The 72,089-nt window shown below is 35.5% G+C and overlaps 1 pseudogene; it reads right to left on the reverse strand.

Annotated features, from left to right (window-relative positions):
• Positions 1-6,305: 6,305 nt before the first annotated feature.
• LOC122749438 lies at positions 6,306-34,939 on the reverse strand (annotated as a pseudogene).
• Positions 34,940-72,089: the final 37,150 nt, after the last annotated feature.

Raw genomic sequence — 72,089 nt, forward strand, 5'->3', positions numbered from 1 at the left:
AACATAACTTTTCTCATTTCCTCTTCTAAATCTATAACACTTCATATTTTCCTTATTTCCTCTCCTGTATGACTCTTTCACTTCTTAAAAGTTAAAAATCAAGCATAACTTCTCTGTGAATCATCAATTGGCTACCACATCATACAATGATTTCTCCTTCATCTGAATTCATTATTGACTATCCTTATGCAATAACTTATTTTGTTGTCTTCTACTTTAATCAATTTTTATTCTAGATATGCCATGCTTTCTAAATTAGTTATAAGCTTCTTGAAGTAAAAGTTGCCTATTATGAACATTTAAAAGCATTGAATAAATACATTTGTTTAACTGTTTTTAAGTTATTAGATAGAGTGAAATATGAGCTTAGTTGTTCTTTGGCCTTCATTTTTGAAGAGGACCATGACAGATGTCATGACTTACAATGAACTGGATTTAAATGAGTAAGGGCTGTGCAAAGTCATGAGCCTTGCTTTCTCCTCCAGAGCCAGCTGGATGCAATAGTAAGATATATTCTCAACATGACTGGATATGGCCCTGGATGGTTAAGGCAATTGGGGTTAAGTGACTTGCCCAGGGTGATACAGCTAATAAGTGGTCAAATCTGAATTCAGGTTCTCTGAACTTCACGGTCAGTGCTCTTTTCTCAGGACCCCCAAGCTCACCCTTGTGAGCTTAGTATTGTTGTAAAACAACTACATTACTGAATGAAATTTTCAAATATTTATCATTGAATGTCCAGAGTGACATTGAAAAGGATACATGAATTGGGATACTTTAAATAAATAATTTCAGTTATACTTCCTAATAACCTTAGTATGTAAAATTTCAAATGGGCTCATGAAATTATTGTTTTTGTTGTTTTTTATCAGTGTTATCAACACATTGAAGATATTTTCCAGTGTTCAAAGGATGTTCCCCTCACACCCTGGTTTTAAAATTATAGTACACACATGGTAACAAAATAAAGAAATTTCTAAAGATGCCAATGATAATGTGTTTTAATGAAAATAATTAGGCCTTATTTCTACTGAACAAGGGAAAAAGTGAACTAGTATTGTGCTTAACAAAATATCTCTGAGATAAAATTCAATTAATAAGAGCATGATAGCTTATAATAAAGTATACATGATTATATTAGAATACATGAAAGAATCACAAAACTAATTTATTATTTCTTTTAAATTATGTCATTCAACAATTTGCATGACTTCAACATACAGACATGTAGAAGATATCATTGTTTTTGTAATATTTTGACAAATGTTAAGGAATCACGCAATTCAAACTTCAGTGAAGTGTCTCTGTTAGATGAAGAACAAAATATAATTAGCTAAATCAATGAGAACTGGTTTAAACTATCCACATGTGCTTAAGAAGCTTGAAATTGTACTATCCAAAGTTTTCTTAATTTGTATTTTTAATTTATATAATGTCTCTGTGTAATTAGAGAATCCATTAAAATGCATATATGGTTATTTAAATTCAATGAAAATGTGATTATACATTACAATTTAATTGTGTTTTTAATTAGCAAATTTAATTGATATAATTTCCACTTAACTTTAAAGTTTAATATTGGTGTCTCTTATTTTGTGTAGCAATTGATATGTGATATATTCAGTTTTAGAACTTTAAAACCTTGAGAATGAGTATTCCAAGAGAAATATGTAGAGACTTCTTATATGTAGCTCTACTTTTTATTCGTGTTAACCAGATTTTTAGAAACTGATCAATTACACTAATTCCCAATTGAATTATGCAAATGTCTTACACAGAGTTAGAATGCTATAATATGGAATCATTTCTTGTAAATCTGATATCAGAAGTGACAAATGACATTTCAAACTCCATTGTTTTGAACTGTGAACTAAGACATTGAGATATATACTCCCAGATCAACTATGCCAACTGTTTTGTCATCTATTTTTAATGATGATCTTTTAAAAGTTTTAATTGATATTGATATTTCATTAGAGAATTAAATATTTAGCCCTAAGGGTTTATCATGAAAATGGTTGAATAGCAGAAAAGCTTCATGTGTTTATGAATGCCATTTTTTGGAAACTGGATGTATTTGGATATTTTTTCTCTACAATTTAATTATTTATTGGATTTATCCCTCATAAAAAAAAAATTAGGTCCATTCAGTAACTGAAAATGTATATTCACTAGTGGCAAGATATTCACAACAGCAATATATCAGTATAATTATAATAGAAATACCTGAAAAAAATTTAGGCTTTTTTTTTTTCCACCAGGCATAACAAATAAGAGAATTATTTAGAAACAAGCATGCAGATTTTTTCCAAAGAAGCTAGAATTTGGCTGGTAGATTGCATAGAAATCAAGCCTGTTTTCCTTATTCCTAATGAATAAGAATTCCATAATCCATTATGACAACGTCTGAACTAATGCAATTCTTTTGAAATCCTTTGAACATTTAATGTTATGTTTTGAAGATCAGATGATCATATGTTTCAAGTTAAAAGGGACTTTGGGGGACACCTTATCCAATGCTCTCACTTTAGAGATGATGATATGGAGAACCAGAGAGGATAAATAAATTTCCTAAATCAGACAGTTATTAAATGCCAAATAATAATATAAAAAAAGTCTTGATAACCCAAGTTCTCTGTTTTTTGTTTCTTCACTCTTTCCTCTGTGTGCATGAATGATTAACTGAAGGATTTAGTTATAACTACATTTAATGACCATTGTATTAAGTTTTGTTGAGTACAGATAGAAAGTGAAGACAATCTCTTATTTAAAGAAACTAACACTCTAATGCTGGAGATAAGACATATATGGAAATTTCAGGTATACATTATTATTTTTTTTTTTGGTTGGGCAATGAGGGTTAAGTGACTTGCCTAGTATCACACAGCTAGTAAGTGTCAAGTGTCTGAGACAGGGTTTGAACTTATGTCTTCCTGACTCCAGGCCCAGTGCTCTATCCACTGTGCCACCTAGCTGCCACCTAGCCGCCCTCTGTAGGTTACTTTTAAAGTTTCCATTTTCGAGGTAGCTAGGTGACACAGTGGATAGAGCACTGGCCCTGGAGTCAGGAGGACCTGAGTTCAAAATCTGCCTCAGACACTTGAAACTTACTAGCTGTGTGACCGTGGGCAAGTCACTTACCCCTCATTGCCCTGCAAAAATAATCATAAGAAGAATAATGTTCCCATTGTCCTCAGGGTGAAATGACAAAGTAGATGTCATTGTCATTGATTTTTTTAAAGTATATCTAAAGTTGAAATACTTGATAGTGCCATGGACTTTGGCATTCAGTTCTCATTTTTTGGGGTGTTGGTGGTGGTATGTTTTTTTAGTAGTTCTAGCAAAAAATGACTAGACCATGGTCTTTTAAATTTAATGATAACATAATTTAAAAAATCGTATCCTTGGCATATGTTGCAGAAGATATTTTTAAAATGAAAAAGCATTGTATTTGTAATAGGTTTTGCTCACCCTCCCTTCCAAGGAGTCCTACAACTGGAAAAAATATGTATACCAATGAAACCCATGGGTAGGCACAAGAATTACAGAGACATACAGAACACAAAATACTTAAGTTTGTTTTTTTTTTCTCTTTTGTCATCAAAGAGTGTTTTATTTGATCTTTGAATTAGAAGTGAAAAAAAGAGGACAGCTCCTGGGTCATGCTAGTGAGTGGTCAGCTACTATTCTCTCTTTGATTACAGTTTGTGCAGAAGAATTAATCTAAGACTTAACTTTCAATAATCAGTAAACAATAAGGACATATCAAAACAATATAAGACTGGTCTCACCAAACAAAACATACTTAATTGGACTTGAGCTGGCAGCTTGTGGAAATCTTATGGAAGTGCAATAGGAAGATTAGGACTCTTTTCTCTTTTTCCAAGCTTTCCCTTGAGGCAAAAAGAGGCCATGACTTAGTTTCCTTTCCTTTAGTCATTTTATACTCTTCAGGTGCTGGGAAAATTAGAAACACACAACCTCAAGAGCCAGCTGAGAAAGGGGTTAGAAGAATAAGTATGAAGGAATTGTTTCAAAGCCTCCCAGGGAATGTTAACCTGGAAATTAAGGAAACAATCAATATAGGAGAAATCAGGTCTTTAATCTGGCAGAGGAACTATACCTCATGGTATCCCAAAGCTCAGAAGCTAGGAATACCCAAAGATCTGAACAGAGGACAGGGTTTTTATGGAGTAATAGAACCAAAAGGGAACCAAAAGATGGCTGTAGAGTGAGGTAATGTAAATGAACCTTTAACAAAAGAAACAATAGAACTGCTCCTAAATTAAGTATAGGAGCTACTAACTCTAAATAGAAACTACTTAATGTAGGTGGACCCTTTTTACATAATAATATACAGTCTAAGGAGTAAGGTAGGAAAACATTGGGAGGGGATAAGTTGCTTGGTGAAAGGTCCATAAATCCATCAAGAGTCTGGAAATGACAAAGATTGGTTAGCCCCAGGCAATTCATTTTTCTGGGAAAGAGGGGACTGGGTGGGGAATCAGTTCTCAGTAAATTTTGTAGTTCTTAGGAGTTAGGTATTTCAGAGGCCCATGCCTCTGTGCCATGCCTTCTGAAGAAGTCCAAGGACCTCTCTCTTGGTTTTCTTTCCCTAATGCCTAAATAAAATAGTATTTTATTCTAATTGGGGAAAAAAAGCCTCCTAGGCTAACTCTTAGTAAGTTCCTTTAATTTATTTTATAAAATTGTGAATGGTTGAAATATAGATTGTGTTATATAATTATAGAAGGTCAGTCAGATTGAAAAAGATTTCTCAAACATGTGGTAGTGAGTGACAAGTAAAACTATTTTTAATTAAAAAAAAATGATCTGGAGTGGTAGTTCTTCCTTACTGTTATACTGATATTAAATTAAGTCCAGAGTCTATCCTGTCAATAAAAGTCAATTGAGAATGGGCTCATGGAAAGGGAATGTATCCTAAAGATTTCTTGGTAATCTTATAGGGCAGTCTTTGAAAGAACTTGCTTAGGCACTTTGAATATACTCTGCTAAAGCCAGATGGTTGGAAGCTTAAATATAGCACAATTACCTCAACAAATAATTCAAACAGGGATTTATTTATTTTGAGGCTTCCCATCTTGTTTGTCTACTTTTGTTAGTACTTATTTTTCTTGAAATTATACAAAAAATATAAGTTGGGAATGTGGAGAAAGATAAAGATCCTATAGCAAGGAGTCCTTAATTTTAAGCTTTGGATATTAACTATAGAATATAATTTATTTTCTCAGCCTATATTTAAACCTATATACATATGGCAATTCACTAACTATCCTCAATATTGCATGTTCAATATGACATTCTGAACAAACATCCTAGGACCCTTAATCTTTGTCTACAGATTCCTTCAAAATTTCCTAGAATCTCTGTCAATATGGAATAGTTTCCAAAATTTCAAGAATTTGGGAGTCAAATGAGTCTATCTCCTTGTATAAAGTGCTGCTATATAAATACAGTACATGGTAAAACAACTCATACCAGTGGTTTAATTGCATACGTAAATTTTCTAAGACAACTAGATGTTGTAGTCCACTTAGAGTAAAAAACAACAAAAACAAAGAAACAAAAAACTAATTCAAATTAAAATATAGACCCATACATTTGACAGTGGTGTGATTTGAGAGAAGTCATTTGACCTCTGCCTCAGTTTCCTCATCTTTAAAATGAGGATATTGTGATCTCCCTCCCATGATGATTGTGAGGATTAATTGGAATACTTGTAAAGCGTGGAAACTTTAAAGTACTATGTAAGTGCTATTATTTATTGTTATTAATTATTACAATGATTAATCTTCAAACCTGTTGATACATAATCAAGTTTACATATAATAAAAAGTGCATGGATATACAGAATATATGTATATATACACACACGTATAAGTATATATAATATATATGTGTGTATATGTATATTTGTGTGCATGCATATGTATACATATATATTTATTTGTTTATTCATTCATTCATTTATTCAATCATTCAATCATTTATTTGTTCATTCCTTCATTTATCTGCTTATTTATTTATATTTCTTTATTTGGTTACTCATTTATTTGCTTATTTATTTATTTGTTCACTCATTCATTCATTTAATTATAATTTTTTTTGGTTTGACTTTTTTTTTCAGGCTAATGAGAGAGGGTTAAATGACCTTCCCAGGGTCACATTGCCAGTGTCAAATGTCTGAGGCTGGATTTGAACTCAAGTCCTCCAGAATCTAGGGCCGGTGCTTTATCCATTGTGCAACCTAGCTGTCCCTCAGCCATAAAATCTAGTATACACTATTAAAAAAAGCCAATGATTCTGACTCCAGCTTCAAGAACCTGCTATTGAGCATTAGAACTCTTAAAAGCAGGGAGCAATGCTAGGAGAATGTTGAGTATTTTACCATTTTATTTTTGGTCAAAAATTATCATGAATCCTACAACATAGACTAAGTCAATAGTGAATTCTTTCAGGACACTGTCAATTTCAGTTTCAAACTGTTAACAACTTTTATGTAATTTATGATTAATTACCTTAGCAGGAATACCACCATCTTCTGCTTCCTCTAGATCTGCCACTTCAGCTCTGTAACGATTAGAATGAAACCACCTGCTGGAGACTTACTGTAGAAGAGTTCTGCCCATGAAGCCAAGGTCTTTGAGGGCAAGACCAGGAGTCTTTTCTTTGGTGTCAGGAAGTGACACGGGCTAGTGGGAGGAGGAAGGAAGAGACTGGCACTCGCTCTTGGTCTCACTCTCTTTCCTTTGGACTCTGGTGGAGAGCGGAGCTAGAAATGTGCTCTCCCTTTAATAGATAGGAAACTTGACAATATAGAGGAGTTAAAGAAGAAAAACTTAAGCTGAATTACAATCATCAACATAGTTCAAGACTCCTCTTCTTTTGCCATGGAAGGGTATATATTTTACAGAAATGTAGAAGTAAGCAGCAAGGTGTTGATATGAGTATTGGGGATTTTAGATACTGGAATCAAGAGTGTTCTGAATTCACTCAGAGTAATAGTGTCAGTTCAGAGGTTACATAGGATTTCTATGCTATTACATATACATTTTGGAATTAATGGTATGGGTTTATTTTCATAGAGATTTTCATGCTTTTGAGATTGTGTTTTATACTTAGTTTTAAAAAAGAGGGGAACATTTGTAAAAGTTTTCTTTTTTCAAAAAAAAAAGTTTTCTTTGAGATTCTGTTGTGCTTTAACTTATATTTAAATATGTTCTGATTTTTCACAAAAGTAATTGTATACTAAGTAAAAAAAAAGGGGTATTTGAAATTGTTGCATAATTATACATTGTGTTCTGAGTCAAGATGCATTCACATTTTTTGCAATCATTTATTATCCTCAATTTTTAAATCCATATGAGACTTGGATTATGGAAACTTATCATTTAAGACATTAATTGCCTTTATTCTGAGTTATCAGATGCCAGTTGGCCAAGATGCCATCCAATCACAAGAGGAATACATGCAAGAGCAGACACTGAACTGTCACATGAGGGGAGACATGCATGAAGTCAAGGTATGGCTGAGGGAACGGCTTTTGACTAATGTTGAGGTTGGATTCTCTTGGTTTAATATTTTATTTTATTTTTCCCTACAATATTGTACAGATGGCTGGAAGTACTGATCCCACCCATCTCACTTCTACATCTGGCTTCTATGCTCCCTCTTACATGCCTGATGCCATGGACATCTCAATCCCGTGCATCTGATTAAGTCTGACTCAGTTTCCTCCAATATGTTCGGTGGCATGGACATATATTCCATCCACCTATTTTAAGCCTGGCATACTGCATGGGCAGTATATATTGCTCAAGTGTGGGAATGCTCATATCCATCATTTCTCTTTTCTTTTATGGTAACCCCCATAATTATCTCAGGTGTCTTGATAAATAACAGTGTTGAATTTGGCCTTGACATCTGTTACCAATTATATTAGATTTTTTAAAATTTCTCATAATGGCATAAGGATAATTAGGCAGATGATGCAAAAAGTGATGAAACAAAAATAAAAATTATTTTTAATAATTAATATTGCAGCAATTGTCTTCTCAATTGCCCTCCATAAGGGGGAACTATATTAATATTAATTTTAGAGAATGTTTCAATTTTTGTTTTATTATATATTTCATGTGTAACAACCAAGATTCTGAATTCCCTTAGACATGTTTTTGAGAACTTTCATTGTTTGATTTGATTATTGACAAAGCTATTTTAAAGTTGTATTAAGCTCAATTTTGTGGGAAATTTTCCTGGCTGATTACCAGCATCTACACATCAACCCCTGAAAAGACTTCCATTCCACGACTACACCTAGAGGACATCTGAAAAAAGACTTTCAGAGACTTTAAATGAACAGTTATGTTTTGTTTTTGTTGTTGTTGTTTTTTTTCTCTTTTCTCTTTCTGTTATAATATACACCATCTGTAACATGTATTCTCTGCAGAGGCCCTCCCTTTGCAAGAACAATGTCAAAGCATCGGTTCATGAGAAAAAAAAAAAAAAACGGACCTCTGGACAGAACTTTCCTCTCTCCCTTTTCTATATTGTTATTAACATATTGTTAGTTAGTATAGGTTATTATATTGTTATTTTTGACTGTTTCATCAAGGAAACGTACTGTTTCTTGAGGAAACAAAGCGGGGAACTGTAATGATTGGAATGACGCCACCTGCTGGAGACTTACTGTAGAAGAGTTCCACCCGTGAAGCAAAGGTCTTTGAGGGCAAGACCAGAAGTCTTTTCTTTGGCGTCAGGAAGTGACGCGGGCTAGTGGGAGGAGGAAGGAAGAGACTGGCACTCGCTCTTGGTCTCACTCTCTTTCCTTTGGACTCTGGTTGAGAGCGGAGCTAGAAATGTGCTCTCCCTTTGATAGATAGTGTAATGATTGGAATGACGCCACCTACTGGAGACTTGCTGTGGAGAGCTCCACCATGAGGAAAATGCCTCAGAGGCATTGTGGCTTTTCCTTGGCGTCAGGAAATGACGCTTGCTCATGGGTGCTGTCTATCAAGTCTACCAGCCAATCAACTGGAGGAGCCTCCTATGGTCTGGGAGGAGACAGGAAGGAGGAAAGGGAGCCTGCGCAGAGAGCGCGGGCCCTTTTGGCTTCCGGACTTGATGGTGGTGGTGGCAGAGGACTTCACAGGAGATTTGAGGAAAGATAGGAATGCCAGACTGTTAGAATTCTGTTCTCAATCTTTTTCTTTCTATTTTCCAATAAACCCTTAAAAACCTAAACTCGTTTTATCAGTGATTTTTAGTCAGTTTCCCCCAAACTGGGGGAACACATTAGAATCCACATTTAGAATCTTAAATTACACAATAGGAATGTAGGCCTTTCTCTCTCTTTACCAAATTCTTATTCTCCTTAATAAATGCTTAAAAGTCTAACTCTTGCTAAAGCTTATAATTTATTGGCAACCACTCATTAGATATTTTAGACAGTTTAGCTAGAATTTTAGCCCTTAACAGCTCTTTTAGAGATGACGTCAACCACTTGTATATAATTGGTTGGTTCCTAAGTACAATATATTAGGGCTTAGATATTTGTGCCTGTTCCAGATATTACAATCCACTCGTACCCTCTATGGTTGGACACCACGGGCAACCCTTTAAAGATTTACTCATTAATAAGACTGAGCCATCATTTTGCATTGTTTGAATCAGATGATTGAGTTCACATCTGTGATACAAGTAACTATGTGCTCTGCCATCTAGGTTTCCTCTTCTTCCTGGTGTATATCCTTCAGAACCTGCACAGTCAGATCTTTCTGTACTACCATGACAATCCCAATTATAGAACTGAATATCTTAGCCATTTCCTCTTCTCAAAAACGTTCCTCATTCTGAAGCCATGAGAATATTATATGGATGTTCCAGCATCACGTGTCCAGATCTACCCTGAATTCCGCTGGAAGAAATCTAGAGATGTTTTCAAGTAGTTTTCCTCCAGTGATATGGGCAAAGACTTAATGTGTCCTAAACAAAGAACATGTAACAATGTTTGGCTATAAATTTTGGTTGGATTTAACAATTCCCCTTGAGTTTTATTACCATATCTATCAGGTGATACCAGGAGAACTGGAGGAAAGCATTTTCTTAAATCCCCCTTAAAAGGTTAAATCCAATACTGTGAACTGAAGAGAAATCTATTCCAATGGAAACATCCACAACAGTGTTTATGTACAGTTGAGAGACCTTTTGATTCTGCTCCCTGATACCAAAATTAAAAGCTTTAAGGTCATATTCTCCAGTAGAAAACATGCCAAGCATTCCAGCTGTCTCACTTCTCAAAAGGAGTACATTCTCCTTTTTCACATGCTTTTGCTATACCAGCAATGACAGTTTCAGTTGTGCTGACATCAGGTTTTCCACAAGACATATAATCAAGGAAGAATAGGGGCTCTGCTCCTTGAGATAAAATATCATTGACATACACTGCACCAAATCTTGACCAATGGTATCAAGTTTATTTCATTGTTGGGCAATCTTTAATTTCAAAGTTCCAAGTCCATCTGTTCCAGATGTCAAAAAGGGATCTTTAAAACCAGCTCATTTCAAGTGAAAGAGAACAGAAAATCCTCTAAATCTATACTACCTCATGATCTGGAGTTGGCTTTAGCTAAAGGCTTAATTTTCTTAACCAGTTCCTTGCCAGCCCCAATATCCACCCTACTTTTCTTTTAAGCCAGGCTTCTGGACTGTTTTAGGAAAGAGAAAGTTTCACAGCCAATGCCTTTTTTATAAATTGCTCCTTCTTTTTTTTTTTTAACAGTTATTCCTTAATTGGCTTCTGCAACAGCTGACATAAGATATCTTTGGAAATCTGTTATCATTAGAACTCTTATCACCATTAATTACTACTTCATCCTTTTTCAAGGCTGTGCCTGCTTGGAACACTTCCAGGCTTAAAGTTTTAGCCTTGGGAATTCCTGTTATCTTCATTCATTTGGTATAATTTGCTGGATAAGCTTTTCTTGCCATAACCACAGTTATAACAGTGTGATCTTCAAAGCAGACTGGCAGAGAATTAGAAAACTGACCATCTAAAACTGGTTGAATTAATTCATGAGAATCATGTTTAAGAAGTGGAAGAATTATCTGGTATTCTGGATCACAAAATCACAAATTAAACTCCAGAACTTTTGGGCCATCCTTTTTAAGCATTATACCAGGTTATAATATTCCTATATAGAGAACATATTCTTGCTACATGCCATCAACTGCTCTCTGAATAATGGTATTTTAAAATTTCAGTTGCAGATGTTTAGTAATCTGAGGTGTTGGACAATAAGTTCCCATTCCTCTTGTATTGGGGTGATGGTCTCCCTCCAGTAATCACTTATGGTCCTGTGCTGGTGGCATTGGGGTTGGAGTCTTACTCTCAGTGAAACATAAACAAGACACCTCTTCTCCTTCAAAAACTTGTTCAATTACTTGGTCACTATCACCAACTGTTTCAAAAGATTTGGTATGTATTATGTTTTAAAATGCTTTGCAGTTCTCTTCTTTGTGCTAGCTATAATTGCCCTTTTTCAAGCAGCCAGACCACTGGCCTTTATAAACAGATCAGGAAAGTCTGCACTTATAATGAAGTTGCAGACTTTTTAAGGGTCTATTAAAGCTTTCCATCATACATTCTGGATTCCATGCCTATCTATAAACTCTTTGGCAATTTTTTGGATGGATTCTAACATAGCCACTTTTAATGTGGAACCAAAACATGCCACTCTGGTAAGTCAGGTTCCCAACAATTATAGGAAGAAGAGGAGCCCCTGGTCTAGTAATTTCAAGTTCAATTTTTAGTATGATTACTGAATGACACAGATGAATTTGAAATCTTCCATTGTTTGCTGTTCTTGAATTTCCTGGGGCAAAAATCACCTCTCTGACATGCTGAGACTGAAAAAGTTTTCAAGCCAGTGTTTGGTCCCTTTACAAGCACACAGATAGCCAAAAATGTATCTACTTGTGGCCCAGATGTCAGAGAGAAGCCAGGAAGTTGCCTGAGCTCTCCCAAATTTTGCTCAGGAAAAAAAAATTAAAAAGCCTCTAAATAGCTTCTAGATCTATAAAATATACAAAAAGTTGTCATGAAACAACCTTTTAGCTTAAGATAACTTAGAAGAACATAAGGAAAGGTCTGTCTCACTTGAGTAAAAGAGAAGCACAGAATAGTGCAAATGGTGTCTGGGCAAAGTAGTAGAAGGCTCTTAGTGACAGCACAGGTCAGCAGTCAAGGACTCTCAATTCTAACTCATCAGGCTAGTCTCACAGCTTATTAATTGTGAGGTCCAAAGACAGAACAGAGAAAACAAATTACCCAGTAAGGTATCCCCTATAAAACAAGTGAAACTCGGTGAGGCCACCCCAGCACAATGAACAAGCCCCTGTGGCCTGAGAGCAAAAAGCTAGTGATCAAGCCTATAGGCCCCAGCAATAGAATCTTGAGATAGGGCCCCTGGGCCCAGCAGCAGAGGCCAAATTTAAAAGTTAGAAAGTAGGCTAAAATATAAGTAATGTTAAGGGCTAAAATTCTAGCTAGTCTGTCTAAATATCTAATGAGTGGTCACCAATAAATTACAAGCTTTAGCAAGAGTTAGACTTTTAAGCATTTATTAAGGAGAATAAGAATTTGGTAAAGAGAGAAAGAAAGGCCTAGATTCCTATCTATTAATGGGAGAGTGCATTTCTAGCTCCCTTCTCCACCAGATTCCTCAGGAAAAGAAAAAGAGGCAGAGCGCCCAGCTCCCACTTCCTCCTCCCACCAGCAAACGTCACTTCCTGACACCAAAGAAAAGATGCATGGTCCTGCCCTCAAAGATCTTCCTTCATGCTGGAGCTTTCTTATAGTAAGTCTCCAGTAGGTGGCATCATTCCAATCATTACAGTACCCCCTTTGTTGCCTCAATAAATGGGGCGTTTCTTTGATGAAACAATCAAAAATAACAGAATATAATAACTTATGCTAACTAACAATATGTTAATAACAATATAGAAAAAGAAGAGAGGAAAGTTTTGTCCAGAGGGGCGGTTTTTTGCCTTCATGAACCGGAGCTTTGACATTGGTCTTGCAAAGGGAGGGCCTCTGCAGAGAGTACATGTTACAGATGGTGTATATTATAACAGAAAGAGAAAAAGAAAAAACAACAACAACAACAACAACAACAAACCAAAACTGTTCATTTAAAGTCTTTGAAAGTCTTTTCTCAGATGTCCTCTAGTTGTTGTTGTGGAATGAAAGTCTTTTCTGGGAAGATGTGTGGATGCTGGTAATCAGCCAGGAAAATTTCCTACAAAATTGAGCTTAATACAACTTTAAAATAGCTTTGTCAATAATCAAATCAAACAATGACAGTTCTCAAAAACATGTCTAAGGGAATTCAGAATCTTAGTTGTTACACATGAAACATATAATAAAACAAAAATTGAAACATTCTTTAAAATTAATATTACTATAGTCCCCCCTTATAGAGGGTAATTGAGAAGACAATTGCTGCAATATTATTTTTTTTAAATAATTTTTATCTTTGTTTCATCACTTTTTGCATCATCTGCCTAATTATTCTCATGCCATTATGAGAAATTTAAAAATCTAATATAATTGGTAACAGATGTCAAGGTCAAATTCACCACTGTTATTTATCATGACACCTGAGATAATTATGGGGGTTACCATAAAAGAACAGAGAAATGATGGGATATGAGCATTCCCACACTTGAGCAATATGTACTGTCCATGCAGTCTGCCAGGCTTAAAATGGATGGAATATATGTCCATGCCACCGAACATATTGGAGGAAACTGAGTCAGACTTAATCAGATGCATGGGATTGAGATGTCCATGGCATCAGGCATATAGGAGGGAGCACAGAATCCAGGTGTAGAATGAGATGGGTGGGATGAATACTTCTAGCCATCTGTACAATATTGTAGGGAAAAAGAGAATAAAATGTTAAACCAAGAGAATCCAACCTCAACATTTGTCAAAAGCCATTCTCTCAGCCATACCTTGACGTCATGCATATCTCCCCTCATGTGACAGTTCAGTGTCTGCTCTTGCATGTATTCCTCTTGTGATTGGATGGCACCTTGGCCAACTGGCATCTGATAACTCAGAATAAAGGCAATAAATGTCTTAAATGATAAATTCCCATAATCCAAGTCTCATATGGATTTAAAAATTGAGGATAATAAATGATCGCACAAAATGTGAATACATCTTGGCTCAGAATATTATATATAATTATGCAACAATTTCAAATAATACCTTTTTTTTTTTACTAAGTATACAATTACTTTTGTGAAAAATCAGAATGCATTTGAATACAAGTTAAAGCACAACACAATCTCAAAGAAAACTTTTTTTTTGAAATAAAGAAAACTTTTACAAATGTTACCCTCTTTTTTTTTTTTTTTGGAATATGCTTATCAAAAGTAATACTTCTAGAATCAATTTACATTGCCATGGCAACCAATTTGCCAGGGAAATGCTTTAAAGAATTTGATCAAATAATCATTTGAGAAAAAAAATAACATAAACAAACAACTCAGAATATGGGAACACAATACTCCTAGAATTAACATTGTATTATAAAATCAAAACCATCCTGCATTGTTTCAAAATTAGATAGACAATGAAATTCAAACTAGGGAAATCTAAATGAATATGAACTTAATATTAATAAGAGTATTATAAAACATAAACTTGATCACATTACTATAAAAGCTTTTACAAATATTCTCCTTGTATTAAAAACTAAGTATAAAACACAATCTCAAAAGCATGAAAATCTCTATGAAAATAAACCCATACCATTAATTTCAAAATGTATATGTAATAGCACAGAAATCCTAGTAACCTCTGAACTGACATTAATAATCTGAGTGAATTTAGAACACTTTTGATTCCGATATCTAAAATCCCCAATACTCATATCAATACCTTGCTGCTTACTTCTACATTTCTGTAAAGTGTGTACCCTTCCATGGCAAAAGCAGCAGAGTCTTGAACTATTCAGCTTAAGTTTTTCTTCTTTAACCCCTCTATATTGTCTGTCGGTCCTTTAACAATACAAATGCTTTATAAGGTTACTAATTAAAGACAAAGCAGATTAAAAAATTATGAACAAAATGAGCATATCTGGAATTTAAAGGGCTTTGTAAGGTTGAGTCAGAAGCACAGCCAGGCCAGGGAAGGGCTTAGCCTGAAGCTGCAAATGCAGGTAGAGAAAGCTACACATGCGCATTAGATCTCTGGACTTCCAGGGGCAGGGGAAGCAATGGCTTGGCCATGGGAAGGGTAGAAGGTGGGGTCTAGAGAGGAGGGGAGGTACCAGTGCAATCTGAATCAGACTTGATTTTGAACTCAGGCCCTACCCCCACTGCTAGGGGATTAAAAGCTTCTAGAGGTTGGGTTGTTGCCCCCAGGTATGCAAAATTAGAGAATCTCTCAGCATTAGAATTTGAAAAAAATACAGGAGTGAAAGGCTTCTCTGAAAAAGCACTGCTGGGAGAGGGGGGGATGGCTCCTCCAACAAAAATAAAAAGAAAAATAGAAAATCCACAAAAACAAATCATTAATATGATCTTATCTCCCATTTGTTTGGTTAAACAGACTAAAATCAAAAATAGGGTAATTAGGGAGTTGAAAAAACCCATTTGAAAATTTAAAGGGAAAAAACAGCCAGTATGCCAGCACTTAGCAGTTTAAAGGGACAAGGTAGGGGAAATGTTCTTACCTAACTTGAAGATCAGAAGAGTGAGGTTGTGCTTTCCTCTTTGTGGTCAGCCATCTGTTAAGGGCTAAAATTCTAGCTAGTCTGTCTAAATATCTAATGAGTGGTCACCAATAAATTATAAGCTTTAGCAAGAGTTAGACTTTTAAGCATTTATTAAGGAGAATAAGAATTTGGTAAAGAGAGAGAGAAAGGCCTAGATTCCTATCTATTAAAGGGAGAGCACATTTCTAGCTCCCTTCTCCACCAGCATCCTCAGGAAAAGAGAAAGAGGCAGAGCGCCCAGCTCCCCCTTCCTCCTCCTACCAACAAACATCACTTCCTGACACTAAAGAAAAGACGCATGGTCCTGTCCTTAAAGACCTTCCTCCATGGTGGAGATTTCCTATGGTAAGTCTCCAGTAGGTGGCATCATTCCAATCATTACAGTAAGAAACAGAAAAGAGCCCTCACCATAGAAAGCTTCTGTGGCAAGGGAGAAGACAAAATCACAAACTCAGAAGAGGATAACATTGTCAAAATGCCTGCATGTGAAGGCTGAAATGGGAAGATGAATTCATCTCAAGAATAAAAAGCTTTCTTAGAATAATTCAAAAAGTATTTTAAAAATCAGAGACCTACGTGAATTATAGCAGAGAAAATGAGAGTTATGAAGAGTCAATAGTTTTAAAAAAGGACAAAAATTGATGGAAGAAAATAATTCCTTAAAAAAATTCAATTGGCCAAAGGGAAAAGGAGGTGGGAAAGCTGACTGAAGAAAATAATTCCTTAAAAATCAGAATGAGAGGGCAGCTAGATGGTGCAATGGATAAAGCACCAGCCCTGGATTCCGGAGGACCTAAGTTCAAATCGAACCTGGACATCACTTAACCCTCATTGCCCAGCAGGGACGAAAAAAAAAAATTAGATTGAGGCAGATGGAAGATAATGACTCTATAAGACATCAGGAATCAGGGTGAAAAAAAGAATCAAAAGAATATAGAAATAGGAGAAAGTATAAAATACCTCATTGGAAAACTATTGACCTGGTAAATTAAAAGATTAAACTGTTTACATTCCTACATGGGAAGGTAATATTTCAAAATCATAAGCACTTTCTAAGTATTAGGGCAACTGAAAGGAATACACCTAAATAGAGGACACAGGTTTTAACTGAATATGAAGGGATGATATCTGTAAATCATTTTTTTTATCCTTGTTTTTTGTGGGGCAGGCAAACGTAGGGTGGCTTATGTTTGGGGACAGATTTGGACTCGAAGTTTCCTGGCACAAGGGATAGTGCTTTGTCCACTGTGCCACCTAACTAATCCATGATGAGATCTTTAAAATAAAGTTAAGGAGTAAGAGTAATGCACTGGAAGAAAGGGAAAGTAAGAGGTAGACTAGAGAAAAGTAACTTACAGAAAAGAATCAAGAAAAAACTTATGGAGGGGAGCAGAAGAGGGGGAAGGAGTGAGTGAACCTTGCTATCATCATAATTGGCTGAACGAGGAAATAACATACAATCTCAAGTTGGTATAGTAATATATTTTGCCCTGAAGTAAAATGGGAGGGGAGGACATAAGGGGGGAGGGGAAGGAAGGAAGGGCAGATTGGGGGAGGAAGCAGTAAAAAGCAAACTCTTTCAAGGATGGTGAAGATGTTCTGCACAACTGCACATGTGTGACATATTGAATTCCTTGATTTCACAGGAAGGGTTGAGGAGGGAGGGAGGAAGAAACTTTAGATTACAGAATAAACTCACAGACCTTAATCTCATCAGAGTGGACTCAAGGAGGGAATAACACACACCCAATTGAGAGGAGTAATCTATTTAACCCTACAGGAAAGTATGAGAGGAAGAGGACAAGGAAGGAGGGGTGAAAAAAAAGGGAGTGCAGAGTAGGGGAGGGGACAATCAGAAGCAAAACACTTTTGAGGAGAAATAAGTTAAACGAAGATAGAAAATAGAGTAAATATCATTGGAAGGGAATAGGATGGAGGTAAATAATTATGATGATTGATTATAATGGGAAAATATATGGTACCTACTTTGCTGGGCTATTGTGAAGAAAATTCTTAGTCAAATTTTAGGTACTATATAAAGGTTATGAGCAACAGGATGCTATCAGAAAAACCTGGGAGGACCTACATGAACTGAAGCAGAGTGAAATGTATTCTATAAAAAAACAAAACAAAACAAAAAAATAGCAATAGTGTAAAATGATCTGCTGGGAAACACATGGTCATTTTCAGCAATGCAATGATCCAATACAACTCTGAAGAATTTATGAAAATTGCAATCCATCTATAGAGAAAGACCTGATGGTATCTGAAAACAGATTGAAACATATTTCTTTTTGGCAGTTCCTTAATCTGAAGGTTATTTTTTGCCTGTTTTCTCTCACAAACTGGCTAATGTTGAGATGTTTTCCATGAATATTCATGTATAACTAATATTGAATTGCTTGAGTTCTTGAGGGTAGGGGTGGGAAGGGAGGGAGGAAGAGAAGTTGGAACACAAAGTTTCTTTGTGTGTTTTTTGGTTTTCTTGGTGAGGCAATTGGGGAACACAAAGTTTTAAAAAATTGGTATTGGGGGCAGCTAGGTGGTGCAGTGGTTAGATCACCAGCCCTGGAATCAAGAGGACCTGCATTCAAATCCGGCCTCAGACACTTAACACTTACTAGCTGTGTGAGGCTGGGCAAGTCACTTAACCACAATTGCCTCAGTTAAAAAAAAAAAAAAAGTGATATCAAAATTTGTTTTTACATGTAATTTGAAAAATAAAATTCTAAACGGTAAAAAAATTAAATTAAATTAAAAACAGAAACAAAGCAAAAAGTTGAATGAAGAGGGAATTAAAGCAATAATCAGAACTATTTTGCCCAAGTGTATGCCAGTAAATTTGACCATCTAAATAAAATGAATGAATATTTAGAATAAAAAATAATAAATTTCACAGATTAACAGAAGAGAAAATAAAATATTTAAATCATACCATTTTAGCAAAAAGACATTAAACAAGACATGAGTGAAGTTCCTAAGTAAAAATTACCGGGGCCAAATGGATTTGTAAGTGAATTATACCAACCTTATTTATTTATTTATTTATTTTGCAGGGCAATGGGGCTTAAGTGATTTGCCAAGATCACACAGCTAGTGAGTTTCAAATGTCTGAGGCCAGATTTTAACTCAGTTCCTTCTGAATCCAGTGCTGATGCTTTATCCATTGTGCCACCCAGCTGCCCCCTTACCAAACATTTAAAGAAAAAATAATTTCAATACTCTGTATACTATATGGAAAAAAAAAATAGGTGAAGGTGGAGTCCTGCCAGATTCCAGTTTTGAAACAAACATGGTGCTAATACCTAAAGCAGACAAAGCCAAGGTACACAAAGAAAATTATAGACCAATTATCTCAATGAATAGTGATGTGAAAATTCTAAATACAATATTAGCAGTGAGATTACAGCAAGTTATCACTAGGATAACATAGTATGATCAGTTGATATTTATACCAGGAATGCATCAATGTTTCAATTTTGGGAAAACTATGAACATAATCAACCATTTCAGTAACAAGACCAGCCAAAATCACATGATTAACAGAGAAAACTTTTGACAAAATAAAGTACCTATTCCTGTCAAAGACACTGGAGAGTAAAGGAATAAATGGAAGCTTTCCTTAAAATTTCCTTAAAATGATGATCCATATGTATCTAAAATGTCAACAAGCATTCTATGTAATGGGGATAAGTTGCAACTATTCCAATGAGACCAGGTGTGAAACAAATATATCAGTTTTCACCACTATTATTTGATATTATACTAGAAATGTTAACTTTAGCATTAATAAAAGAAAAATTAATTGAAGGAACTAGAATAGAAAAGGAGGAACCAAAATTATCACTCTTACCAGATGATATGATGGCTTACTTTAAGAATCTTAAAGAATCAACTAAAAAGCTACTTGACAGTTTTAGCAATGTTGCAGGATAAAAATTAACCCCACATAAATTACCATCATTTCTATATATGGCTAATAAAGTCCAACAGCAAGAGATAGAAATTTGAAATTCCATTTAAAATAACTGTATACAATATAAAATATTTGTGAGTTTACCTGCTAAGACAAAGCAAGGAACTCTATGAACACAATTACAAAACACTCCACATAAATGTAATCATATCTAAACCATTGGAAAAAATACCCATTGCTTATGGAGATACTAAGCTAATATAATAAAAATGACGAGCCTACCTAAATTAATTTGATTATTCACTGTCCTAACAAACTACCAACATCATTTTATAGAGCAAGAAAAAATGTATAACAAAATTCATCTGGAAGAACTAAAGGTCAGGGATATCAGTGGAATCAATGAAAAAAAATATTTAAGGGAAGGTTGCCTAGCTATACCAGATCTAAAAGTGGCACTAATTAAAACTATTTGGTACTAAGAAATAGAGTGTTAGATTAGTGGAATAGGTTAGACACAAAAAAGAAAGTAGCAAATTATGGTAACAATCTATTTTTTTTTTTAATAAACCTAAGGACACCAGCTCCTGGAATAAGAACTCAATATTTAACAAAACTGTTTGGAAAACAGGAAAATAGTAGGGCATAAAGTAGGCATAGACTAACATCTTATACTATATACCATAATAAAGTCAAAATGGGTACATGGTTTAAACCTATTGGTTAATAACATAGACAAATTAGGAAAAGAAGGAAGAGTTTACCGGTTAGATCTATGGACAAGTGAAGTATTTATAAGCAATGAAGAGAACTTTATGAAATGTGAAATGGATAATTTATAATTCATTAAATTAAAATGTTTTTACAAAAACAAAACAAATGCAAGTAAGATTAAGAGGAAAGCAGAAACCTGGAAAATAATTTTGGTAGCCAGTGTTTCAGAAAAAGGCTACATTTCTAAGACATATTAAGAACTGTATCAAATTCATAAGAATTCAAGTCATTTCCCAATTAAGAAATGATCAAAGGATATAAATAAGCAATTTTCAGATGAGGAAAGTAAAGCTATATAATAATCATATAAACATTCTAAATCACTATTCATTAGAGAAATGCCAATTAAAACTACTCTGAGGTAGCACCTCAAAACTATCAGATTGGCTAATATGACAAAAAAGGGAAAAAAAAATCAACAGGTACTTAGAACTACTTTGAAATTTAAAGGGACAGGCACATAGGAGAAACCTAACATTTCTTACCCAGTTTGTTTTGCAGTGAAGATCAGGAGATTGAGGGATTCAGAACCCCCTTTGTGGTCAGCCAAAACTGTGACAAGTAAAACTAAATCACATTACCTGCACCCCACTGTGTGTGTGTGGGGGGGGAAGGACTAGCTAGGATTTACTTATAATTAGAAGCTTCAGCAACACTTTAGGCATTAAGCTTTTATTAAAGTATATTAGAAGTTAGTAAAGAGTGAACACATGTTTCTGAAAGAATGGAAAAACCTAGTTCAGATCAACGAGAGGGAGAGTGAATGAGAGAGAAAGAGAGAAAGCTTTCTCTATCTAGCAGACCATGCTACCAAAGTGAGAGAGCCTCACTCAGTTCAACAAGAAGCTCACTGTGGGACTGAAAGAGGGCCAGTCCCCACACACAGCTCCAAGCTAATGGGCTGGTAGCATTCCAGTCTATTGATTAGCAATATGTGAAGGCAGTACATGAATTGTAAGGCAATTTCTGGATGCTGAAACCCATGGTCTCTCAGCAAGTGGGATAGCAGGTGGGGGCCTTGGTTCTAACATCACATCTATCAGATTGGTTAATATGACAAAAAAACATAATTCTAGATGTTGGAGAAGATGTAGGAAAATTAGAAAGCAAATGTATTGTTTTGGGAGTTGTGTATTGATCCAACTATTTTGGAATGCAATTTGGAACTATGCCCAAAGTGGGATAAAACGATAAAACTCTGTATAGCCTTTGAACCAGAAATAGCAGGCCAATACTAGGCAATAGCTATACCTTAAAGAGATCACAAGAAAAGGGAAAAGATCCCATGTCTACAAAAATATTTATAGCAAGTCTTTTTGTGGTGGCAAAAAATTGGAAATTCAGAGCAGGACCATTAATTGGGGAATGGCAGAACAAGTCATGATATAAGAATCTAATGGAATAGTATTGTGCTATAAGAAATGATAAGCAGGCAAATTTCAAAAAACCTGAAAAGACTTACATGAACTGACACTGACTGAAGTATATAGAACCAGGAAAACATTGTACATAGTAACAGCAACATTGTGTGATGATCATCTTTGATAGAATTAGCTCTTCACAGCAAAATAATTATCTGAGTTAATTTCAAAAGTCTTATGATGGAAAATATTCTCCACATCCTGAAAAAGAACTATGGGGTCTGAATGCACAGGCACAAACTTTGTGTTCCAACTTCTCTTCCTCCCTCCCTTCCCACCCCCCACCCTTCATTTGAGGCATACTATTTTCACTTTTTTGTTGTTTCTTCTTTCTTGTGGGTTTCCCTTTTGTTCTGATTCTTCTCTCCCAACATGGATAATGTGGAAATGTTTAACATGATTGGACTGTATAACCTAAATCAGATTGCTTGCTCTCTTGGGGAGACGGAAGGAAAGAATGGATGAGAAAAATTTGGAATTCAAAATATTACAAAAATGAATGTTGAAACTATATATGAATGGAAAAATAAAATACTATTACAATTATATATATATATATATACACATGTATATATTGTACATATATCTCTACTGATCTATTTCTCTATCATGCATCCATCCATCTCTCTCTCTCTCTCTCTCTCTCTCTCTCTCTCTCTCTCTCTCTCTCTCTCTCTCTCTCTCTCTCTCTCTCTCTCCCCTTGCTAAGAACAAGTGTTAGGACCTGCTAAAAGGAACAAACCCAAACAATCCTTTGCTCTGAGGATGTCTCATACACCAGATAGGGACTATAAATAGTTTATCCCTTGATAAAGTGCACCAAGTGAGGGGACATTCTGGGAAGATGTCAGAGTAAGTTAGAAGTTTCCAGATCCTACCACCCCACCCCCAAATAGGAAGAAAATCACCACCTAATGAGTGTAACATCAAAAATAAAGAAGTCAAGGGGGCAGCTAGGTGGTACAGTGGATAAAGCACCTGGATTCAGGAGGTCCTGAGTTCAAATCTGGCCTCAGACACTTGGTACTTACTAGATGTGTGACCCTGTGCAAGTCACTTAACCCTCATTGCCTCACAAAAAAAAAAAAAAAGGTCAAACTGTTACCCCCTAATATATTTTGAATGGAACTTAAAGAAGACTCCAAGGTCTTAGGTTTGATATAAATGAAGTGTAAACACCTCTAGGAAGACTTCACTGAATCTACAAACACTAGGCCTTGAGGGAAACAGAATAGGCCTTAAGAAATTTTACCTCAATTTTCATATCATTCATGGTTTTCAGAAATTTCATCTCAGGAACTTTTACCTTACAAACTTGAATCTAAGAAATAGCAAATAACTGAATGAGGGAAGATTGAAGAACCAAGCAGTGCTAACCAGAGGTGAGCCCCAGCTATTACCATGGGCAAGGAGGGGAGAACACTAGCCTGGTGAGTGCTATACTGAAGAAAGAAAGAAATATTTTCAGTATAATATAGGAGTCTCTCAAATTGAGCTTTCAGTCAGAATTAAGAAAACAAGAAACTGAGGCCTAGGAAAACATTACCCATAACACAGGAATAAAACTTGATAATAATTTTATTAAGTGGCTAAAATAAAATATAACAAATCAAAAATAAAAATGAATAAGCAAAGAAAATAGAACCCAAAGACTGATAGTTACTTTGGTTTAAAATTAAATCTGGGTTCATATTCAGAGGAATATAGTGAGGGGAAAAAGTCACTCCTACTGTAAAGATTAAGGTCAAGTGGTCAGAAGCCCAAAAGAAATCTTGGAAGGATTGTTTATTTTTTTTAATTCAAAAATAAATTAAGAGAGAACAAGGAAAAATAGGGGAAAAAGCCATTCAAGAAAATTAGGGAAAGATAATTTAACAATTGGAAGAGGAGATATAAAATATTAAGGAGGAAAATAAATCTTTAAAAATTACAATTGGGCAACTGAAAATGAATGAAGTTATAAGATACCACCATACAATAAAACTATAAAAACAGAAGAGAATCTGAAACATCTCATTAGAAAAACAAATGATCTGGAGTACAATATATGAATTTTCACACAAGGTGAAAGGTTCAATTTTAAAAAATGAATCTGGATCCAATATTACAAGAAATTATTAAGTAATATTTCCCTTAAGTTCTAGAACAAGAGAGTAAAGTAGAAATAGAAAGAATTGACTGATCACCATGTGAAAGAGATCCTCAGAAGAAAACTTACAGAATGTCATAGCCAAGTTTCAAAATACCCAGCTTAAAGAGAAAATATTGTAAGTAACAAGGGGGAAAAAAACCAATATAAATCCTGTAGAGAAAAAAAAACAAAACATAAACAATATAGATTTCACAAGACCTAGCAGCTTCTACACTAAAAGACTGCAGGTCTTGGAATGTTATATTTCAAAGAACAGATGAGCTGGTGTTGCATCCAATTATAACTTAGCCAGCAAAGTTAACGATAATTTTGAAAATTTATGATGATAATAATTATTATGAAATATTTTAAAATGTACATTTCATGAACTGAACTCAGGTATCTGTAACAAAAAGACCAGAACTTAATGGAAAACTCAATATAAAAGATCCAGAAAAAAATGTGATAAAAAAAAACATTAAAGGCTAATCATAAGGCATTGATAAAGGTTAAAATGTATACTTATGATACATGGAAATGTCATCAGTATTAAAATGATATCATTACTAAGATAGTTAAAAATAAAGGTTGTATTTGAGTTGTATATAATGGGGTGATAAACAAAACAAATTGGGTAGGAAAAGGCATAAAGAAGCATTTATCTCATAAAATAGGTCAAAGAAAGAAGAATTGATACAAAGGAAACAGGTGGAGTTGGAGGACTGGTAATGTTGAAACCTTAGTCTCTTCTGGGTTGAAGAAGAAAGAAAACATATATCTGATGAGGTTTAGAAGTCTTCTGAACTTGTAGAGAGGTGAGAAAAGTAGGGAATAGGAGAGGAGAGGGAATTTTACAAGCTTATATAGAATAAGATTAAGAGGGTAGGGGGAGAAGATAATTGAGGGAGTTTCAGAGGCTTAGATAAAATAAGGAATAAATGGGTATGGTGGAAAATTTAGGTAACAGGGATAGGGTAAAAAGAGGCGGAGAAGGAAATTAGGGAATAAAAAGAAGATAGAAGAAAATTCACAAATAGAAATTAGAACTTTGTCAAAACTATAGAATACAAGTCATTTACCAGTTAATAAAGGGTCAAAGGATATGAATAGACTTTTTTTTTTTTTTTTAGTGAGGCAATTGGGGTTAAGTGACTTGCCCAGGGTCACACAGCTAGTAAGTGTCAAGTGTCTGAGGCCGGACCTGAACTCAGGTACTCCTGACTCCATGGCCGGTGCTTCATCCACTGCACCATCTAGCTGCCCCTAAATAGACATTTTTTGAGTTAAGAAATTAATGAATTTATAGTCATATAAAATGCTTTAAATGATTATTGATTAGAGAAATGCAGATTTAAACAACCTTGAGTTATCATTTAATGCTTACCAGATTTAGCTAAAATATTAAAAGGGGAAAATGACAAAGGTTGGATGGATATGTAATATATAATAATTGGCACAACTGTTCATTGTTTGTGAAATTGTAAAATGACCCAGTGATTTTGGAGAACAATCTGTAATTATGCCCAAAGAGTTACTAAACTACCTATACCCTTTGACCTAATAATGCCACTACTTGGTCTATTTCCAAAGATGATTAAGAGAAAAGCAAATGAATCTCTGTGTTCTCAAACATTTATGGGAGTTCTCTTTGTAGTGTCAAAGAACCAGAAGTTGTAGGGATATCCCTCAATTAGAGAATAGCTGAACAAGTTGTGGTATATGATTGGGAAATAATACTACTGAGCTATAAGAAATGATGAATTTAATGGTTTAAAAAAATATGGAGGGGCAGCTAGGTGGTACAGTGGATAGAGCACCGGCCCTGGAGTCAGGAGTACCTCAGTTCAAATCCTGCCTCAGACACTTAACACTTACTACCTGTGTGACCCTGGGCAAGTCACTTAACCCCAATTGCCTCATTAAAAAAAAAACCCAAAAAACCAAAAACAACAAAAAAATATATGGAAAGACTGGCATGAAGTAATGAAAGCAAAATGAGCAGAACCAAGAGAACAATGTATGAAATTAAAACCATATTGTTTTAAGTAATTATTTATAAAGGACATGAAAAAAGACACAATCTACATCTAGAGAAAGAACTGGTAAATAGAAGTACATATTAAATATTTCACACACTATATATATATGTACACACACATATACATATATGAATCCATGTAATGTATATAGTGAATGTTTGTGTATATATGCATGTGTGTATATCTGCCTGTTTGTCTATGTATGTATGTATGTATGCATGTAGATATATATATATATATAAATAAATATATATATATATGTGTGTGTGTGTGTGTGTGTATGTGAGATTTACTAAAGTGTTTAGCAGCATCCCTGAAATAAGTACATGCCTTCCAAAGTAGATTACACTGATTCATAGCAGTTCTTGTAGTTTATACATTCTTGTGGTAGTGGGGAAGTTACATTACTTTCGGAACTGTGAGAGAATGCTTCTCTTTGCCTAATTTTACCATCCAATCAAGGATAAATTATATCTTAGACAACTAGGTGTGAGAAAATAATAGGGTTTGGGGAATGCCCAAAGGCCCTCCCCCACTCCCCCACCCCCAGTGGATTGATTGGATTAGGATTGATTGGATTGACTGATTTCTCTGATTAACTCACTTAAAGTTAATTCAATTAAAACCATACTTGTTTGGCCCTCAAGAAGGTGTGTTCTAAGATGGTGTGAACTCTGACCTCAACACAGGACCACACAGGAACCCTTGCTAATTTTCCCCAAACTTGGGACAGAAATAAGGTGAACACACATATAATTTTACATGCCACATAGGTTAAGCTCATGATGGTATGTGTGGCCTTAAAATCCTTGGATCACTCATGAAACATTTTTATCTTGTACTGGTCTTTATTCTTTTTAAAGTGATCAGCTGCACCAGTAGATGTATTTCAACTGGAAAATTAGTTTCACTTTATGCCATCTTGCATAAATAGAGAACCACTGCTTTTGCTCCAGGCTGGAGAGCTTCTTTGGATTTTGCCATTTAAAGATTGAGCGTAGATTATACTACCTGAATGATAGGATCATATTTGTAGAGCTAGTGAATACTTAGAGGCCATCTTTCTCATTTTGAAAATTAGAAAAACAAGACTGGGAAAGGTTTATGTATTTGTCCAAGATTACATAGCTATTAAGTGTTAAGTTTCTGAGGCAATATCTGAACTCGTGTTTTCCTGACTTCCAGTTTTGCACTCTATTTAGCTACTAATCTGACTTGTCTAAACATTTTTTTTCCTCCATGAGGATCATTTCACAACTTATAGCCATATTGAAATGCTATCTATGACTTTTAAAACTGAGTGCTCAGGACATTCAGTTCCAAGTTCATTGATTATTAGTATAGGCAGAATTTAACACATTAAAGCATAACATTGAGAGGCAGCTAGGTGGCGCAGTGGATAAAGCGCAGGCCCTGGATTCAGGAGTACCTGAGTTCAAATCCGACCTCAGACACTTGACACTTAATAGCTGCGTGACCCTGCACAAGTCACTTAACCCCCATTGCCCCACAAAAAAAAAAAGCATAACATTGCAAATTTGTATTAATTTATACTGCACCTGTTAATATGGGGTTCATTAAAAAAATGTTACTTTTAGAAAAGTTTGCTTTCCATTCCCTTTTCTCATATGATGTGTGGTATACAGTTGTTGAAAACCTGGACACCTGTTCAGCAAATCATAGATAACTTCTTATGTATGATATTAACTATGTATAATGCTGAAAAAGTAGAAATCTCATTTATCTTTGCTTTGGTTCACATCATTTAAATCTAGGCAGAAAGATTTTTGTCCTCCAAGTGGAACCAGACAGTGTTTTATGGCCAAAAAAACCCAAATAAATAGATGATAGATATGCATCTATGCATCTATATATCTCTCTATATATGTATCTCTATTTAAATTTGACTACTAGAAACATTCAGAATGTAAGATAATAGATTACCAATATTATTCTACTTTGACAATTTTGTTATTTTAAAGTCTATTGTGCATAGGTGTCATGGGAATTATTTTTAAAAACTATCTTTAGTAAATACTGGTTTTGAGTGTGAAGATCTTTGCTTATAGATGATTGTAAAATACCCTTCAGAAAACCACTTTCATCTTATGTCACCTCTATGTGCAATAATCCATTTTTATGCTTTAGAATGCAGTCCAAGTGGTTTATGGTTCCTGAAATTATAAACCCATAATAATGACAAATGTGGAGGATTGAAAACATCAGCTAGAAAACATTGTGCATATTGATTTTGAATAAAACAAAGGGTTATTCTAATTCTTCCTTCTTTTGCTTCCTTTCTTCTCTATTTAATTAGATTCTAATAGATTTATAATAAGTAAATTTAACCTGTAATATAACTGTTGATAATACATCAGAAGGTGCTGAACAACTTGAAAGCATAAGAAGTTCAAACATTGCTAGAAACTTTATATGCCTTATGGGAAGTATCTGGAGGTGTATATATATATATTTATACATTTATATATATATATATATATATATATATATATATATATATATATATATATATTTAATGTTTTGTTGAGAAGACTGAAACCAGCTCTTTGTTCTAGTTATTTTGTAGCCATTTCCACACTCTTACCTCATGGAGCATGAAGAATTAAGACTGAGAAATTCAGATCTTTTTGAACTGGAATCACCCCTTTGAACTAGGTATAGAGAAGAATGTTTTGAATTATAGAATAACATACAAATGAAATAAGACTAAGAGTAATTATGAGTTTTAGCTGGAAAAAAAAAAGTATGTGTATCATCAACTCAGCCTTCCCTTGGGAGCTGCTATTGGCAGATTTAAAGAAGAGGCAACAGCATTTTTGTTAGAAGATGAAATTAAAGTTTTGTGGCAAGAGGTAGTAGCTTAACTTCTGAAATTCAAGGCCCTAGGAGAAAATTAAATACATGACATACTCTTCCAGACAAAGTTAAGTTTACTTTCTAGATTTTTACTACCAAGCTTCAATTTCAGGGGTGAATGACAAGGAGAGAGGAAACTAGCAAAATGGTTGCTTAAAAATAAAATAAGAAAAGAAAGGTCATTGAAACTTTTTTAAAATGTACAGAATCAAATTGAAGGAATTTCAGAAGAGAATACAGAAAAGCAGGAGAGCTTTGAAATAATATATTGCATTATTAGTTATATATTTCTTTTTTTAATCACAAAACTATTTTATTATTTTTCTAGTTACAAGTAGAGATAGTTTTCAACATTTTTTATAAGATTTCTAGTTCCAAATTGTTCTCCCTCCCTCTCCTCCCTCACTTCTCCCCAAGGCAGCAAGCAATCTGATATAGGTTATTTATGTGCAATCACATTAAACATATTGCTACATTAGTCATGCTGTGAAAGAATAATCAGAGCAAAAGGGAAAAACCTCAAAAGACAAAAACAAAAAAGTAGAAATGGTATGGTTCAATCTGCATCTAGATTCCATAGTTCTTTTTTCTGGATTTGGAGAGCATTTTCAATTATGAGTCCTTTGGAACAATCTTGGACCATTATATTGCTAAGAAAAGTCAAGTCTATAATAGTTGATCAAAACATAATATTGTTGATACAGTGTACAATGTTCTCCTGGTTCTGCTCATCTCACTCAGCATCAGTTCATGTAAGTCCTTCTAGGTTTCTTTGAAATACACCTACTCATATTTCTTACAGCACAATAGTATTCCATTACATTCATGTACCACAATTATTTATATATTTCAAAAACTATTTTATATACTTCTTTAAAAGAAGCAATCACTATATAATAAATTTGTTTTACATATGTCTCCTTTTCTCTTTTACTTTGTTTACACAAATATTCTGATGTTGTTTTAGTATTTAATGAGTTCAGAATTTAAAATATTTTAAAATATGGTAAACCCAAACTAGGAAATAAGAAAAAATAAAATGACTGTTGTTGACTTGCTTCCACCATTTCTTTACAATTCACTGCAAAGTAATAGCCATCTCTAACTCTAATAAAGTCTAGTCTCCCACTCTATACCTTCTGCCATGCTGATGCTCCATTATGTCCCTAAACATGAGTTTGGCATGGCATTTCTTTGAGCAAAAAATTTCATTCTATTCCTATCTCTTTACATAATATTTTATATCTCTTTATGCATTAGGATAATATAGTGATCTGAAAAAAAAGGTAATTTGGACATGCATTCAACTGAAATGATTCCATCTGAAGCTTTATTTCAAGTTTTAAATGCATGCTATTTTTTGTTATTTCTTTTCTACATTTCTTATATTATGAAATTTGAGAAACCACTGTAACAGAAATGCTGCTAGAAAAAACACCTTTTTAATGTGATAAAAACAGACCTTTGAAAATTGTGAAATATTTAATTGTCAATTATCTTATGAAACTGATAATAATTAATAATAATAATGGTAAGTTTACTAAAATAAATTTTCATTTTAAAATTCTTATCTATTATAAAAGTGTATAGGGTGATTTAAATATTTAGCTTCAAAATAATAATGATGAGTCAATTATCATGCATTTTTCTATGTCTGAAACCCTAGAATATGGTTAGTTTTAATGTGTAAGTAAAGGATAATTGAAATATTAATTTTTAGGGAAATCTCAGGAATAACATTAGAATCTTAAGGATAGAAACAGCACATGTTCTATACACTGAGATTCTTTGAAATTTCAAGCATGAAGAACCACTTTTAAGTGATTATGCTAAATTGTATTGTATTCTTACTAAAAGAATTATCTACCACCTCTAGATTTGGAACCAAAGATACAGAGTCCCCTTTTAGAGCTGTCCTGAGAATAAAGATAGATCATAGATAGATACATAGATAGATAGAGATGTATCTATCTATATGTATGTATATGTATTAACAAATATATACATACATGCATATGTACGTACACAAATATACCTATACATATATTCTCAATGTTCATTTAATCAGACTAATTTTTGAATCCCTGACTTTCTTCAAATGATTGAGGAGTCCACACTCACAAATTTGGAGGCTATGGGAATAGTCAAAAGGACCTTATAGGGTCCCTTACATTAAGGGAGAATGTAAACAGGTACAATTAACTGAATTCAGTAAAGGAGGTATCCCACTCTTTAAATATCGGTAAAATGAAAATAATGACTGATTGATCAGTATGAGGCCAGTTTTCTGATAAGTTATACCAGTACCTTGAGATATAAATTTGTTAGAAAACTCCTTGAATCAGTGTTTAGATCTGAATTTCTATTCAGCATAACCTAGATCCTTGGTTAGGGGTCACTAAATAGCTTATAGAGATGGTCCTACTTCTGAGCCATGAAGGGCTAGGTTCAAACAATGCAGTAAGTTTTTTTTTTTAATTTTATTTATTTTTCCCCCAATTTCTAGAATTGAATAAAGTTCTTTCATAAGAAACAAGTAGGACTAGACCCATAACTGAATTGATACTGGGTTAGTTCCAGGATTGAGTCACAAGATAGAGTCAGTGTGGTTCACTTAATTCCCACTACTTAGAGCATTCACAATGAACTAGTTTTGAGAAGAGAGAGCCACATGTTACCAAGGTAACCAAGAAGACAAAGATAAACATCATACAACAACAACTACAACAACAAAAAACAAAGCAATATAATAATTATCGGCAATATTAATTAACATCAAGTCTCCTTGTATGCTAGTAACCCATTCTCAATGTTCATTTAATTAGGCTACTTTTTGAGTCCCTGGTATATCTCTCTATATTCTTGGATTCTTTTTCCCTTTTTCCTGCTTATGACAAACAACAGCTAGAGAAGAACTATTGATCTATTTGCTTATGTCCTTCACCTTCTTTGGAGTCTTAAAATGATACCTAATATGAACTTCCCCAATAGGTTTCCTTAAGAAACTAACATCCTACGATAAAAGTGCCATTTTTCCTTTATCCTCCATTATTGCTAGGGGGAGGGAGTAACAAAATATTGGATTTGCCACCTTAATCCCCAAGTTTACCAACCTAAGCACACAGATTTCCCTCCACTCAACTTCTTGTCCTGTCCCAATTGGCCTCTCATGGCATCTTAGCTTATACCTTCCCTGCACTGAATAGGAAGGGTTCTTGTTTTTGTTTTTTTTGTTGTTTTTTTTTTTTTTTTAGTGAGGCAATTGGGGTTAAGTGACTTGCCCAGGGTCACACGGCTAGTAAGTGTTAAGTGTCTGAGGCCGGATTTGAACCCAGGTACTCCTGACTCCAGGGTCGGTGCTCTATCCACTGCGCCACCTAGATGCCCCAGGAAGGGTTCTTTTAAACCCTCTTCCTTTGGTCAAAAATGGGAAATGTCAGGATCCATATGCCAAGATCATGCCTCTTTTTTACTGTTAGGTAACACCCTATTTTATAGAGCTAAGGCCCAGCAAGCAAGCTGTGCCCTAAACTTGGCATAGAAAAAATCCTTTATGCTCACCCTCTGGATGAACTCTGATGCAATAAAATCACATAATTTTTTCACACTAGACCCAGGTGGTCACTGAACTTATACAACCACCTCCAGAAACTACATTCTGCTCACAAAGCCTTGCTATAAATTACATTTGCCTCGTTGCTGTAATCCATTCATTTTCATGTCTACAGATTACTGTATCAAGGATTAACCTCACTGCAGCACATCTGCTAGTTCCCCTCCTGCAATTGCATAAAGGAGACCTTTATGAGTTCTTTGCCCATTTATTTTCAGGGGTTTGACAGTCTCAGAGGGGTAACATGACATTTGAATATGAGTCATACCTACAGTTACTGTACTATACACACTATAAACAAAAGCTTATGGTGCATTCTACAATCAACCATCCAGTGGCCTTAAATCTGCTGTTGTCATCTGGGTTCTATGAAAAAGCACTGCCTTGAATTAGCTTCAGGGTAAAGGTAAATCACAAAGAAAAGGAATTATATCTAACTGCTCTTTGAAGTGCTGAGAATGAGTGATCCAAGGGAAAGATTTAAATAGCAAAAAAAATGGTATATCAGAAGTCATGCTGTATTTGGAAGAAAACATCCTTGTTTATAAGAATGATGATTGTGAACTAGCTGATGGAATACTATCTTAGTGAAGATTCAAGATTGTCACAGTTCTGGAGTTCTGGACTAATTTTCTGGACTATATTCAGGAGACAAGGATTGTCCCCTGGAACCAAATGGATAATCTTTAATCTTGATTTAGGATTCCATAGGTATTATGGGATTCTATAAGATGTATTTATGCATATTTTGTTGTTCAGTCACTTTCAGTAGTTTCTTATTCTTTGTGACCCCAATTGGGGTTTTCTTGGAAAAGATACTAGAGTGGTTTTCCATTTCCTTTTCCAATTCATTTTACAGTTGAGGAAACTGAGGCAAAGTATATTGAGGCTGGATTATGACTCATGAAGCTGAATATTCCTGATTCCAAACCCAGTATTCTATCTACTGTACCACCTAGCTGCCCATATATGTGTATGTGTGTGTATCTATATGTAATATAGATGTATATATGTGCATGTGTAGGTATAAATACATATATACTTGAATTCATATGTACATACACATAGATAGATACACACACATACATACATTACGGACACATACATAAATATACATACATATGCTTGCACACACATATCTCTGGGATGTAGATTTGAATCCTAGCTGTTTCTGTACTTACTACCTCTGTTATCTTGAGAAAATCACAGGGATTCTCCGGAACTCTAGTTCTAGAAAAAAAAAATGAAAACAAACAAATGAATTGTAAAGACTAGGAGATCTTTTTGGTTTTTTGTTTGTTTGTTTTTGCAGGGCAATGAGGGTTAAGTGACTTGCCCAGGGTCACAGAGCTACTAAGTGTCAAGTGTCTGAGGCCGAATTTGAGCTCAGGTCCTCCTGAATCCAAGGCCAATATTCTTTCTACTGTGCCACCTGGCTGCCCCATATACTTCTTTTGAACTGTTGTCTTTCACATCTAATGGGACTCTGGCACTTCCCTACATAGAAATCTTGAATTATACCTCCTAAATCCTGCCTCATGTTCCTGCAAAATCTGTCCTGTTACCAAACTCTGACTTAACTGGAAAATAAAAGGAGTTTTTCTCTTTGACTTTCCAAGAGGGTATCCAATATATTACTGAAAACTGAAGATCATTCTATTGAAACAAATGGTACATCCTCTAAACTTTAGATCTGCTTACCATTTCTTTGCCAAAAGGACTTTTCATCACTTTATAAAACAGATTGTTCTTTTCAAAACTCTAAAATTAGAATGGCTCCATTTTATTTATTTTTTTTTCATCAGAAGCAAGTCACTTTATTGGGATGTAAATGGTTGTAGTTTTTTGGTACAGATTATGAAAAGGTCAGATAACCAAAATATGCATGCACTTAAAGAGAGGAAGAGTGATGCTCAGTTTCCAGGTGTGGGGGAAGCCAGGTGTGTGGCTTAGCTCTCATTGTCACTGTCTCCAAGGGTGTGCTTGTCAAAAAGATATTCCACCATGCCAGAATCAGGGACCCCCATTTTGTACAGGTTGGTTACTTGATCACTCAGTTGTTTTATGGACTTTACCTATTCATCCAGGTAGTGGGTTTCAATGAAATCACAAAAATGGGGGTTGTTTTTGTCAGTTGCCTGCTTGTACAGTTCCAGTAAAGACTGATTTACATTTTTTCCAAGTGCAGAGCACACTCCATTGTGTCCAGTCTGCTCTCCCAGTAATTGTGGTCTAGTTTCTTGATGTCCTGCAGGAAGATGTAGCCACCACGTTTCATCAGCTTCTCAGGTTCACTTGGTTGTATTGGCCTCAGAACCAATGGATAAACCAGTTCTAACTGCTGGTTTCTGTTCAACATTCTACTTATATCTTTAGCACAATCCTCACATGTGAAAAACTTTAAAAAAAAATAGATGTAGAAACTGGGCCATTTCTTCATGCTGGTCTACGGCAATTAATCATCATTGGCAATCATCTAGCAGAGGCTAGATATTGTTGGTTTTGTTCTAAGGGTGATTCTTACTCAGGAATTGGTCAGACTGGCCATTTTCTTAGGACCCTTTCAATAGTAAGATCCTGTGATTTTGATAGCCAAAGACTGACAAAGAACATTGATTTTTAAATTCTGATCCTGAGAAGCTGCTGAGATTTTTTTTATGGGAATCATGATGTTTCTCACTTGAGCTACTGTTTTTATGCCATTTTCCAGATAAGTACTTCATAGAATTACAATGCTCTGGGCCATGACTCACTTTTCCCAAAGTGCCTATGAAAATCAATATAAAAATCAAGGATGATATAGTTGAAAATCGTATTTAAGGGCACAGAAATAGTTCTGCTAATTCTTTTCACCTCTTCTTATCTAGTATTCAATCATAAAAGGTAAGGTCAACAAGAGATATAAGCTAAAATTCTTGCTTCAAGAAGGTTGGAAAGAAATTCATCAGATGTGTTAGGTAACTTTTGTTTATAACATTTTGTGTTGTGCTACTAGAGACATGAAAGAATTTGTATATTCATGTAAGCACTAAAGAAGTTCATGGTTGACAGAGAAGAAATCTTACAAGAAACTTTAAACATAGGAGTGATCTGAAAGAAAACTGGGTAAAACTATGATCACCTAAAATACGAATTAACACAGTAAATTTTTAATGAATTGCTATAATTACATAATAAGGGTTTGTTTAAAAATGAGTTTTTGTGGTAAACAGGTAATTACTAGATTTTTTTTGTTTCAAATTTCATTTTATATTTTATATGCATTAGTTAACTTTCCAGCATATGTGGTATCTCATAATTGGTTGGAACCAAAGAAAGTGTCCAGCCTTATACTCTTGAAAAAGAATTGGCTATATGTACAGATATGTATACATGCATGCATGTTTGTGTTTATATTCTTGTTTCATTCACAATTATTTATTGAGAAAACAACAAATTGTAATTTTTTAATGGAACATGAAAGTTTAAAAGGTTTGTAATTTTTTTAATGGAAAATGTAAAATTAAAAGATTTGGTTTCTAGACATAGCAAATGATAATAAATAATAGCAAAAGATGGTCATGAGATCATGAATTTAGAACTGGAAGGGATTTTAGAACTCCCTCTCTCCAACATCCTCATTTTAAAACTGAGAAAAATGAGGGACACTGGATGTGTCTTGAGAATCCTGTGTTCCTAGTCCCAGCTCATGTTAATTTTAAACTTTTTCAAAATGTGTGCTTGTACCAGAGAGTGAATCTACCTTAGTTATTCTTATTGTATTGTCTATTCCCATGAGCAAATTCCTTTTCTTTTTTTTTCTTTTTTAATTTCTTTTTTCTTTTTAGTGAGGCAATTGGGGTTAAGTGACTTGCCCAGGGTCACACAGCTAGTAAGTGTTAAGTGTCTGAGGTCGGATTTGAACGCAGGTACTCCTGACTCCAGGGCCAGTTCTCTATCCACTGCGCCACCTAGCTGCCCCTGCAAATTCCTTTTCAAAGTTAGTAAATGTGTATAAAATCAACCCCTCTCTGTAAATTAAGTCAACTTCTACAGGATAACTCCTTGTTCCAATAAAACATTGGAATTTTGGCACCACTTTTTGGTCAGTTACAGAATAATTTACTAAAAATGGACTGATTCTCACCTATCCTTTATTCCTAGGCCAATGAATTGCCTGTGGCTGACCAGACTTGTCAATTCTAGATTCTGATTACTTCATAGCTCTCCCAAAACTCTCCCCTCCAGAAATTCCCATGCTTGTTTTATGCACTTTTGCTTGTTATGTAAAACAACGTACCATGTGAAATTGTGAGGAACTTATTCTTCCCAAGGACAGTCTCATAGCTCTCTCTGTTCTGTTACTCCATATAAACCGTGTCCCTAGTATTCTTAGAATGTGTTTTGTGATACTCCAGCGTAATTACACACCTTTGCCCTGATTAAAGACCTTAATTCTGTTATATTGTTTCATTAATTTTCAGGTTGACAGTATGTACATATGTAGTTATGTATGTATGCATGTATAATTGAGATAACTGAACAGCAAACCTGCCATCCTGGAGGATATCCCTTTAAGAGATTCAAAGTGGGTCAGCTTGGAGGTGCAGTGGCTAAAGCTCAGGCCCTGGATTCAGGAAGACCAGAGTTCAAATCGGACCTCAGAAACTTGACACTTACTAGCTGTGACCCTGGGCAAGTCACTTAACCTTCATTGCCCCGCAAAAAAAAACAAAGAAATAAACAGAGATTCAAAGTAAAGGTTCTTAGGAGAAAAGGGTGAGGAAGTCACATAAGGAAACAAGGTGTTATGCCCATTAAACCATGAATGTCAAAGGAATTGGGGAAGGATAGTAGGAGCTGATATGCAGCTCAAGCTAAGTTTCTTTAAGGTATAACTGCCTAGGTTAGGGGTATAGGGTGTAGTTCTGTTGTGGGAATGTAGTGTGACCCCAAGAAACTTAAAGATTCCAAACCCCAAGGAATCCTTAGACTTTCCCAATGGAAAAACAGATCTGCCTCCCAACTAAGGAATAAGGTGTGGCTGAGCACAAACTTGGTACACTGATAATCAAGCATAATCAAAGCATGGTCTGCTTTGAATGGGTGCTACATATCTTATTCCAAAATCCCCTCCCAAAATGTTGTTTTCATTTCCCTCCTACTTGCTTTGTAATTACCTCCCCTTTGTTTTGTAAACCTACAAAAGTCCAGGTCATCTGTGACATAAGCTGGATAGTCACCATAATGATCTGTTCCCTGGCCAGGTATTCTTTGGGTGAGTTACCCCCCTGATCTAGATTGCAAGTCCCCCCAACAGTTCACTTAAACCCAATGGGGTTTAAATATCTTAAAATTAGGAATGAAAGAACGTTACTAAAAATCAAACATTACTAGAATAATTTAAGGAAATTCCAAGTAATATTAAATTTTGAATTAACAATTTTATGTCATTATATCATCAATTACATAAACATTTTTGTCATTAACTATGACATTTAAAAAATACAGTTGATTAAGACCAGACTGATTCTGACATGGTTTAGATTCCCTGGTCAAAGACTGAGGCTGACTAGATATTGTCACTTTGGCCTTTGTCACTTTGAATATTAATATATAGTTTTTGTATCTGCCTGTCTCCTACAAACAGATCAGAGAAATAATCTTTAATCTCTCCTACAAAATTAATAAACAGAGCAGAGAAATTATAATATTTTATATCTCTTAGAAAACCAAATCAGAGAACATGATACCTGTCCTCCTACAAAACAGATCAGAGACAGACAGAAAAAACATCATATTTTGTCCCAAGAAGAAATATATAGCAAATGATCATGTTGAGACTGCCCTCCTAAGAGGAAAGCTTGGGGAACTCCTCATTTCTGAAGGTATATATGGGTTTTTTCCACTGATTACAGTGTGTTGTCAATTTCAAAAGCATGATACAGAAATCAACCCAGATGTTTTTCCCAAAGAGATCATAAAAAAGGGGAAAGGACACACATGTATAAAAATATTTATAGCTGCTCTTTTTGTGTTGTCAAGGAATTGGAAATTATGGGGCTGCCCATCAATTGGGGAATGGCTGAACAAGTTGTGGTATATGAACGTAATGGAATTACATCTATCGTGCTGTAAGAAATGATGAGCAGGAAGAATTCAGAGAAACCTGGAAGGACTTGCATGAACTGATCATGAATGTGATGAGCAGAACCAGAAACAGATTGTACACAGTATCATCAACATTATGTGTTGATCAACTGTGATAGACTAGATTCTTCTCACCAATACAAGGACACAAGAAAGTGCCAAAGGACTCATGATGGAAAAGGCTCTCCAAATCCAGAAAAAAAAAAAAAGAACTGTGGAATATGGATGCTGATTGAACCATACTATTTCTTTTGTTTTTAGTGCTGTTGTTTATTATCCTAGCCCTGAGATCTACTTTGTTGTGAAACAGGATCCCTCTCTCAATAAATATATTTTCTTTTGCTTGGAGGCTTTGACATTTTATTCATTTAACACCACGGTGTAGAAATTTTTGCCACAATATGGAATTATATTTAAAACCATTTAAGGAGGAGGGGCAGTTTAAGTAGCAAGATTGCAAAATAGGTGCTTTCTCAAAATTTAACCCATTCCTCCCGCCCAAATTTTTTTGCACCAGATATATAGTAATTTTAGCTTAAACTAAAATAAAAAGAATGGTACTAAAGCTGCAAGTTAAAGTAATCAAAACAAAGGGGAAAAAGGACTTGTATCTAAAACAAAACAAATTAAAAAACCCTTAAATTTTAATTATAGTGCCCAAGCTGAGAAAATGCACCTCTCAACTCTGCTGATGTGGAATACTTTAGGGGTAGAACATTGAATATCCTGCTAAATACAGTTATTTGTTATTTTGGTGTGTCAAACTACTTTTTTTTGTTGTTTTTTTTTTTTTTGCAGGGCAAAGGGGGTTAAGTGACTTGCCCAGGGTCACACAGCTAGTAAGTGTCTGAGGCCAGATTTGAACTCAGGTCCTCCTGAACCCAGGGCCAGTACTCTACCCACTGCACCACCTAGCTGCCCCCCTCAAACTACTTTTAAGTATTTATTTTTAAAGTTGATAATTTCATGGGGAAAATAGGTGGTGGGAGTCCTTACATATTCCTCTATAAAGAATTACAACCTCATACAGTCCAATTAGAATTAAAATGGTCTTTTATTTGGGTCCTAGAGAAAGTGATCAGTGGGAAGTCAAAGACTTCACCCCTTGGGGAGAATGGCTTAGAAACATTTTCCTCCTCGAAGAACAGAAGAAAGGCAAAAGCTTTTATCGAAGATAGTTGGGGTGACTACCTTACAATGAAAAGTTCCTTTTGGGGGTAGATTGTGGACAAATTCCTGAGGATCAAGGAGGATTATTGTTTATGAATGGTGGTCCTGACTTCTGGAGTTATCTCTGTTCCCTTGAGTTGCCCCAGGTAGTAGGCACACCTAATGTGCTTTCCTGCTATAGAATTTTATCTCCCCTTACTTCTTATTCTTGTCTATCCTGATATCTAGTTGGCCTGAGCTAAACTTTAATATTCTCTTAGTTTTTCAATATATCAGAAGCCCCATGTCAATAATAAGCAATAACTCCTTGATAGAAGAGGGGAGCATGACAAATTTTAAAATGTAGGCAATGTAAACTAAGGCAAACCTCTCTTAACAGGAATTTAGATATGTCATTCTTCAAAGGTGAAGACTAGAAAACACAAAGATGGTTCTCCAGAGAAAAAGAATGCCAGTTCTTGAAATTCTCCTTAAAATCTAGCATGAGCATGGGTGATATTCAGCCTGCTGCCAAGCAGGACACCATGCAAGAGATTGCCAGGGTTTTTTATATAGTTTGAACAAAGGCAAGCAAGAAAACTGGAGGAAAGGTGGGCTTAGAAAGGCCCACTCCCAAAGGGAGGGCAAGTGTATGAGAAATTCTAGGAGTGCAGGATGTGACCTTTTATACACAAGCAGAGGTAATAGTTCAATTCAAGGCTTGATTATACAGATTTCTTTGAAAAGGAAAGGATTTTTTTTAAAGTCAGAGAATAGCTGAAGATACAGTCCATATCTTGCAGTTGTTTAAGTTGTTGGCTGATAACCTGCATGTCCAACTGGATTTACTCGTTTATGCAAAAGGCAAAGAATTGTTAGTTAAGACCGTTGTTCTGGTTACCTGGATAATTGGGGGGGAGGTGGACTCATTTTCACAGTGATATTAAAAAAAATATATATCAAATAGAAATTTTAACATCCCAGAACATAAATGAAATGTCAAACGAAATTTTCCTCTTCCAGGTCGTTTTGAGAGACTTCACACTTTTTCAGTCATTGCTACTATTGTTCTTTTGTTTCTTTGTTTTGCTAATCCTTCCTTTACAATTATATACAGAGGCAGTTTGCTTAGAAAAACAAACAAATGAATAGACAGAAAATAAACAAATAAAAACAGTTACATTGCTTTAAAAGCAAAAATGTGCTCAATTTTTTTTTAAATTGAGAACTCTTGACGTTTTTCTCTTCCCTTAACCAAAGTATATATGTCACAGACCCTTTCTCTAACCCCATTTCTAGAAGCAAGGAATGGTGCCAAATACAATAATGTGAAGAAAAAAAAAGCTATGCTTAAAGAATGAGAGTGAGAATTTTGTTGTAATGTTCCTAGGTGAAAGACATCTTCACAGAAAGTTATGTCAAAAAAGTATAAGTAATTTGTGGTTAAGAAATATATATATGTGTGTTTAAGATATATATATATATATATATATATAAAACTTCAATTGTCTCTGTGCTTTTAAACATTATGCATTTTCCCTCTTAGTTTACAGAAACACTGTTGACTAAGAACTGACTGATCTCTATTCCCAGGCCAAGAAATTACCTGATTCTGATCAAAATTGTTACTTCCAAACTTCGATTACTTTTTGCATCTCCCAAACTCTCCCCTCCAAAGATTACCAAGCTTTCTTTATGCATGTTTTGCTTGTTATGTAAAATAACTTACCTTGTGAAATTGTGATTCCTAACCCCTCCCACTTGCAGTTTAGTCAATTTCTGTGCCTTAATACCCTATATAAAATCTGTTCCTATCCCCTCCTTGGGTACCCCAGGACTTGCAGTGTGGCAACCCTAGATGTAAAACACTTTCCTTCATTAAAGATATTCATTTTGCTGTATTTACTGTTTTTCATTATACATTCATATTGACAGTTTCATAGTATAGGTTTTATAGTAATATAAAAATTTTGTTTTGTTTTGTTTTTGTTTGTTTTTCAAATTACATATTTCTCTTGAAATAAAGAAGGTACAAATTGAACTTTCCTCACCTAGATTAGAATATAAGGGATCCACTCAGTGGATGAAATAAACTAGAGAAGACAAAAAGGGTAATGGAGGTTAGAGAGAAATTTAAACCTAGACAAGATTTAAGGGAATAGGGTTAAATAAATCCCAGGGAGGCTCTACTGCTTGATTTCTTTTGACAGGTTCTTTTCTTTGACAACTTTCCTCATCTTGATTCTTTATATTGCAACGCATAAACTTTGAGGGATTTGCCAAATACTCCATACTCCCACAACCCTTAATTCCCTACAAAATTCTAGGACAATATTTCATATTAGTGCATATCTTTCAATTTTGAAAATAAGACAGGAAGAATGGAGAAGAAAATCTACCTCTCTCTCTGTTTATTACTTCTTTCTGCCTAGTTCTCTCTTTCTCTGTGTTTCTGTTTCTTTCTCTGTCTGTCTCTGTCAGTCTGTATACATCCTGTCTGACTTGGTCTATCTTTTTCTCTCTTTGTCTTCTTGTCCCACCCCCTCTCTCTTTCTTCAGAAATTTGTTTTTATTTACATTTGCATTATTACTTTCCTATGAAATGCAAGTTTATTAGTTCAAGGATTATTTAATTTGCAAGTTTGAATCCCTAAAGTCTAGCATAATACCACTTATTTTAGGGGCTTAGTAAGGTTTAAACTTAATTGAATAATCTCAAAAGTTTGTTGTGAAACTCAAATGATAGGTCATATGTGGAAATAGTTTTGTTTTCTTCCCCCCCCCCAAATTGTAGTGGTACTCTTTGAGCCAAGTCTGACGATAGTGAAGTTCACTCATTGCCCTATTCCTTCCCCCTCTTCCCTTCCCCATCATAAGCTTTTATTCTTGTTTCCTTCATGTAAGCTACCTCTCCCCATCCCACCTGTCCCCTTCTCTCTCCCCCATTCTATTCCTCCTACCCCTCAACCCTATTTTAAAGATGTCATCATGGTTTGGACAAAACACCAGCCCTGGAACCAGGAGGCCCTGAGCCCAGATCCGGCCCAGACATAAGATACCCCATCCTGTTTGCCCCAAAAAGAACAAGGATAAACAAAAAATGAATGCTTTACAGATATCATCCGTTCATATTCAGTTCAGACCTGTGTGCTCTGTGTATTCCTTACTAAGAAAATTCTTATAAGTTGGAATGTAAACAGTTTAACCTGTTAATGTCCCTCATGGTTTCTTTTTCCTGTTTACCTTTTTGTGCTTCTCCAGGGTCTTGTATCCAAAAGTCAAATTTTCTATTCAGTTCAGGTCTTTCCATCACAAATGCCTGAAAGTCCTCTTTTTTGTTGAAATCCCATTTTTCCTCTGAAACATAATGTTCAGTTTTGAGGGGTACATGATTTTTGGCTGTAGTCCAAGTTCTTTTGCCCTCTGGAATATCATATTCCATCCCCTCTGGTCCTTTAATGTAGATGCTGCTAGATCTTGTTTTATCCTTGTTGGAGCTCCACAGTATTTGAATTCCTTTTTTCTAGCTGCTTGCAATATTTTCTCCTTGTCATGGGAGCTATGGAATTTGGCTATAATATTCCTAGGAGTTTTCCTTTTGGTACCTCTTTCAGGAGGTGTTCAGTGGATTCTTTCCATTTATATTTTACCTTATGCTTCTATATTATCAGGGCAATCTTCCCTTACAAGTTCTTGGAAGATGATGTTTAGGCTCTTATTTTGGTCCTGGTTTTCAGGTAGTTCAATGATTTTCAAATTCTCTCTCCTGGATTTATTTTCCAGGTCAGCTGTTTTTCCAAGGAGATATTTCATGTTGCCCTCTATTTTTTTTTTTATTTGGATTTGCTTTACTGTATCTTGGTTACTCCTAAAGTCACTAGCTTCCTTTTGTTCAATTCTAATTCTTAGGCAATAATTTTCTTCAGAGAGCTTTTGTATCTCCTTTTCCATTTGGCTTTTCAAGCTGTTGACTTTTTTCTCGTGACTTTCATGCATCCCTCTCATTTCTCTTTCCATTCTTTCCTCCTTTTCTCTAAGTTTTCTTTCCATCTCTCCTACTTTCTCTTCAAAGTCCCTTTTGAGAGCTTCTATGGCCTGAGACCAGTTCATAATTTTCTTGGAACTTTTGGATGTAGGGGCCCTGAGGTTGTTATCTTCTTCTGAGGGTGTACCTTAATCTTCCTTGTTGCTGAAGAAACTTTTTATAGTTCTAAACTTTCTTTGTTTGTTCATCTTGCTCTCTTCTATTTGACTTTTAACTCCCCACTGGGGGACCCTTCTTCTAGGCTATACTACTGTTTCCATATTCAGGGGAATTTTGGTTTGAGGGAGGGCAGGTTTTTCTCTCACCTGGCCTGTTCTCTGGTCTGAAGATAACCTCGCCTACTTGCTAAACAACCAACCAGCAAAACTTTTTGTGGTTCTTAGCTTCAAAGCACCTGCACGCATCCCCCATCCGGGCCTCCCGCCACTTGGGATTTCTTCCTGGTTCCCCACTGGGGAGGGACAGCTGAATTCCTCCCTAGGTCCCACTGATACCCCTGCACTTTCCTCCCTGGCCAGCCGTTCATCCCTCTCACCCGACTGCAGGCTCAGTTCCAGAAGATGATGGTGCTGCAGCTGATTTGGAGGCTTGGGAGTTAAATTCTTCTGGTCTGGCACAGCTGGGATCTTTGTTGGTATGATCATGGGGTTGGATTTAGCCTGTAGCTCAGCATGGCACCCTTTAATCTGTCTAGGGTTGGAAAATAATCTCAGCCTGTATTGTTGTGGGGTCTTCTGCTCCAGGGGTTCTTTTATTACTGTTTTGGGGGCTCTACCCCATCTGCAATCTTCTTTTTCTTGGGGATAGGATCCTGGTTACTTGCTTTCTGTTCTGAGGCCTCTGTGACTTTTGGATTCCTCACCATTATGGGCTTGCTCCCTAAACTGGGATGGCTTGGCCATGTTCCTCCTGTCCTGTGGAGCCATGTGTCTGTTTACCCTCTCAGCCAATGCTGACGGTTCTCACAATTGGCCTGTTCTGCCACCAACCTGATGAGTCAGGACCAAGGGACCTCAGTTTCTGTGTTGTGGCCAAGAGCATCCTGTTGACTTGCCCAGACACTCTCCATGCTTAGGTGCACTACACTAAGATGGACTTTGCTGAATTGCACTGCATTCCCCTTTTGCCCAAGTGAGACTGACCTTTCCTAAAGTCTTCTCTCAGTCTTCCTCCTGAAGTCTCCTGCAAAACAGGGCTGTCTACACACACAGCCCCAAGCTAATTGGCTGGTAGCTTTGATTGACAGAACTAACAGGTGGCTCTACAGCTGCAAGCCAGCCATCTTCTGGACACTAACACAGCATGGCTTTTGTTTTGGGGGGGCTTGTTTGAGTTGTTTTGGTTTGTTTTTATGGCAGGGCAATGAGGGTTGTGACTTGCCCAAGGTCACACAGCTAGTAAGCGTCAAGTGTCTGAGGCTGGATTTGAACTTAGGTCCTTCTGAATCCAGGGCCGGTGCTTTATCCACTGCACCACCTAGCTGCACCCGCAGCATGGCTTTTAAGATTACATCTTTTCAGTATGAACATAATGAAACAAAGATGTGGTCATGGAAACCCCAAATCACAATTAATTCCTTACATCAGTGACTTGTTCCGGTTCACACAACAAATAAACTCAAGTGAGCTGATTTGAAGTCAAGGTCCCTCCTACTCCCAGGACATGTCTCATCATTGTGCCAACTAATTTTTAAAACTACTCTTTTCATAGTTCTTTTGCTCACTTCATGGTTTTTATTAAATAAATCCTGGTTCTATATTTTCTGTTCAGGGACACCTTTATTGCCACAGCTACAAAAATAATGGATAGACAAAACAATAGCTAATTAGAAACAATTATAAATATAAAAAATATATAAATGGAACAATGCTCAGAGTCCTTTATCCCAAATCCCTTATAAACTGAGTAGGGCTTCCAGTATTCAACTATGATTTTAGGGTTCCAGGCTTAGTACTAAAACAGAGAATGTGTTTTTGTTTTTATTTTCTGTAATGTTTTTGTTTTGTTTTACTTTTTTCTTAAATGCTATGGAGTTTACCAGTCTAATATCAATTTGGCCATGATTATCATTTGTGAATTCTTTCAGCCATTTTCTACCTTTCTCTGTAGTTTGAGTTCTAACCCCAGAAGCTAGAATCTTGTGATTTATGAAATATGAATTTATTCTATCCATTTGCTGCTGTATGTTGTATACCTACTCTATTCCCCTGATTGACCTCTTTATTTATAACAAGTGCTAAATTATTTTGTTAACTGTTTATAGTCTGAAATCTGGTCCCTCTAGGCCTCCTTCCTTCCCATTTTTTTTTAATTATATGCCTTGAAATTCTTAACCTTTTCTTGTTCCAGATGAATTTGGTAATTTCCCCTTAGCTTTCTAAGTAATTCACTTTAAGGACTTAGATGTAAAGAGAAGAAAAATTTGCAAGTCTAAATTTGTTTTTCAATGGCAGTGTTCAGCCACATATCCCTTGGCATGGAAACTTTTGAATTTCAATAGTAAATTTCCTTCCAGTATTACCTTATTTAAATGTGTTATGTTATACCTCACATAAAGTGTGAGTGAATGAAAGAAAGCTCATTTCATCAGCATTTATGTATGTTAATATATTTATGTATGGTAAAAACAATGCTGCTTATTAATTTATCATAAATATATTTTATAACAGAATTTTATTGCATATATTTTTTCTTAATTATAAAAACTTCCTCATTTCCTCATAAAACAAATCTCTTTTGAACTTCAACATTAATGTTGAGGGCACAATCATTCTTGAAATTAAACAGAATTATTTGACTAATCCCTTTCTACTACCACCATGCACACCCCCTAAGTGTCATCTGTTCTAATTCCAAAATAGAACTGAAGTAATAGCAGGGATGCATTTAATTGACCAAATTGATTATGAGGCATCTCAAAAGAATTACAAGACTCCATTACTCAGTTTTGTAAGTTTTATTAAAATACTGTGAGGCCACAGGGAGAATACCATAGAAGAAAAGAAAAGGTATTTCATATAGGGGGAAAAAAGATGGTTATTTTAATGGTAAGAAAAAGTAAGTTTGGAACTATGCACAAAGGGCTATGGGACTACACATACCATTTGACCGAGTAATACCACTACTAGGTCTGTATCCCAGTGAGATAATATGAAAGGGAAAAGGACCCAGATGTACAAACAATATTTATAGCAATTAGGGAATGGCTGAACAAGTTGTGGTATATGAATGTAATGGAATACCATTGTGCTGTAAGAAATGATGAGCCGGCAGATTTCAGGAAAACCTGGAAAGTCTTAATTGTACTGATGCTGAGTGAAGTGAGCAGAACCAGGGGAACATTGTATGCTGTAACAACATTGTGTTTATCAACTGTGATAAACTTAGCTCTTCTCAGCCATACAATGATCCAAAAGACTTCCAAAGAACTCATGATGGAAAATGTTCTCCACATCCAGAAAATAAAGTACTGTATTTTGAATGAAGTTTTTTTCTTTTTTTTTCTGTTTTGAGGTTTTTCACTTTTGTTCTGATTCTTCTTTCACAACACGATTAATGCAGAAATATATATAATGTGATTGTAGATATATAACCTATATCAGATTGCTTTTTCTCTTGAGGATGGGGGATGGAAGGGAAGGAGCGAAAAAATTTGGAACAAAAAATCTTACAAAAACAAGTGTTGAAAACTATCTTTACATGTAATTGGAAATAATAAAATACTTTTATGATTTAAAAATAAAATAAAATGCATGTGGAGCACTGTCATTTCCTATTCAGTATATCTTTATTACTGTCTACATAAAATACAAAGTCTTCAGCCTGGCATTTAAAAATGCATACAATCTGATCTTTCTTAACTTTTATTCTTCAATTTTACTCATGCAATTTTACAAAAATCTATTAAATAACTACTGTTCACCAAACTTGAAGCCTTACATAAGCCCTTACATAAACTATTCCTACAAAATTTAAGCTAATCCATTCATGGCTCCACATTTGATACTTCTTATCTTCCTTCAATGTTCAATTCCAGATGTTGGTCTATAGCTATTTTCTGCAATACTGTTTTCCAGTTTTCCCAGCAATTTTTGTCAATAACAAATTTTTGTTCCAAATGTTTAGATCTTTTGATTTATCATATACTAGATTAATCTTTTCGCTTGCTGTAATCTAAGTTGTATCTAATCTATTCTACTTATCTACCACTCTGTTTTTTTAGCTAGTATTTGATTGTTTTTATAATTACTCCTTTGAGATCTAGAATTGGTAGACCACTTTTTAAAAATATTTTTTCATCGATTCCTTGATATTCTTGTGTGTTTGTTCTTCCATATGAATTGTTATTATTTTTTCTATCTCTATAAAATAGTTTTTGATGCTTTGATTTGATACTGAATAAATATAATGATTTAGGTAGAATTGCCATTTCTATTATACTGGCTTAATCTATCCATAACCAATTGATATATATATATATATATATATATATATATATATATATATACACACACACATATATATACATACACACACATACACACACACACACAAACACACACACATATTCAAATAGCTTTGATTTGACTTTGAAATTGTGTTATAATTTTGTTCATTTGCTTCTTGGCTTTATATTGGCAGGTAGACTTCCAAGTATTTCATAACATCTAGAAGTAGAATTTTTCCTTCTATCTCTTGCTTTTCTACTTTCTTGCCAATATTAATGTTAATGATTTATCTGGATTTATTTTGTAACCTGCAACTTTGCTAAAGTTGTTAATATTTTCAAGTAGTTTTTTAGATGATTCTCTAGGGTTTTTAAAGGATAAGGACATATCATCTGCAAGGAGTGATAGCTTTGTTTCCTTATTACTGATTCTAATTTTTAATTTTTTTCTCTTATGGCTATAGATAACCTTTCTAGTACAATATTAAACTATAGTACCGATATTGGATGGCTCGTTTCACCTCTGTGCTGGGAAGACTTTTCTACCTTATCCTTATTTCAGATAATGCTTTCTGATGATTTTAGATAAATATTCTTATCATTTTAAGGTAAACTCCAATTATTCCCATGTTCACCAGTTTCTTTTTTGTTTGATTTTGTTTTTTGTTTTTTGTGGGGTTTTTTGTGGGACAATGGGGGTTAAGTGACTTGCCTAGGGTCACATAGCTATTAAGTGTCAATTATCTGAGGCCAGATTTAAACTCAGGTACTCCTGAATCCAGGGCCAGTGCTTTATTCACTGTGCCACCTAGCTGCCCCTTCACCAGTTGTTTCTAATAAGAATGGATGTTGTAATTTTTCATCAAAGGCTTTTTCTGCTTCTATTGTTATAATCATATGATTTCTGTTGGTTTGCTTTTTTATGTGATTTTTGCCATTTTCTATTTAAGGAAACTGAGGCAAATTTAAGTTGTGAGAAATAATTATTAATAATGGCAAAGTACTTCAGTATATTTGCCAAGAAAATCCCAAATGAGACCACAAAAAGTCAGACACATTTGAAACAACTGAACAAAAAGTTCTATTATGAACCTAATGAGTCAATGAGTCAAAGAGAAAGAAAAAAAAAACAAAACAAAACACTAACCCTCGAGTCTGTCCTCAGAAGCAAATCTTGTGACAGCCCAGACAGAGGGCAACACCAAGTTACTTTGCATTCATGCATCTAAGTCCTTTTCCCTTTTTCCCCCCAACTCCTACAATGAAATGTAATCTCCCAGTGGACAAAGACTACCATTTTGACCTTTATCGTTTAGTGTCATTTTTACCCTTCGAAAAGTACCTATCACCTTGTAGCTATTTAATAATTGCTTGAATTGAGTTGTCACAGATCATCACACTTCAAAGAGAATTTATAAATTATCTAACCAAATCTGTACCTGAACAGGAATCCTTTTGATCCTTAACAGATTGTCTCTTAACAGCCTTCTTTTTGATGTCTGGATCAAATGCTACACTTCCTAGTAAAGAAATGACAAGAGCAAAGTAAGACTGCGGCTCCAAATGCTGTTCCGATCTCAAGGTCATGAGGCCTGTGTCAGAGCCCAATCTTAGTTTTACCCTAAGCTACATAGCATTAGTTGATTGGCCCCATTTCCCCAAATCTAAATTTGGAAGGCAAGTCTCATTCATGATGAGGGAAGGTGGGGAGTGAGGAAGGACTTAACAAGTACCTTACTATGTTCAATGTACTGTGCTCTGAATTGTCCAGAAATTTTTAATCTGAGGATGGCTTTCTGTGGCTATTTAGCCTATCTCTAAGTTTTATGATCCTTAGTATCAGGAAAGTTCAGGGAACAGCAACAATTTTTAAAAAGTTAACTTTGCTTTGCCTGACTTATATTAGATTTGAATCATGTCATGGTTTTCTGGGTAATCTTGAATTACAGTTAGGTAATAGATAGAACTCAAACATCTTACATTGAAGATTTCTAAAAAGACAACTTCAGCTGTCTCCATGACAAAGAACAGTAATCCAAAAGGAAGTAAACAAAATGGGGGCAGCTAGGTGTCTGGCCTCAGCCACTTGACTGTGTCTTGGCTGTGTGACCCTGGGAAAGTCACAACCCTCACTGCTAGATAGAGAGATGAAAAAAAAAATTAAAAATAAATCAAACAAAATAAAGCCAACACTGAGATCCCTGAACACCCTTCCCTACCCCTACCCCCCCACACTACTTTCAGAGAGACTGAACTGGCAGATCAAAACAATGGAAGCACACCTTCCAGCTATGGAAATTTCCCTGGCTACAACAGACTACCAGGTGGGCACAGCCCTTCAAGAGCAAAAGCCAGCAGGGGGATCAAAACTCTGTAGCTACAGGGCTGCAAAATTCTGAACTGGTGGGGCCAATAATACCTTATACTAGTTTTAGGAAACTATTAGAACTAGCACTTCATTCCTTTTTTTGGATATAGATATAGATATATCTGATAAAGATATTTCCTGTTTCTTACAGGAGGGGTGAGGGGTAAGAACACTCCCAGAAAACCAACCTGTATAAAGAGTACTCTTTTAGAAGGGGAAAAAAAAAAAGATGGCACATCAGATTGTACACAGAAGTCTGAAAATGTGTACAAACGGCATATCAATAGCATGTAAATGGTGTGTGACGTGCTTTAGCATGTGATATGTGGAGGTATGCAACATCTACATGTAACACACATGTAAATGGCATGATAAGATTGAGTTTAAACTTTTTCCATCCCATGCTGCTCTACAAAGCTGGGTCTAAAAGACCACAAAATAGGAGTAGGTAATTTTAATAATTTTAAAGTCAGCAATAGTTATAGGAAGAAAGACTCATATTTTCTCCCATCCCTCTCTGACACTATACAGGGCAGGTGATGTTGTGCGGCAACGTCACGTGGATATATATATATATATATATATATATATATATATATATATATATATATATATATATATATATATATATATATATATATATATATATATATATATATAATGCATATTCTATGTACATGACATGTATTTGGAGGTTATTTTGTAAATGGCATCTAAAAGGCATGTATCTTACCTTGTGGGTTAAGTTTGAGCTCAAGCTTCTTCCTTCTCATCCTATTCCACAAAGCTGGGTCTGAAAGATAACAAAATAGGAGTAGATAATTTTGATAATTGTTAGTAAGTCAGCAATATTTTATAGGAGGAGGGGGGCAGAGTCAAGATGGTGGAGAGAAGACAGCAAGCTGCCTGAGCTGTCCTTCAGTTCCCTCAAAAAGAACATTAAATCAATCCTCTATACATGTTCTGAAACTATAGAACCCACAAAATGACACAAAGACACAATCTACCAGCCTGAGATAATTTAAAAGACTTCAGGAAAGGTCAGTCTCACTCTGGCAAGGGGGAGTGCACCACACCTCAGTTCAGCGCAGTATGGAGTGAGTCTGGGAAGCAAACTGAAGCCCCTTGGTCTTGGCTTGACAGGCTGGTAGCACAGCAGGCCAGTAGTGAAATCCACCAGCAGCAGCTGAGAGGGCAGGCTGCCAGCTAGAGGGCCACCCAGAGGACAGATGTGACCAGGCCTGGCCATCCCAGCACTCTGGGAGCAACCACGGGGAACAAACCCAGGATCCACAAGGCATAGTGGCCTCAGAGTAGAAAGCCAGTGACACAGCCCCTATCTCCCAGAACAAAAAGCTTGAAACAGTGAACCTGGTGCCCAAGGAACACAACTTTAAAAAATAAGCTGCAATATGAGTAAGAAACCAAAAAAGAGCTCTTACCATTGTGAGATTTAAAATTGGATATTAGATCATAAATCTCCCCTACTTAACCCTTCCCTTAATTTATCTCCCAGACTAGTAAATGGAAGAAGCTTCTGGTTTTCTAGATAGAGCCTTTATTGTATATAAGGTGTTGTTGATTAGAAGGATAGGAAAATAGAAATACAGTACAAATCGTCTTAAATCTAGGCTTAGTCTATATTCCTTATAAAAACTCACCAAACCGAAAAAGGCCACCTTTGGAGTGACTCAGACCGTCTGTGCCGCGCCGCCAGGAGTCCCGCCAAGCCGGCAAAAAGGCTCCTCTCCTTCTCTCCACCCAGGAAGTCAAAAAACCCGGCAGGCAGTCTGACATGCGCAGCAGGCGGACTGTACCCGGCAGGCAGTCTGACATGCGCAGCAGGCGGACTGTACCCGGCAGGCAGTCTGACATGCGCAGCAGGCGGACTGCACCCGGCAGGCAGTCTGACATGCGCAGCAGGCGGACTGTTCATCTCCTCCCCAAAAGGGTGGTCCTTGAAAAACTGGCGTCTTTCAGTTATCCTAACCGACTGTTAAAAACTTTCATATTTTACCACATTTCCCCCCTTTGCTTCCTCAAGAAATGGAATGTTTCCTTGATGGAACAGTAAAAAGAATATAATAACTTCTGCTGACTAATAATATGCGAACAACAATACAGAAAAGGAAGAGAGGAAAGTTTTGTCCAGAGGGGCGATTTTTTTTCTTTCCTCATGAACCGACGCTTTGACATTAGTCTTGCAAAGGGAGAGCCTCTGCAGAGAGTACATGTTACAGATAGTATATAACAGAAAGGAGATAGTAAAAGCTAATAAAGCAAAACAGTTCATATAAAGTCTCTGAGTTCTCTTGTCTTCTTGAAGTGGTAAGATGTCATCAGGAGGAAACTGGATTCTGGTCTGGAAAACTGGATTCTGGACTCTGGTCTGGATTCTGGACTCCGGACTCTGGTCTGGAAAGCTGGATTTCTTCTTTAACTGTTTGAATTGCTGTATTTTATTTTATTTTTTTTTACTAAACCTTAGCATAGCATTTTGCAATCAGTAACACTTTTTACCACCATGTGTCTGGATCAAAGTCAAATTTAGTATGTGTTCATGACACCTGAAAATGTTATGGAAAGGTTATCATACCATATCTCATGGTTCCGAGACAGCCAGTGATTGTGCTAGGCCACAGGTGAATTCAACTGAGTGAGATAAAAAGATAAGTAAGTTCAGTTAAATTAGGTTAAATTAGGAGGGAGAGAGGATGAATACTGGACTGTGCCTAGTAATTGTGCTCTACATATTCACCATCATAAGCAAACCATGGACTTATGTATACCTGTCTCTCCTTTTGTTGCACATATATTCTCTCCAGGGCCTGCATCAGAGTTCACAGCAAGTTAGTCTCTGAAATGATAAGTTTCCATATTTCTGAAATCTCATTAATTTCACCAAAGACAATATGATGGTAAAAATGTGTGCTATGCTGCATAACTGAGAATATATTAGTGATATATACAATAATTCCAAACCATACCCAGAGTATAATGACATATAAATAATAAACGAATGTAAATAGCTGATTATATTAGACATTGTTACATAATCTTCTTTTAGACATTATTACATAATCTTCTTTTAGCAAGTAGACCACATCATCTTATACATGAATTCTCTAGTATAACAGTAGCAGATACTTAAAGTGGTGATTAATTCATCAAAAAGAAATAAGACTTCAATAAGCAAGATTCAATATTCAATAGCATATACTTAAAATGCCTTTGAAAAGTCACTTAGTTTACGAAATCGGGTTTTTAAAGAAAAGCAAAAGAAACAAAAGTAAAAAAAAAAAAAAACAAACAAAAAAAAATAAAATCCTTAGTCGTATGAACTATGGATGTGGTATTAAAAGGTATTTCAATTGCAGGCATAAAATTTCTACTTATATTAAACGTATTTTCCCAAAGATTCTCACGTATACTATTATACAAAAAACTATACCTTGCTAAAAGGTACTATATAGATAATGAAGTAATATCAATACTAAACATGTATGCCCCAAGTGGTATAGAGGAGAAGTTGAATGAGTTACAACAGGAAATAGACGGTAAAACTATACTAGTGGGGGATCTGAATCTTCCAGTCTCAGAATTATATAAATCTAGCCACAAAATAAATAAGAAAGAAGTTAAAGAGGTGAATAAAATGTTAGAAAAGTTAGATATGTTAGATGTCTGGCAAAAACTGAATGGGGATAGAAAGGATGCAAAAAATCTTAAATAATATTGCAGCACGTGGTCACCAAGATAATACACTATGACCAGGTGGGATTTTTACCCGGAATGCAGGGGTGGTTCAACATCAGGAAAACTATTAACATCAATAAGAAAACTAACCAAAATCATAGGATTATTTCAATAGATGCAGAGAATGCTTTTGACAAATACAGCACCCATTCCTAATTAAAACGCTAGAGAGCTTAGGAATAATAATCATAATCATAATCAATATCTAGCCAAGACAATTAGCAAGCATTATTTATAATGTAGATAAGATAGAGGCATTCCTAATAAAATCAGTGGTGAAACAGATATCTATTATCACTTCTATTATTTAATACTGTACTAGAATTATTAGATTTAGCAAAGAAGAAAAATTATAGGAATTAGTATAGGAAAAGAGGAAACAAAACTTTTACTCTTTGCAGATGATATGATGCTATACTTAGAGAATCCTAGAGAATCAAATCAAAAATTACTTGAAACAATTAACAACTTTAGCAAAGTAGCATAAATAAATCATCAGCATTTCTATAAATGACCAACATAGTCCAGCAGCAAAAAGTAGAAAGAGAAATTCCATTTAAAGTAATGGTAGACAATATAAAATACTTGGAAGTCTATTTGCCAAGGAAAATCCAGGAAAGCCATGAACACAATTACAAAACACTTTTCACACAAAACACATAATTGGGAAAATACCAATTGCTCATGGATAGAACCAAGCTAATATAATAAAAATGACAATTCTACCTAAATTCTACCTAAATTAGTTTACTTATTCAGTGCCATTCCCATCAGACTACCAAAAATAGAGCTAGAAAAAAATGATAAAATTAATGTGGAAAAACAAAAGGTCAAGAATATCAGGGGAAATAATGAAAAATGCACAGGAAGGTGTACCAAATCTGAAGTTGCAGTCATCAAAACTATCTGGTACTGGCTAAGATACAGAGTGGAAGATCAATGAAATGGGTTAGGCACAGGAACCACTGTAGTAAATGACTTTAGTAATGTCCTGTTTGATAAACCCAAAGACTCCAGCTTCTGGGATAGGAATTCAGTACTTGACAAAAACTACTAGGAAAACGGGAAGAGAGAATGGCAGAAAATAAGCATAGAACAGCATCTTACACCTTATAATAAAATAAAGTCAAAATGGGTACATTATTTAGGCATAAAAGGTGATACCTTTTAGGAGAGGAAGGAATAGTTTACTTCTCAGATCTTTGGAAAGGAGATAGAGAATATTATGGAATGCAAAATAGATGATTTTGATTACATGAAATTTACAAGTTTGTGTACAAAGAGAAGCAAAGCATCCAAAATTAGTAGAGAGACAAAACTGGGAAACAATTTTTATAGCCTGTCCTTCTGATAAAGGCCTCATTTCTAAATTATATTGGGAACTAAACCAAATTTATAAGAAGACAAGTCATGCCCCAATTGAGAAATGGTCAAAGGATATGAACAGGTAGTTTTCTGATGAAGAAATCAAAGCTATCTCTTCCCATATGAAAAAATCCTCTGAATCACTTTATTGCAAATTAAAACAACTCTGAGGTACAACCTGACTGATTGGCTAATGGGACAAAAAAAGGAAAATAATAAATGTTGGAGAAGCTGTGGAAAAATTAGAACACTAATGCATTGTTGGTGGAGCTGTGAACTGATCCAATCATTCTGGAGAGCACTTTGAAACTATGCCTAAAGGGTTATAAAGCTTTGCATTCCCACTATTGGGTCTTTTTCTCAAAGAGATCATAAAACAGGGAAAATGACCCACATGTACATTATTTATAGCTGCTCTTTTTGTGGTGGTAAGGAATTGGAAATTGAGGGGCTGCCCATCAATTCGTGAATTGCTGAACAAGCTGTCGTATATGGATGTAATGTAATGCTATTGTGCTGTAAGAAATGATGAGCAGGCAATTTCTGAGAAACCTTGAAGGATCTGCATGAACATGCAGAGTGAGATGACTGGAACCAGAACACTGTACACAGAATCAACAACATTGTGTATTGATCAACTGTGATGGACTTGATTTTTCTCAGCAATACAGTGGTCCAAAATAGTTCCAAAGGACTCATGATGGAAAATGCTCTCCAAATCCAGAAAAAAAAGAAAAAAAAGAAGAATGGTTGAATCTGGATGCAGATCAAACAGTACTATTTCTGTTCTTTTTAGTGTTGTTTTTCTTTTGAGAAGTTTTGCCTTTTTGCTGATTCTTCTCTCCTAACATGTTTAATGTGATTGTACATATATAACCTATATCTGATTACTTGCTGTCTTGGGGAGGGGGGAGGGAGGGAGGGAGAAAAATGTGAAACTTGAAATCTTATAAAAACAAATGTTGCAAACTATCTCTAAATGGAACTGGAAAATAATAAAATATTTATATGGAAAAATATATTTATATGAAGATTCATATTTTCTCCCATCTCTCTCTGATACTATCCATATGTTACCTTTTTTTTCTCTGTACCACATGGAACTTTTTTTTGGGGGGGGGGATGAGGGTTAAGTGACTGGCCCAGGGTCACACAGCTAGTAAGTGTCAAGTATTTGAAGACCTGAGTTCAAATTTGGCCTCATACACTTGACACTTACTAGCTGCGTGACCCTGGGCAAATCACTTAACCCCTCATTGCCCCCCCTTCCCCCCCCAAAAAAGTGGCTCTTAAGGCATCTTTGCCCCATCCCTACCCCTTTTAACAGATGAGGAAACTAAGGTCCAAAGAAAGCACTTGCTTGAGGTCACAAAGCTAATCAGTGACAAAATTCAGATGATGTTTTAAGGTATGCAAAATACTTTAAATAGATTATCTCCTTTGATCTTCACAACTCTGGGAAGTAAATGCTATAATATAATGCCATTTCTTAAATGGGGAAGCCAAAGTTAAGAGGTTAAATGACTGCCCAAGCCACAAACAAATGCTCAGGACAGCATCTGAACTCCTACTTGACTCTCCCCATCCTTATTTACCATTTTCACTGTTGTTTCCATTGCCAGTCACTTCCAATCATCCAGCCCTCCCTTCTAACCTTTCCTCACTCGTGCCCTCCTTTTTAGAAGTGGTATCCTTCAAATTGTACTCACCCATATAAGATGATCACCATATCATCCCAGAGGGATGCTATGCCAGGGGTTGTCTTCTTTATGTAGAAGCTGCCAGTGGAAGGGGAGCAAGGTGTCAAAGCCTGGGCTATCACTGACCTTCTGACAATTGCCCATCAAGAACTGGTCACACCATATAAACTTTATCCCTCAACATCATGTTAACTGTGGCATCTTTGTTCATAAAGTCATAATGTGAACAGGAAGGGCTGTGCTTCTCCCCTTCACACCTTGAGAGGTGGGCTTCAGAGTTGGGGCTACTTTGTCCTGACTATAATTGCTCAGTTACTAAACATCAAAGGCTCCTAGGAGGTAGGCTTTCAGTCTGGGTCCCCTTTGTCAAACTCTGAAGCTGCCAACACTGCTTCTGGTCTTTCTTTTGATGGTCCAGGCTTGGTTTTCTTACCCTTCTTTCTTTTTAAAAAATTGCTTGACCTGTGACATCTTGATTGGAATCTCCACCACATTCAAAGGGAAAAAGAACCCTCTTTGCTTCTCAGTATTTGAGGGTAGCTCCTGGGGAGGAGAACTAGCTTGGGAACCCCTTTGGCTCTCTCCCATTCCTTGTTCCACACATCTGTGGAACCCAGTCTGGACTGTCCCCACTGATTCTTTAGGCTGAAACTGTAGATGTCCAGTACTTAAAGGAAAGGAAAACTTGGCCCCAATAACTAGCTCAGCACTGACTCCTGAGTTTTTTTCTGGGATCTGCTCAAGATATATCAGAGATAAGCCTGGAGCTTGTCCCTGGTGTTATAGGTAGGGTCTCAAGTTTGCCTTTGTAGGCCTAACCCAAGTCCCTAAGCCTGACTGAAATGGCCTAGGCTAGGACCCCAAATCTTCCTGAAATGATTGAGAATAGGCCATCAAACCTGGCTGAAATGGTTCTTTTCTGTTCTCTCCATGTACCTGAATGGGCCCAGAGAAGGCCCCCCAAACCCACCTCAGATGATTTTTTCTTGGCTTCCAAATCCACCTGAGATAAGCCTGGCCTAGCTGCCATGAGTTAGACCAACCTGAGTGTTACAAGCACTGAAAACACAGGATCCCTTGGCTCTGTAGCTGGGTCCTGAACCTTCTGACTAGACCTCTATCGAGGGCTCAGTAGATGGATCCCCTAGGGTTGATTCCTAAATCTTCAAAAATACAGCCATTCCAAGGGTGCAAGGGGAGAAATCAAACTCATAAAGGTTTTTGGTTTTTTTTGGGGGGTGGGGAATGGAACAGAGCTTGAACAGTGAGAAAAATCTGAGAAGCTGGGTATTATCCCAACCCTCAGTCATTTAATGCTAAAACCTCTCAGCTGAGTCCCCACTCTTTATGTCACCTAATTGTTGTCTCTCCACCGCTTCCCCTCCCCCCTTTCCTTCTCCCTCCCCTTCCCCGCTCCCACACACCCTTCATTAGTAACATCTTGAACCTTATTTTCATATGGATATCACCTTTCTCTTCCTTGGATCTCTAGCTCTCCTCCTGCCTTATATTTAAACAAGAAGGAAATATAGAGGTGAGGATAATCCTTCCAAACAATATGGACAATATGGTAAGGCCTTGATTATGGTAGTGATGATTTTTAAAAAAATCACACAACCTTATTGATAACACAAAGCCATCTAGGTATGTGGAGGGGGGTGGCGGTGATGACAGTGCAGCTGAGCTTTATCAAGACCTTTCTCCACAGTGAAATCCCTTCACCTGGGAACCTTCTCTTTTTTATGCAATATTATGTTTTTAGTGGGAAAACAAAGCCTGCTTCCTAAAACCCTACTTTATCCTGTGTCCCCTTCTCACAATGTGTATTGCTATGCTAACATTGAAACATCCCTGTAGTATTGGTATAAATACCACCTGGCCATAGTGTATTATCCTTGTGATTTATTACTATAATGACTTTGCTTGTATTTTACTTAAATGGTTTGCTTCAATATTCATTAGGAACATTGGTCTATACTTTGTTCTCTGTTTTATCTCTTCATGTTTCAGGTATTAGCACCATATTTATGTCATAGATTTGGTAGGACTTCTTCTGCACCTATGTTTCCAAATATATTGGGATTCTTTAAATGCTCTTTAAAAGTTTCATAGAATTCACTTGTAAATCCATCTGATTCTGGGGATTTTTTTTTCTTTGGAAAAAAAAATTCTTTGGCCTTTTGAATTTCTTTACCTAATATTGAGTTATATGAATATTGTATTCCTGATTCTGTTATTTTGGGTAATTTCTTTTTTTGTAGGTATCCTGCTATAACACTCAGATTTTTAATTTTATTAGTATATACCAGGAAAAATAGGTCCTATCAATTGATTAAATTTTCTTTTCATTAGTGGAGAATTTACCCCTTTCATTTAGAATACCAATAATTTGGTTTCTTCTTTTATTTCTTGAATAAAATTAACCAGTTGATTATCTATTTTATTTATTTATTCCCCATAAAACCAGCTTTTAATTTTATTTATTAGTTCAATGGATTTCTTACTTTCACTTTTATTGATCTCTCTTTGAATTTTCATATTTCCAATTTTGTCCTTAATTTGAAATTTTTAATTTGTTCTTTTTCCTAATTGTACTAGTTGCATGACCAATTCTTTAATTTATTTTCCCCTACTTTACAGATGCAAGGAATGAAAGATATAAATTTTCCCCTAAGTACTGTTTTTGCTGCATCCCATAAATTTTGATATGTAGTCTCATTGTTGTCATTTTCTTTCATGAAATTATCAATTGTTTCTTTGACCCGAAAGTTTTTGTTTTTAGAATTAGTTTAATTTCCAATTAATTTTTACATCTCTTTCCATTGTCCATTTTTAAATTATAAAAGTATTTTATTATTTTCCAGTTACATGTAGAGATAGTTTTTAACATTTGTTTTTATAAGATTTCTAATTTCAAATTTTCCCTCCCTCCCCAAGACAGCAGGTAATCTGATATGTTATATATGTACAATAATATTAAACATATTTCTGCATTCATCATGTTATAAGAGAAGGATCAGAGCAAAAAAGAAAAACCTCAAAAAAGAAAAACAACAGCATCAAAAACAAAAGAAATAGTATGAGTAGAATCAAGTCTATCACAGTTAATCAACATATATTGATGATACTGTGTACAATGTTCTCCTGGTTCTACTCATCTCGCTCATCATCAGTTCATACAAACCCTTCCAGGTTTCTCATTATTTCTTACAGCACAATAGAATTCCATTACATTCATATACCACAACCTATTCAGCCATTCCCCAATTGATGGGCAGCCCCTCAATTTCCAATTCCTTGCCACCACAAAAAGAGCAGCTATAAATAATTTTGTACATGTGGGTCCTTTTCCAATTTTTATGATCTCTTTGGGAAAAAAACCCAAAAGTGGTATTGCTGGGTCAAAGGGTATGCACATCTTTATAGCCCTTTGGGCATAATTCCAAATTGTTCTCCAGAATGGTTGGATCAGTTCACAGCTCCACCAACAATGCATTAGTGTTCCAATTTTTCCACAGCTTCTCCAACATTTATTATTTTCCTTTTTTTGTTATATTAGCTATTATGATAGGCGTCAGGTGGTACCATAGAGTTTTTAAATTTGCATTTCTCTAATCAATTTAGATTTAGAGAATTTTTTTTCCATATGGCAATAGATAGCTTTGTTTCCTAATCAGAAAACTTCCTGTCCACATACTTTGACCATTTCACAATTGGGGAATGACTTGGATTCTTATGAGTTTGATTCAGTTCCCAATATAATTTAGAAATGAGGCCTTTATCAGAAGTACTAGCCATAAAAATTGTTTCCCAGTTTTCTGTCTCCCTTATAATTTTGGATGCATTGCTTCTGTTTGTACAAAACCTTTTTAATTTAATGTAATCAAAATCATCCATTTTGTATTTCTTTACATTATCTATCTCTTGTTTGGTCATAAACTGTTCTCCTTTCCAAATATCTGAGAGGTAAATTATTCCTTCCTCTTCTAATTTACCTATGGTATCACCTCTTATGTCTAAATCATGTATCAATTTTGACCTTATTTTAGTATAAGGTGTAAGATGTTGGTCTATGCCTAGTTTCTGCCATACTTTCTTCCAGTTTTCCCAGCAGTTTTTGTCAATCTTGAGTTCCTATCCCAGAAGCTGGAGTCTTTGGTTTTATCAAACAGTATATCACTAAAGTCATTTAATGCTTTGTCTCCTGTGCCTAGCTATTCCATTGATCCTCCACTCTATATCTTAGCCAGTAGCAAATAAGTTTTTTTGGTTTTTGGTTTTTTTGGTAGTGCTAAATAGTTTTGATGACTGCCACTTTATAGTAGAGCTTCAGATCTGGTACAGCTAACCCACCTTCCTGTGGATTTTTTTTTTTCAGTATTTCCCTTGATGTTCTTGACCTTTTGTTTTTCTACATTAATTTTGTTATTTTTTTCTAGCTCTATAAAATATTTTTTTTGTTTGTTTTTGTAGGGCAATGAGGGTTAAGTAACTTGCCCAGGTTCACACAGCTAGTTAAGTGTCAAGTGTCTGAGGCTGGATTTGAACTCAAGTCCTCCTGAATCCAAGGCCAGTGCTTTACCACTGTGCCATCTAGCTGTCCCTTCTATAAAATAATTTTTAGATAGTCTGATTGGTATTGCACTGAATTGATAAATTAAATTAGATACACTTGTAATTTTTATTATATTAGCTCTGCCTATCCATGAGCAACTGATATTTTTCCAATTATTTAGATCTGATTTGATTTGTGTGAAAAGTGTTTTGTAATTATGTTCATAGAGTTCCTGGGTTTGTATTGGCAAGTATACTCCCAATATGTTATATTGTTTCCTGTTACTTTAAAAGGCATTTCTCTTTCTATCTCTTGCTGCTGGACTTTGTTGGTCATGTATAGAAATGCTGATGGTTTATGTGCATTTATTTTATATCCTGCCACTTTGCTAAAGCTGTTAATTGTTTCAAATAATTTTTGAGTTGATTCTCTAGGATTCTCTAAGTATACCATCATATCATCTGCAAAGAGTGATAGTTTTGTTTCCTCCTTGCCTATTGTAATTCTTTTAATTTTTTTCTTCTCTGATTACTAAACCTAACATTTCTAGGACAATATTAAATAATAGAGGTGATAATGCACATCCCTGTTTCACCCCTGATCTTACTGGGAAGGCCTCTAACTTTTTTCTCCATTACATACGCTGCCTGCTAATGGTTTTAGGTAGATACTGCTTATTATTTTAAGGAAAGCCCCACCTATTCCTAAGCTCTCTAGTGTTTTTATTAGGAATGGATGCTGTATTTTGTCAAAAGCTTTCTCTGCATCTATTGAGATAATCATGTAATTTTAGGAAAATTTCCCCTAAGCACAGATATGGCTGCATCCCATAGATTTTGGCATGTTGTCTCATTATTGTCATTCTCTTGGATAAAGTTATTAATTGTTTCTATGATTTTTTTTGTTTGACTCATTCTTTAAAATGAGATTATTTAGTTTCTAATTAAGTTTAAGTCGACCTTTCCATGCCTCTTCATTACATGTAATTTTTATTTTATCATTATATGAAAAGGATGCTTTTACTATTTCTGACTTTCTACATTTGACTATGAGGTTTTTGGTTATAGTCAATTTTTGAATATGTGCCATGTACTGCTTTGAAAAAGGAAAATTCCTTTCTATCCCCATTCAGTTTTCTCCAGACATCTATCATGTCTAACTTTGATAACATTCTATTCACCTCTTTAACTTCTTTCTTATTTATTTTGTGGCTATATTTATCTAATTCTGAGATGGGAAGATTCAGATCCCCCACTGTCTATTTATTTATTTATTACTGTCCATTTCCTCTTGTAATGCATTTAACTTGGATTTTCAATGCTATACCACTTGGTAATACATGTTTAATATTGATATTACTTCATGATCTATAGTACTTATTAACAAAGTGTAGTTTCCTTCCTTATCTTTTTAAATTAGATCTATTTTTGCCTTTGCTTTGTCTGAGATAAGGATTGCTATCCCTGCTTTTTTGACTTTGGCTGAAGCACAGTATATTCTGGTTGAACCTTTTACCTTTACTCTGTGTGTATCTCTATGCTTCAAATATGTTTCTTGTAAACAGCATAGTTAGGATTCTGATTTTTAATCCACACTGCTATTTGCTTCCATTTTATGGCAGAGTTCATCACATTCACATTCACAGTTATTGTTACTATCTATTCCCCTCCATTCTATTTACCCCCTTTGTACTTCCCCCCCTTCTTTCCCCCTATTCCTCCTCAACAACGTTTTCTTCTTACCCCTGCCTCCCCCAATGTGCCCTCCCTTCTATTAGCCCCCCTTTTCCCCTTTCCCTTTTACTTCCCAAAAGAATGTGCTAAGATTGTGTATCCTAATGAATGTATGTTATTGCCTCCTTGAATCAAATCTAGTGAGAGTAAGGTTAAAACAATGTTCCCCCCCTCCCATATTTCCCTCTATTCTAATAAGTTTTTGCACCTCTTCATATGATGTAATTCACCCCATTCCACCTCCCCTTTCCTCTTCTCCCCATAAACTCCTTTTAACCCCTTAATTTTCTTTATATCATCACATCAAAGACAATTTATATTTATACCCTCTGTGTATAATCCTGCCCAAATACGTATATAGTTCTCAAGAGTTATAAGTATTATCTTCCCATGTAGGGATGTAAACAGTTTAACCTTATTGACTATCCTTTTTTCCCCCTTATTTACCTTTTTAAACTTCTCTTGAGTCATGTATGTTAAGATCAAATTTTCTTTTCAGTTCTGGTCTTTTCATCAGGAAACCTTGAAAGTCCCCAATTTCATTGAGTGTCCATCTTTTCCCATGAAAGAGTTTCCCTGGGAGATTCTTGGCTGCAATCCAAACTCCTTTGCCTTCCTGAATATCATATTCCAAGCCTTGTGATACATTCATGTTGAAGCTGTCAGGTTCTGAGCAAACCTGATTGTAGTTCCATGATATTTAAATTGCTTCATTCTGGCTGCATGGAGGATTTTCTCCTTCACCTGATAATTCTGGAATTTGGCTACAATAGTCCTTGGAGTTTTCCTTTTGGGGTCTCTTTCAGGAGGTGATCAATGGATAATAACATGGCAGTTTTCCTTTATAATTTCCTGGGGTATGGTGTCTATACTCTTTTTCTGATCATGGCTTTCAGGCAGTGCAATGATTCTCAGATTGTCTCTCCTGGATCTGTTTTCTAGGTCAGTTGTCTTTCCAATGAGGTTTTTCACATTTTCTTCTATTTTTTCATTCTTTTGATTCTGCTTGATTGATTTCTGGTGTCTCATCATGTCATTATCTTTCAACTGTCCAATTTTAATTTTTAAGGCATTGTTTTCTTCAGTGAGATTATGTACTTTTTTCCCCATTTGGCCAAATGAATTTTTTAAGACATTGTTTTCTTCAGTCAATCTTTGTGCTTCCTTTCCCAAGCTGCTGATTCTTTTTTCATAATTTTCTTGTATTGCTTTCATTTCTCTCCCCATTTTTTTCTTCTACCTCTGTCAATTGTTTGTTTGTTTGTTGTTGTTTTGCAGGACAATGGGGGTTAAGTGACTTGCCCAGGGTCACACAGCTAGTAAGTGTCAAGTGTCTGAGGCCAGATTTGAACTCAGGTACTCCTGAATTCAGGGCCGGTGCTTTATCCACTGCGCCACCTAGCTGCCACCTAGCCGCCCCCCCTCTATTGGTTTTTAATATCCTTTTTGACCTCTTCCAAGAAGGCTTTTTGTTCTTGAGACCAATTCATCTTCCCTCTTGAGGCTTTTCACATGTAGACAATTTGAGAGTATTGTCCTCATTGGAGTTTGTGTTTGCCCTGTTGATACAGAAGCTCTCAATAGTAAGATCTCTTTTTTGTTTCTTACTCATATTGAAGCTTATATTGTTTTTTAAGTTGAGGATGCTGGGGTATAGGGGCTGTGTCCCTGGCTTTCTACACTGAGGCTTGTGTATTTCTCATCACCCTGGGTGCACACTAGGATGGCTAGGCCTGGTCTTGCCTGTCCTGTGGGTGGCCCTCTAGCTGGCCACCTCCCCTCTTGGCTGGTGCAGGTGGATTTCACCAATGTCCTGCTGTGCCACCAGCTTGTTGAGCCAGAATCAAGGGGTCTCAGTTGCTCAGCTGTGGCCTACAATTTCTTGCTGTCTTTCCCAGACCCTCTCCATGTTGCACTGTGATGCAGTACACTATGCCTCCCATTTTCCCCAGTGAGACCTACCTTTCCTGAAGTCTTCTGAATTATCTCTCGTTGGAAGATTGTGTCTCTCAGTCTCTTTGAAGGTTCTGTAGTTTCAGAATCTGTCCAGAGGCTTGATTTAATATTCTTTTTGAGAGAAATGAAGGAGAGCTCAGGCAATTGACTGGCTTCTCTCCACCATCATGGCTCTGCCTCCATTGTCCATTATTGAATATAGTTCTGATCACATTAAGATCTGAATAGGATACATTTACTACTTCTGCTTTTCTCCTTTGTTTGTGAAATATTTATGTTCTAATATATGGTCAATTTTGGGGGGCAGATACTATGTACTGCTGAGAAAATTAATAAATAAATAAAATAAAAAAATTCTTTTTTATTCTCATCCAGTTTTTTGCCATAATTTTATTATATCTAACTTTCCTGAACATCTTTCTTGTTTATTCTTTGTTTAGATTTATCTAATTCTCAGAAAGGAAAGTTGTGATTCCCAACTTTTATTTTCTATTTCCTCATATAACTCATTCAACTTCTTCAAAAATGTAGATGCTATAGTATTTGGTGCTCATATGTTTAGTATTGATTCATTTTCTCTGGTACTTTTAAGCAAGATATTTTTTCTTTATCTATTAATTTGTTCTTTTTTATTTGACTTTTCTGAGATCATAACTGCTGTTTGTTTTGTTTTAGTTTTACTTTTTAATTTTTAAATTTTTTTAAATTGTTTTTGGCTCAGCTGAAACATTATAGATTCTGTCGCATGGAAGCCCCTTAACTTTACCTAGGGTGTTTCTTCCTGTTTCAAATGTGTACACTATATATACAGTGTATTATATAATTTATATATATATGCTGTAGGATTCTGATTTTTAATCCATTCTGCTATTCACTTTAATGTTATGAGTGAGGTCATCCCATTCACATTTATAATTATTTTAACCAACTGTGTATTTACATTCATGATATTTTTATCCCCCTGCTTACCCCTCACCCTTTTCCCCCTCACAATTGTTTACTTCTGATCACCATGCTACCCAATATACCTGGCCTTTTATCAGTCCCTTCTCTCCATTCTTTTATTCTTTTTTTTTGTGTGTGTGTGTGAGACAATTGGGGTAAAGTGACTTACCCAGGGTCACTTCAGTAAGTATTAAGTGTCTGAGGCCGGATTTGAACTCCTGAATCCAAGGCCTGTGCTCTATCCACTGCACCACCTAGCTGCCCCTTTTATTCTTTTAGTAAAAAGGACTTTCCTTATACAGTAAGATAGATTTATATATCCTACTGAATCTGTACATTATTCCCTCTTTGAGCCAATTTTGATGAGATAAAATTTAAACTTTTCCTGCCTCCTACTCATACCATATTATCCTCCATTATGATAACTCTTCCATGCCTCTTTAATGAGGGATAATCTACCCCATTCAATTTCCACCCTCCTCATTCTTTCACTAAAGTTTTCTTTTTTGCCCCTTTATTTTTTTTTGGGGGGGGGAAATGAATCATAACATTAAAGTCACCTTATATCCATACCCTCTTGTTCATATATACTCCTTCTAATTGCTTTTATGGTAATAAAGTTGTTGAGTTTCTAATATCATCTTGCCATGTATAAATATAAATGATTTAACCTAATTGAATTTCTTATGTTTTATCTTATTTCTTTTTATGTCTTTATTTTTTCCCTTCAGTCTTGTATTTGGAGGTATTATGATGATAATGATGGTGATGATGATGATGTCCTGGTCTTTTAATTAGAAATGTTTGAAAGGTCCCTATTTCATTATATTTCCCCTGAAATTTATGTTCACTTTTGCTGGGTAGATGATTTTTGGTTGCATTCCTAACTCATTAGTATTTTGTTATATCATATTTCAAGCCCTCCCATTCTTTTTTTTTTTTGGTGAGGCAATTGGGGTTAAGTGACTTTCCCAGGGTCACACAGCTAGTAAGTGTCAAGTGTCTGAGGCTGAGTTTGAACTCAGGTCCTCCTGACTCCAGGGCTGGTGCTCTATCCACTGTGCCATCTGGCTGCCCCTTCCCATTCCTTAATGTGGAAGTTAGGAAATTTTTTGTATTTCAGACTTAGTTCTGCAATATTTGAATTTTGTTTTGGTTGCTTGCAATATTTACTCCTTGATCTGTGTGCTCTAAAATTTGGCTGTGATATTCCTGGGAGTTTTCATATTGTGATCTCTTTCAGGTCTTATTTTTTTTTCTTCTTTCAACTTTTGTTTTTCTCTCTGGTTCTAATGTATCAGGGGTGTTTTCTTTGATAATATCTTGAAAGGTGCTATACAGGAATTTTTTTTTTATCATGGCTTTCTGGAAGTCCAACAATTTTATATAACCTCTCCTAGATCTATTTTCATCAAATGAGAAATTTAGGACTTTCTTCCTTTTTTTTTTAATTTTTGCTTTTGTTTTGTTATATCTTGATATCTCATAGAGCAATTAGGTTCTATTTGTTCAATTCTAATTTTTAAGGAATTATTATCTTCAGTGATCTTTTATACTTCCTTTTCCATTTGGTCAATTCTAATTTCATGGAAGTTTTTTCCTTTTTATTTTTCTATATCTTTTTCCAAACTATTAACTTTTTTTCATTATTTTGTGTTACTTTCATTTCTTTCCCTATTTTCTTCTACTTCTCTAATTTGCTTTTTTTTTTTAAGTGAGACAATTGGGATTAAGTGACTTGCCCAGGGTCACACAACTAGTAATTGTTAAGTGTCTGAGGCTGGATTTGAAATCAGGTACTCCTGACTCCAGGGCCAGTGCTCTATCCACTGCGCCATCTAGCTTCCCCTCTAATTTGCTTTTAAACATATATATATTTTTTAGCACTTCTAGGATTTCTTTTTTGGCTGTGACACTATAGTACATTTTTCTTTGATGTTTCACATGTAGTCATTTTGACACTATTGTCCTTTTCTACATTCTGTAGTCAAGCTCTTTTTATGCTCATTTTTCTGCCTTTTTTGTGAATTGGTGGGGTGATGGTTTTTGTTTGTTTTTTGGTGGTTTTTGTTTTGTTTTGTTTTTGTTATTATTGTTGTTTTTTTTTTTGTGTGTGTGTGTGTGTGTGTGTGTGTGTGTGTGTGTGTGTGTGTGAGAGAGAGAGAGAGAGAGAGAGAGAGAGAGAGAGAGAGAGAGAGAGAGATGGGCTCTGCCCCTGCACAGTCCCAAGGTTTTTTGTTTTGTTTTGTTTTGTTTTTTGCTGGGACTCTGGTTTTATTGGTGGATTTTTTGGGGGCTTCAGGTCTTCACTGCTTCCTTTTTCTGGAAGGTAGGCTTCCCTTCTGGCTTGTACTGAGAATAGGACCTCTCTTTGTGGTTTAGCTGCTGGTCTACTGGGTTGGTATGGTAACAGAGTATTTCTAGTAGTTAGCCCTGTAGGAGTTATTTTATTGCTAATCTGCCCTAAAGGTGGGACCCTGCTGCTGGGTTACTAGAAAAAAAGGAACCTCTATTCATAGGCCCCAGGGATTGAAGGGTTTCACTTCTGCCCAGCTCTAGGGTGGATCTTCATTACTGGTTAGCAATGGGGTCAATGTCTCACTGGTGAATTATGCTGGGGTAGGGCTTCTGGGGTGGGACCTTATTGTGCTATACAAACTGCTCACTTGATTAGGGAGCTGCTGGTTTGCATGGTTTCTATTGACTCTAGTCTGCTCTCTAATGCAACTTTGGGGCTAACTCTGAGAAACCAGCCAGAATTCCTGAGTTAAGGTGGGGTCACTGGGTCTCCCCAAAAATCCACTCTTAATAATTATTTTCTCACATGCTCTTAGGCCTTGATCTCCTTCTGTCTTGGTAAGACAGACTTTTCCTGCTGAGCTGGTATGCTCGCCCTGGATCCTTTTTTTGTTTGTTTGTTGTTGTTGTTGTTTTTTTTTTTTTTGTGAGGCAATTGGGGTTAAGTGACTTACCCAGAGTCACACAGCTAGTGAGTATCAAGGGACTGAGGCCAGATTTGAACTCAGGTCCTCCTCCAGAATCCAGGGCCAGTGCACTATCCACTGTGCCACCTAGCTGCCCCTACCTAGATCGATTTTGATCTTGTTCTTTGGAGGGGAATGTGGGAGAGATTCAGAGGGGTTTGTTCCTTATTTTGCCATCTTGTTTGCCATATTCTATTGATGAAAAATTGGGCCGTAAGTGTGGCCTTTTTTCTTTTCTTTTCAGAAAGATATGTGACCAGAGGAAAAAGTGGAATATGCATGAAGGGGAAAAAGGTGCCATTTATATTCAAAGAATTTTAAGAATTTCAGAAAAAATACCCTTAACACATTGAATAGGTTACCTATTTGAGCATTATAAACATGACTAAGCAATATAAGTGTTGAAGGAGAATGTTTGGATAGTTATTTTAGGTTGTACTCATTCATGAACTCTTAATATCAATGCAATATCTAATCTTTTTTTTTTACAAAAATGTGAAAGATTATATTTAATTCCATGACAGATACCTCATTTTAATTCATATTGTGTAAATAATTCTATTTACAACTATCTCTTTTATGAGTCCTATTGATATAAAAAGACAATGTTAAAATTTATCATGCAAGTATTTATGTTAACTATACTTAGTGGTAAAAGACATATATAGTGGAGAACTCAAAAAGTTTCCCCTCCAAATAAGTTATATGACTTCACAGCACAAAAAAGGAAAATATACTGTTGAAATTGATAATAAAATATTCTCATATATTTTATTTTGCAATCCTCTGAACAATGCCTTTCAGCTGGAGCTTCTAATTTTACTAACAATACTATTCTAAAATTCATTTTTCAAACACATTTAATTTTATAGACATTGACATTTGTCTTTATCTGGAATAATGGTATACATTCCAGTGGAGAAAACCATGGAAGTCCTTGGATATAGTTTTAGTTATCTGTTCACTTTACTTAATGTGAAAACAAACAAACAAACAAACAAACAAACAAAAAACCAAAGCATGAAACTGCAGAAATTGGTTTGTCAGCTTCAATTAAATGTAGTAATCACATTACAAAGACCTCAGCAATAGTCCTTTAAATAAGAAGGACTGAAACTTGTAAACTTCTCAGACTGTTGTGATAAAATAATGGGATTTAGCAGATACTCAAAGACCCACCTGAAGATTAATCTATACTGATTGAATCAAGTGAGAGTGATTGACTGCTGATTAGCCTACTTCAAGTTAACTGGATTGTAATCACACCTGGCTAGCCTTTAAGAATGTATTGTTCTCAGAAACTAGACTGTGAACTCAACTTGAGAACACCTTCAAAACCAATGGATTTGGATGACACCAACCAATCATCTTGAAGCAGCGTGTAAGGACTGCCTCTGTTCCAGACCTATAAAATTCTTCCACAATCAGCTTGCTGGGGAGTTCCTGATTAAAGCAGGCTCCTGGAGGTGGACTTGAGGAAGAACTCAACCAAGCTGGAACTCTAGGGTAGATAGGCCTTTTCTTAACTTTCTGAACTCCATGTTAATAACTGTATGCTTTAATAAATGTTTAATGCCTAAAGCTTCTAATTTAAGGTGATCACACAATATAGATTTTAAACATCACACTATAAAAAGAGACACCCTGCCTAGATTGCAAGAAGCACAGAAATAAACTTAAACAGTATCATCTATTCAGAGTAGACTAATTTTTTTTTTGAGGTCAGTTAAAACATAATCAATAATTCTGTGTGATTATAATGAATTGGCTAAAGAGAGTATCATTTATGTGCTATGTAGGAATTTTGTGTTAACAATGGCTATTTGGGTGGGGGGCAATTCAAATCGATTTAGAATACGGCTTCTCTTGAAAAGATTTACCCTTTCTGAGATTTTGAAGGTCATATTGGCATCTGGAAGTTATGTCTACCACCTGTAAGTCATGTCAATCAATGGACCAGCCGATTAGCTTGGAGCTGTGTGTGGGGACCAGCCCTCTTTCGAGCCTGCAGTGCCGTTCAGTTCTAGGAGACTGAGGGTTGGCCTTTTTCATTCAGGAACTAGCTGTTGGGGCAGGGACAGGCAGAATAGAGAGAGTAGACAGATCTCTTTATTTCTCCATGTGTCCTCTTTACTAACCCCTAATATATCTTAATTAATACTTAATCCTCAAAGATTGGTGCTATAATTTTCTAGTTTAAGGCAACCACACATTAGATTTTTTGGACATCACAGTTAGATTTTATAGCTTCACATTTCTGAGGTCTTAATGAAGTAAATGGTCAAGTAATGGAGTAGATGAGACAGAAGAAAAACAGTAGCTACACTCAAGTGGGTATGTTAATATATTTTTGCCCTGTGGAAAAGTGGGTGGGGAA

This window comes from Dromiciops gliroides, chromosome 1 (genome assembly GCF_019393635.1).
Source record: "Dromiciops gliroides isolate mDroGli1 chromosome 1, mDroGli1.pri, whole genome shotgun sequence".
NCBI classification, from domain to species: Eukaryota; Metazoa; Chordata; class Mammalia; order Microbiotheria; family Microbiotheriidae; genus Dromiciops; species Dromiciops gliroides.